This window comes from Felis catus, chromosome D1, assembly GCF_018350175.1.
Source record: "Felis catus isolate Fca126 chromosome D1, F.catus_Fca126_mat1.0, whole genome shotgun sequence".
NCBI classification, from domain to species: domain Eukaryota; kingdom Metazoa; phylum Chordata; class Mammalia; order Carnivora; family Felidae; genus Felis; species Felis catus.
Window position 1 is genome coordinate 77,721,577 of NC_058377.1, and position 72,089 is coordinate 77,793,665.

A 72,089-nucleotide genomic window follows, 5' to 3' on the forward strand; every position below is an offset into this window, starting at 1 on the left:
CTATAATTTATCATATTACTCTAGATCTAGAGTATGGGATTCAAAATTAGAAATACTTTTGGGGCATTAGACTAACAGTACTTGGTCTCCAATTACTTTAAGTTTGGATTTCCCTAAGACATAATGATGTGTAGTGAATAAGAATTGTTTTCTCTGAGTACAGAAAGAAAGGACGGGAAAAGATGTATAAATCTTTCTAATGGTAGATTATACAGGGTAAAATGCACACAAAAAGAAGAACACATTGCATCAATGATTATACACATACATTTTTGGTAGTTAAAATCTATATTTAAGATTACAAGTTGTTTTATTTAAAACTTACAGCTTCTAGTTTTTTAATCAAACAGATCACAGGGAAATCAAAAGATGTTTTATACTAGGCCACTAAATATAGCAGTGCAACATATTGGGTTATGTACACAGATGTGGATAAGACAAACTAAATTATATCTTCTATCTCTGGCACTCAAGAAATTGTATAATCATAATTTCTTGGAAATGTCTTTGAGGCTAACACTGCAAAGTAAAGTCAAATAAAGCTGAACAAAACACTGTCCACTTAAGAAGCCTTGATAAGAAACAAGTCACAGATGAATCCTAGAGCTTATTTGTATAGCCTCAACCTGAAAGATGTGTGTAATTATTAGAATGAATGTTGATTTAGGAATTCAAGTCAAATAATAAGTGATACTGTAAAAGAAAAAAAAAAGAAAAAAGCTTTTCAAAGCACCTTTTTTCTTCATATATACTCCCTATGTCTATTATAAAAACCATAATACTTACTTCATTGGGTTACATATTGCAGAAAAGGGCCTAGCCCACCAGACATGCAAATTATCTGTTAAATGAGTATTTGTAAAAAAATAAATACAAAATGTTGTATTTAAAATAGCCTCAGAATTAGACACCTTGAAGAATTTTTTGAAATAAAATTGTCTTGAAAGTGCTCTAGCAAAATTTATGAATAGCATTAAATATGATGCCTCTAAAATATATTTTTTTGGTAATGGGGAAGGAAACTTATCAAACTTATATTACTATTCCAAAATATTTATAAGATTATCACAATTAATTCTAGGGATTAGAATTTTAACTCATTTACCCCCTGTGTGATTACCATACCATATATAAATCTTAATAGAGTTAAATTTCCTTATAATAACTCTCTGGTTAACTGATTCTTACATAATCAACTTATTTCTAAAGACATGTGTACTTGCTCAGGCAATTGCAAGTATATTGTGCACAAAAGTGACTTCATATTTTTAGTTGTAGATATTAATTTAACAAGTACTGAAAAGAGAGGGAGAGAGAGAGAATTGAGAGAAAGAGAGATTGAGAGAAAGAAAGGAAACAGTAGTTTAATGACATAATTAAGGACAATGGCTTCTAAAATAATTGTATATCCTTCCACCAGAGGGCAATATTTGCAAGTCATTTAAAGGATCTCTCAAATGTATTTCCTCACAAGGATATAAACAAATGCAAACCTATCACATTGTTATTGGGTAATATCTTCTATAAATTTTAAAGAATACTATAAAGACAATTATTTAAACAATTGCATATAAAACTCAATAACCAGTCATAGTAAAACAAGCAATAAATTTATTCTTCTTTCAATATGTAAGAAGATACAACTTTCAGAAAGAAGTAGGGTTTTCTATAGTATTGGCATTTTTCTCTTTTCATTATTAACCATTTAGCTCAAATACAATAGAACAATCTTATGGTGGAATAAACAAGGGAATTGTGGCTTTACATCAATGAATAAATTAACAAAAAAAGTCATAAAATTTTACAAGTAGAAGGTATAATAGAAACCACTTACTATAAACCTTCATTTACACAATTAAGGAACCAAAATTTATTGAATTAAATGATTGATTAAAAATTATAAGGATGAGGGGCACCTGGGTGGCTCAGTCGGTTAAGTGTTTGACTTCAGCTCAGGTCATGATCTCGTGGTTTGTGAGTTGGAGCCCCACGTCGGGCTCTGTGCTCAGAACCTGGAGCCTGCTTTAGATTGTGTGTGTGTGTGCGTGTGTGTCTGCCCCTCCCCTGCTTGTGCATTCGCTTTCTCTCTCTCTCTCTCTCTCTCTCTCTCTCAAAAATAAATAAACATTAAAAAAAAAAGTTACAAGGATGATAATCCACAGAATCAAGACCCAAACCCAGGTCAGCACATTTCACCTTTCATACTCTACACTGTCAATAGTCAAAGTGTGATTTATGAGCAAGTAGTCTTGAAAACTTGTTAAAACTGCTGAATCTTGGGCTCCACTTTAGACCTATTGAATCAGAATCTGTGTTTTCTTAAATTGCGAGAAACTACACTAACTCATGCTCCTTCTTCACTGTTTGCATGTCTTCAGGCAATTCATTAAATCTAATTTTTCTTCTCAATAAATGGGAATAAAATTAGTCTTAAGAATACAAGGAATAAATGAGATCATGTAAATCAAAGTCATTCATAATTTGTAATATGCTACACACATTAAATAAATTCAAAGAAATCTCTTATTTTTAATAATTTTTTATAGCTTATATATTTTGAGGAGGGGTAGGATCAGAAAGAAGGAGAGAGAGAGAGAATCCCAAGCAAGCTGTGCACTGTCAGCACAGAACACAATGTGGGGCTCAAACTCAGGAACCGTGAGATCATGACCAGAGCCAAAAACCAAGAGTTGGATGCTTAACCAACTGAGCCACCCAGGCACCCTGAAAGCTTTTATTTTTAAGAGTGCTTGGGTAGAGGGGACAATTCTTCTATAAGAAGACTTGTCTAATAATTCCATTTAAAGCACTGTTAAAATTGGCTGGAAGAAGATGGAAGAGGTAAGGGAGGTAAGGGAGTAAGGAGGTAAGGGAGGTGTCCACAAAAAGGAAGTCTTTTCCATATGACTAAATTAATACCATATGTGTAACTACTACTATTTTTGCATAAAGAGAAATCTGGTGATCTTAAGGTCACAAAAGTACATGTTCAGTGTTTGAATTTGGGGATGACACATGAAGAGAATCTATTAGATATGTAAATAGTGCCTGAATATTTGTCTCTTATATTGGGAGCTATTAATTCAAGAAAAGCCTACATGGCATTCTTTGGTCTCAGGTGGCCTAGTAACAATTCTTATAATTTTCCACATACAATATTTTTCCCTTGTTTATGACTTTGCTCAAGATGTCCCCTCTGGCTGCGATGCTCTCCAAGTATCACCACCCCTCCTCACCCAATTCCACTAGGCTACCATCACCTTCTTGGAGCTAAGTTTCTCTTAAAGTATTAAGACAGACAAGGAAACATCATTTCCTGGTTTCTCTTCCATATACTTTCACTCCCAGGCTGGGTCATCTTCTTGTCCAATTTCATCCATAATTATTTGTAATTGTATTTATGTGTCTGTTTCCCATAGCTTGTGAGATCTTTCTGGGAATATTCTCAGAATCTAGTACAATTCTTGGCACTAAATGAGTATTTTTAGAATGAATAAATCAATATTAGCAATAATTCTGATTCAAGTACTTGCCCTGTTATCAAGAGAATGGAGGAGCCAGATGACATTAATTTCAATAAGGTCAATGTAATTATTTTACTCTAGAAACAATGTTTTCATGTTGGATTTATATTGCTTGGTGCCCCACAGATAATCTATAGTGCAGAGTTAGCAATTAAGTTTATTGGTGGTTTAGATCTCTAGTTATTTGAGGTGAAATGTAAGCAGGAGTGCTGAGGAGAATCAGTTTTATATCACCTTCCTAGCTTCACAGATATTTATTTAACTTCTATTTTTTGCATCACTTCCCAGAATTTCAAAATCATGGATATCCCAAAATGTATTTGGTCTATTGAACTTGTTCACTAAAGATTTGAAAAACATACATATTTTGAAAAGCACCCTAGATGAGTAAGGTCCTAATTAACTTGAATCTTTTATTTGGAAGGAGGTAGATTAGTGGGGTTTTTCCCCCTTCTTATACTTGATCATCTTTGGGGATAGATACTATCTTGAGGCATTCTGGAGTTTAAGAAAAATCTGGTCCACTGTTTTATAGGGATATATATTTTAATACATGTTTATAAAAATGAGAGAAAGATGCCTCTAATATTCTTTTCATCATTATAATTCATAATGAAATATAATATGACAACTATCAAATTTAATAATGACAGATGGTTTTAGCTACTTTTGATAATCTTTTTTTTTTTTTTTTTTTTTTTTTGGCTATCCATTCAGTGTATACACATCCATAGTATAATTTGTCCTATTCAGGGAACATTCTTACATGATTCTCTATTTAGATCCATACTTTTGAGATTTGGTCCCAAAATCCCTAAGAAAAATCTACTCCCCCTGTTGGCCTAAATAAAATCCAAGGATTTTGACCTTGGCAATGTGACTCAAGGGCAATCAGTTTTGTAACCACTTGGCTGAATTGCATCTAAGAGGTTTGTGATTCATGTTAAATGCATTAATAATTAACATTAAGCTAGCATAGCTTTTTGGCTTTGCTTAATGAAATAGATTCATTGATGCTGTACCTATGTATGTGAAAACAAATGTCTTGCATGAATGTCTCTCTATAATTCTGTTTTAGGGGAAGATGGAACAAGGAAAAAAATCACATTTTAAAGAAATGTAAGCAATTTCAAATAAATCATGAAAATATTAATGATAATTTGTTGACAAGCACAAGATACAGCCACAAATTTTGTCAGTATATTGATATTTCCATCGTGTGCTGCAAATTAGTTAAGCAAAGAATAAAAAAATTCCAAGGAATTTATATTAAACTGTCTATATTTTATTTAACCAAGGGCAATGAGGTTGCAGCTTGTCTTTTCTTTCTTTCTCTCCCCTCCTCCTTCCCTTTCTGCTTTCCTCCTCTCTTTTTCTTTCCTTTCTTTTCTTTCTGTTTTTCTTTCTCCCTTCCTTCCTTCCTTCCTTCCTTCCTTCCTTCCTTCCTTCCATCAGGAATTAAAACAAAACACAACACATGAACAATGTAATTATGCATTCTGTGTGCATATGTTTTATATCCAAGGGAGCCCAAATGCCCCAGAATTCCACAAACATAAATGAAACATGTACTCTTCCTTCCCTGCAACATTGTCAGAGCTGGCGGTAGTGTGCTGGGCAAAACGTAGGAAACTAGAAGTAACTTGTCAATTTTTAATTAAGTCTTCCTCCCTTGAAGAGTCAAATGCACCATTCTCCCTGCAAACTCTGGAGATGATGACATATTTCCACTTGGTTTCCATAGCATCCATTCCTGAAGATCCCCAGAATGGTCTTTGGTCAGGGCGACCACCCAGCTCCCCAAGAAAGTTGGCAACCTGGCCAGCCAAAAGCAGCTTTCCCTTTTCCGGAAACTTACTCTGTCCGTGGTGCTGAACAATTCTGCCGAGACGCGCCCTGAGGAGCGCTGTCAGCCGCGCTGAAAAAAATCTTCCCTGACGCTGCCCAAATCAGAACTGTGTATCTGTTATTTACTCACGTCCTCAAAGAGCAGCAAGCTTTCTCCATCTTAATTCGACACTACCGCAGAGCAGAGTTGCGCCGGCGTGATAGGAGGAGATCATAGGCAAGGAGGAAAAACTAACATCAGCATTGCTCACCTGAGACCTCAGATGCTCCCATGAGTTTGGAAGTGCTCTGCTCCCTACAGCAAAGACACCATTAAAAAAAATACTATTCTTCTGACTTTGCTTTTACACAAAGGTTCTGTGGTATTTCCGCCTTTCGTTTAAAAGCCAGAAGATTTGGCAGCAATAAGGTTTTCAAAATCGGGAATTTGCATTGTTTTTCAGTGGACTGACTTCCAGGACAAGGACTCATCTGCACCCGCCCAAATACCATGGCACTGCGTGCGCCCTTTGCCACCGGATCCTCCCCTTCCAATGAGACTTTCTGATTGTGTCTACCAACTCTCCTATTAGGAAACCCGTGGGTTGCATGCAGCTATTCTGTTGTATTCTCTTTCTCACTCCCTCCCCTCTCTCACTCACACTCTTGCTGAAGGCACACCAATACCGTTCTGCTGAGAAGAAAAAGCCCACAACTACCTTAAGCGATTAAGACAATATGCGCAACTCTCGCCTTTCATAGCGATCACTATACAAATCTGGCAAGAGCCAACACCAGTCTTTGCAAGAATGGAGTCGGTAAAACAAAGGATTTTGACCCCAGGAAAAGAGGGGCTAAAGAATTTTGCTGGAAAATCCCTTGGCCAGATCTACAGGTAAGAGAAACCCATATTTGCCTGGGGCTCAGCATGAAAAAATCTGCAGGGCTATTTCCGTAAACCCTGCTTGCTTTGAGAGGTTGTAATATGATCGGAAAGTCTTTTTTTGTTGGTTGCTGCTATTGCTCAAGCGGGGCTGCTCTGGAAACCTGCTTATTAATTCAGGAATGTTGCACTAAATGAACCTGTGTGCTGTGTGTGTGTGTGTGTGTGTGTGTGTGTGTGGTTTTTGTTTTGGGACCTGCAGATTCTCATCCTTTCCTACCCGGGATTTACCCTCTTTACAATCGAGAAATGACCAGCACCTGTTCAAAGAATCTTTCTTTTGGTGCTCATAGTGACAACAAATTCCTTTAATGCAAACACATGAATTTAGAAAATACAACCCTCAAAGAAATCAACCAAGAAATTCCAAAGAGTAATGGCAGAAAGAAATTTAGACCTCAGCTTTAAAACAACTCAAGTAGATAATCTCCCAGTGGAATCTTCCTTCTGTGCTGAAGGAGGAAGAATCAAAATATATCAATAATTAATAGCTGAAGCATTTCCTCTACCCAAATCCAAAACAATATATATGTGCTTTAATTATTTGACTTTTCTGAGAAGTCTATGTCTTGCATGGCAAATGTCAGTGTTTATAAGAAAAAGCGTAATGACTTTGAAAGTACTGGCAATGATTTAATTTTTTATCGTCCCTGTAGTCAATTGTACTAATTATGCTGAAAATTTTGCAACTTTAAATTATTTTAAGAATATTATATGAGTACACTTTCCTTAATAATATGAGCAAAATCAATAAGAGAGGGCAGAAACAGAAGGATAAACGATTCCAAGAGAGTGCTAATTTTCACATTTGGGAAAATGAAGCCCTTAGAAGTGTAGAGAAAATGTACACAAAATGACCAATGCACTTCCTGATTTTCCAAATCTCTTTGGATCTGGTGGGCTTCATGTAGGCAACTCATCATGCACCTATGCGGCAATAGATACCGCAAGGGCCCTGCAGTCCCGCAGCTGCCCTGGAAAAAAGCTCTTCTTTCCCAGCTCAATTGCCATCAGGTGGGGAGTTCAGGTGCATAGTCCAACTTTGCATATAACAGCCTAGGAAGCCAATGTAAACAAAAAAAATTGAAAAGAAAAGAAAGAAAGAAGAAAGAAAGAAAGAAAGAAAGAAAGAAAGAAAGAAATCACATTAGTTGATTTTTTTCTCCCAGAATAAATTGCCATGTGTTCTGACTTTGGGATTGAACTTTAAAAATACGAATTAACATAGCTGCAAAAACCTTTATGACTTATTCCCCAGGTGGTATTTTGTAAAATTTGGAAGTCTGACATTTTTTTCTTTCTGGTAGCCTCAAATTGTTTGGCAGTCAGCTCCCAACCTGTGCATTCTTGGAATTGATCTTAAAATTTCATTTGCTTTACTCCCATGTATGAAAATAATTGTGTGTGAATATATCACTTAAAAGGGCACACAGAAAAATGAACTATACAGTGGATTGAAAAACATCTGCAAACTGTAAACGGAGAGGTTCTTTGTTTAAATATCGAAAGTATCCATCCCAAGAGTCCACAGTAATTGTACTGTTCACATTCATTCTCTCTCTCTCTTTTTAATAGACATTTCACAGATATATCGTGGACTAGCATAACACCCTCAGCTTTTAGCAAAACCATTCCATCACTCCCCATTCCCCTTCTCCCTTCCTCCTCCCCTCAAGGACGAAAACCTAAAAGGAACTGAATTTTAAGGGTGAAATCTTGTGAAATACTATGCAGATTAAAAAACACAAAACAAAGCAAAAATTTGAGATCTACTGTGGTGTGGGACATCTTACCAGAGTTGATTTGGGGCACGTCTGTGTATCTGGAAGTCGCATTTTACGTCTTTGGAAATGTGCCCAAGACATTTTTCGGTGTTTGTAACCGAGATAGTAATGACGCAAGATTGTGAATAATTAATTATTCATGTTCTGGCAGTAGGAAGCTTAGGTGTCGGCCATATGCTGCGGAGGCCTTTGTTTCAAACTCGAGTGACAAGGAGAAGAAAGTAAGATGTGTGACGGGAGAGTAAACGGTGAACAGGCACCCTGGGACTGGAGGAATGGGCAATAGAATGCGTGCGTGACACTCTCAGAGAGCGCTCACAAGACCTTCTCCGCGTGGGCGCCGGTCAGGAGCGGCCTTAGTCCCTGGGGGTCCCCGCGCTCAGCTAGGAGGCAGGATCGCGTGTCTTTAACCCAGAAGGTTCAACTTAGCTGGGAAGGAAGGGGTAGCGCGGGTGCAGGTCTGAGCTGGGCTGGCCTGCAGAGCACCGGCCCTCGGGAAGCTAGTGGCTGGGTAAAACCGACCATCGCCGGGGGTAAAGCACTGCAGGTGGGAGAAGTCTACACGGTTGCTGACGAGGCGCCGCTCCAGTAACCCACTCCCTCCCAAACCACAGGCCCTCGGAGAAAGTTAGGCCCCAATTGCCTGTGTCTGTTAACCCAACCCGCTACGGGGTGGATCCCGAGGGAATGCGGGCTGGGTGCCACGGGCCAGACGGCATTAAAGTTGAAGACATGCTGCGGCAGGGAGGGGGGCTAGCAGGAGGCTGGAGGGCCGGGGAGGTCCCGAAGCCTGGTGGCGCCCTAGCACCCTAACTCCTGAAGGAGTCGAGCGAGGCAGAGCCCCTCCCCGCCCCCAGCCCTGACGGGTCCTGGGAACTGGGATGGGTCGGCGTCGGGGGTGCCTAACCCGCCGCGTCCTTGCCTTTCCCCCGCTCTGCCACGCAGGGTGCTGGAGAAGAAGCAAGACACTGGGGAGACCATCGAGCTGACGGAGGATGGGAAGCCCCTGGAGGTGCCCGAGAAAAAGGCTCCACTGTGCGATTGCACCTGCTTCGGCCTGCCGCGCCGCTACATCATCGCCATCATGAGCGGCCTGGGCTTCTGCATCTCCTTCGGCATCCGCTGCAACCTGGGCGTGGCCATCGTGGACATGGTCAACAACAGCACAATCCACCGAGGGGGCAAGGTCATCAAGGAGGTGGGCAGCCGCTGGCCGTGTGGGTTCGCAAAGCCGCCTCACCTGTTTGAGCTCCATTTCCCCCCTTGAAAGACGAAGGCCTGAATGCTCGCCAGCCCCCTGCTAGCGGTGCGCTTCTAGAATAGGAATAGACCGTGATAGCCGTTAAGGCCTCCCTTTTCGCTTCCGCTCTCTGGGCCTTCCTTTTCTCACCTGCAAAGTGGAAAATAGCATGTAGCTCACTAGCTTCTTGTCAAGAGTGACTCCATACCAGAAGTTGGTGCTTACTAATGTACGCTAAATTTAAATCGAAATATTTTTCTTTCACTCGGAGGAGTAAGGCAGCATATCAGTGATAATGTCTCCCTGATTTCCTCCAATTCCTGCCAAACAGTCTTAATAATAAAAATGAAACAAAACCGAAATCAGATCAACTGTGAGCATATGGGCAGTTTCCACCGAAGGGCCTTTAGGAGTTGTCCACTTAACTGGTGGAGAAAAAAGCCAAGCTCAGCAGTGCCTTGAGGTCACCGGTCATCCAGTCCGGTAATCTCCTGAAGGGTGTGTTGGGGTGATGGGTAGGGAGAGGAAGGTCAATGTCAAAGTCACTGAAACCTGTGGGTCTAGACGTCCAGTTCAGGGATCTGAGCGACCATTACCAAGGCAGAGCGGGGGGTAGGGGGGAGAGAAATTCGGGAACTCACTGTGGATGCGAAGCTGTGAGCGCCGCTGGTCCCCGGGTATTCCCAGAGACCCCGCAAAGCAGATTTAGTTTCAAAATACTACTCAAAGAGACGAAAAGGATCCTCAGTTCTTCAGGAGGCATAAGCCCTCCTCTGCCTTTCCGATGCAGATACTTAAAGGTTCACCCAGGCTGGCGAGGGCGGAGTTAGGTCTTGACCTTCACACACACCCCTCTCCAGCTTTTCTGACCACCCCTGAGGAAATCCTCCTCTCCACTGACCACCCCCACCCATTCCCCAGGCTACTCCAAATCTTGCCCGCCTACGCCCATCCCCATTTTGCCTGGAGGATCCTTTCCTCTAGCTCCTCCGACCTCCTCACCTTCCATCCCAAATTTCCCACCTTCCTTCCTCAGAATTTCCCTGGTTGGATTTCATTCTGGAAGAGACCCCACTACTGCTTTAGTACTGGCTGGCATCGGCTAAACGGACCCCGGTCAGGGGTCTCTGTCCCCAGCCAGCAAATGGAATCTCTTCCTGGGGAGTTCTAATTTTCAAAACTGGAGCCCGTAGGACTCCTCATTCATCGAGGTGATCAGATCTGGCTGACAGTAGTTGGGGAGCAAAGCCAGGGCGTCCAGCTTCGCCATTAACTGCAATACATTTCAAACGAACACAGTTTTTCAGTTAAAAGAAGCATTTCTTCTCCATAAGAAGGTATAGACTCAATTTTGTTAGGAAACGAAAATTCAGCCACCTCCAACCCCAGAATGCAGGGAGCACCCCGGGCATTGAGGGCTCCTGAGCGTGAGTCTGCAGCCCAAACACTGACTCTCCTCTTTTCCTCCACCCCGTTTCTCCTGTACCCCCATAGAAGGCCAAATTCAACTGGGACCCAGAAACCGTGGGGATGATCCACGGTTCCTTCTTTTGGGGCTACATCATCACCCAGATTCCGGGCGGCTACATCGCGTCTCGGCTGGCAGCCAACAGGTAACGCGTCCCCAGGGCGGGGGGTAATGGGGCTGGTACCCTCACCAGGGGCATCAGAGGCTGGGGGCAGGGACCACAGCCCCGCGGGGATTGGAACTCTTGGGCGAGGTCTTCTGGTCCGCCGGCACCCCATCTCTCCGGGCTGGAACTGTTCGTGCCTCGTTCCAGAATTAGGCACCCAAAAGGATTTGGGATCGCCAGGCAGGGCCCTAGTTGCCGCTTTCTCTCTGCCCTGACTGAGCCAGCTTTTCGCCAAATGGTCTACGTGCCTTAAGGCCTGGTAAGAGCTGAGGCCAGGCGGGGTGTGGCCGGGCCGGGACTGAGCGGCTGGGTGCACAAAGGCGAGTGTGTTGGGGGGCGTCACGTGCTGCGCTCTCGGCAGGGCGTCCCTCGGGTGCCCCGGCTCCCTGTGGTGCTGACCTCCCGGCAGGGCGCATCGAACGCCGGGCCACCGAGCCCGCCCAGATGGTGCTCTGGGTCTGAAGGATTTGTTTCTATGGAGGCAGGCGGGATTTCAGGCGCCGGGGGTGCGATTCCACCTGTTAATGAGCTCCAGCGAATAGGGGCGGGGGTGGGGAGGGCGCTCAGCTGAGTCCCGCGGCCTCCAGCAATGCAGCGGTGGCTGCAGTCGAGCTCCTAGCGCCAGCTCTGGGATTGCCGTCGGGGTCAGCTGCTGAGACACCCCAAAATATGGGGCATAAGGACTGATAAGGTTTGGGATACCAAGGAGCACAGCCTGGCCACTGGAGGGTGAAAGGCAGCTTTATTTGCTTCCTTGTGTATATTAAGATGAATAAAACCAAGTGCTCCCTAAGTCTGAATTGGAAAACTGACAACGCAAGCACTCACGTTTTCAGGTATCGCTTCGTGAAGACTCCAAGTAAAGACTTCCGGTCTTTCTTCAGACCTTGTATCTATGACTTCACCTTTCTCCCGCCCCTCCAAACTCAGATTTTCTGAGGAAGAAATCTTGAACGGGGCACCTCTCCAGTCTTGATCTCTTCTTTGCTTTTGTAAACTGGTCCCTCCTCATTTCTCAGTAAAATCTCCCACGCCTCTTCTAGTGGCTTTTGTCACCTCCAATTCCATTCACCAGCTGTGACTTCCTGCCCAAGATTTTTCAGTCTGCTCCAGAGCCTAGGGAAGAATTCTTGGAAATTTATTTTAGGTTTAACAATCCTTGGGCCAGAATTTTTGAACATTTTTTCAAAATGTCAAAAGAAGAGGGCAAAAGATTAGGAATAGTACCTTTTAAATATCATCTTTACCTTGGCACCACGATGGTTAGCACTCAGACCCAACAGGAGACAAACCAGTCTTTTAAAAAAGGGATCAGTGTAAAATTAAAACCATTAGCTATTTACAAAGCCCAATTGTATAGATGAGATAAATCAAATTGAAGAAAATATGTCATTGAATAGTACTGGTAATGTAGTAATGAGCGTGTTACATTTTTGGCTTTCATATCCCTAATGTATAATGTCTTGAATCTTTTTTTTTCCCCTAAAATTTTTTTTAAAACAATATAAACTTCCCAGAAAGATAATTCAAACCTACATATATAAGTATTTTCACTTCAGGGGAAAAACAACCGAAAATTCACACACACACACACACACACACACACACAAATGATACAGCAAACTCAATGTAATGTGAAGTGAAACTATATTATGACTGTGCCTTTAAGTTTTTTTTTAGAGTCAAAACCTTCAGCTTGCCAATTGTTAAAATGCTAACATTTTCCTGCCAGGAAAAAACACCAGGGATGCCCCAGCTTTCCCTCCTTGTAACACTGGGAGGTCAGTAAACAGGTTTTTCTGGTTAACAAAAAAACAAAACAAAACAAAACAAAACAAAAAACCAAAAAACAAAACAACAAGCTCATTGCTATCATTTGTGTTATGTTTATTAAAGACTAATGCTAACTCAGGTTCTAATTGACTTGATAGATTTTCCTTAAAGGAAACAATTGTGAACTTTAGAAGTTCTATTTGGATCTGAAATGGATATTCAAGGAAGAGAAACTTAATATTTTCAATGTCTTATGTCCTCCAAGACTGAGAAAACTAAGTTAAAATTTATTGTAAAATACTACAAACATATGGAAAATATAGAGTAACTTCCTTATCAGACCTTAGGATTTGACATATTTGCTTCATTTAAAAAATATAACAAAACATTACAAATACAGTGGAAATTTTCTGTGAAAACAGGTCTAAAAGATATATAACATTTTCTTTTCTGATGAGAAAACTACTGTATAATAGGTAATAAAAATATATAAAAAATCAAATGTAATAAAAATCATAAATAATTTAATCACACCGAGACCCTATTGTTAATATGTTGGTAAATGTCCATGTAGTCCTATATATGCTACATGGAATTTTATTTTGGAAAATTTTTTTTAAACATAAAATCTGAAAGACTTTTATAATTGGTTTGAAAGATGTACATTTCCTATGATGTTACCTTTTCAAAAACAGTAAAAACAACCCAGCAAGACCAGTTTTCCACCTACAGATATGGTGTGCCCATTCAAATAAGCCTCTCCCTATAGATCATCTAATAGTAGAACAAGATTTCCCTTGGGGGGTGGGTACGGGGATAGAGTCCTGTCTGTCTAGGTATAAAAGAAGCTCCCTTTGGAAAGTGTTTGTCATCACAGTCATGGGCAGGACTAGAGTAGAGGAACTGAGGTGTGTGGAGACTGCTCCTCTAGAGAGAAGAGCTCCTGGCTATGCCCCCTGGCAAATTTCTCAATGAAAAACCCACAGCAGTGATTTTGCCTCTTCATTTTGTGCTTTAAACAAAAGCAGCAACACCCTTGGTCAGAATACAGATACTTGGTCCCTTTCTGGTCAAATTTCAAGTATTCCTGTTTTCCTCCTCATTGAGAGACAAAGCCAGGGGAGTCAAGGAGAGAGAAAGGACTCTTGCATCATGTTTTCCTTTGTCTTTGTCTTAAAGGGCTATTGCACATTGTGGGCAGGAAAATTTAGTCACCTCCATGGAGGGCTTTGGGGTGAGGAAGCCAAGGAGGAATCCTTACAAAATCGGTGGTGTTTTTAGATGAGAACATACTTACTACACGGATAAAAATGCATCGGGGACAAATTCATTTTACCTTTAAACAGTCCAAGACATGGTCTTGCAGTAATCCGGATAATTACAAATGTGGAATTGCTAAGGATTATTTTTTATCTTGCATATGGACTGGTGAGGAACCTAGTCAAGTACTTAACAGGAGACACAACAGAATTTTGACCAAAGACATAACCAAAGATGGCCAGATTTACCAAAGAATATTTGGTCAACGTTATGTTTTTCATGGCCGATATTGTCTTCACAAAGGCTATCCCTTCTGTCTAGGGGGCAATGTTATTTAAACCTATTTATTTATTTATATTTATTTATTTATTTATTTATTTATTTTAATTTTTAATTTTTTTTAACATTTATTTATTTTTGAGACAGAGAGAGACAGAGCATGAACGGGGAGGGTCAGAGAGAGAGGGAGACACAGAATCCGAAACAGGCTCCAGGCTCTGAGCTGTCAGCACAGAGCCCGATGCGGGGCTTGAACTCACGGACTGCAAGATCATGACCTGAGCCGAAGTCGGCCGCTTAACCGACTGAGCCACCCAGGCGCCCCTATTTAAACCTATTTTAAAATTTTCCCTCTCCTGCTCCTGTCCTCTTGATCTTCCAATGCTGATTTGGTTCTTTACAGAGCACTTATTGCCAGCGGTCATACAGGTATTTTACTTATCTGTTTTCTCCATTAAAATGTAAGCTCCATGACAGCAGGCTGTTGTGTCCATGTAGTTCTTCCTGTTATATCCCTGGCATTTCAAGAGTGCCTGGCCCATGACAGACACTTGTTGAATAAAAGTGTTTGGGATTAAAAAATTTTTTAAAGGCAGTATGGTATAGTGGTTAAGATACAGGTTCTAAGCACAAACCATGTGGGTTTAGACTCCTGAATGTACTATTTAATAACTGAATGACATAAAACATTATTCAACAACTCTGAGCTTCAGCTTATATTTCTGTAAAAGGGGATTAATCAAACTACTTACCTGATATGAGTATCATGACCGCTAAGTAAGAGAATCCGTGTAATGTTCTTAGAAGTGCCTGGCCCGCGGTAATTGTTGGCTGTTACCATTTATTATTAATAACGTCCTGACTTCAGAAGAAAATGAAAGAATAAATAATGTCTTATGGCCATTCAGTATTACTCATGTTTAAATCTGTCTTAAGCATTAGTAATGCAAAAGGATTATTTCTATTGTGATACAATGTATCTTTTCACCTGTTAGGTTCTACCTTTAAAATTATTTTTCCATACACATTATTTACAGCTAAAATTATTGTTCACTGAAAATGCCTTACATCTCATTTGAAGGACTCTCTTAAAAGGGCTTTTCGGCCAATGGTATAGACAGTGCTAATAATTCAGCGCATTCAGTCTTTGAATTCTAGTCCGGCATTATAAATACACTTAGAGAAATCCATTTAAGTTTGAGGGTAGACTTCTCTGTTGATAGTTACAATTTATTTCTCCCTATGCCTATCCTTTATCTAAATAGTGTCTGATTCTGGTGCAACACTGTCTTTTCAGGTATTTCCTGGGTTTCTAGCCTGACTTTTGCTAAGGAAAAAAAAGCTCTTTATTTGAATTAAGAGATTGAACAGTGGACTTTGGCTAACAGAAAGAGCCCATAGTAAAGCGGAATAAGGGTCATCTAATCCAGTCTTCTCATTTAGAGACCAGGAAAGGAAACAGAGAATCAGGGATCACAAGATCACCAAGAGTTTGGGACTAAAACTCAGGTGTCCAGGAATGCATGACCTCAGTCTATCTTTACACTGAAATTTAACATCTCTTCCTGATACCTTGTGCTTCACCACAAAGTTCACTTTCAGCAGCAAGCTGAGCCATCTGCTCTCTCAGTGAGTGCCTACAATCTATCATGCCCCAAATTCAGAACAGAAATCCAAGAATTAGAAGGAGAAGTCTTTAGCAAGCCCAAGGGATCCTTAGATTTTGGTGGTAGGAAAAACATACTGTATTTGTGTGTGTGTGTGTGTGTGTGTGTGTGTGTGTGTGTGTACAGATTCCCGAATCCATATGAATGATTCTGTTCTTTTCTTTGCAAAAGACAAAACCCAAACTTGGTAACAACTTAAACAAACGACTTGTGATTGTCTATAGGAGAAAGCAGTATTTAGAACTTTTTCTCCCTACCTAGCCCTTTGGCAGTGTGGGCTCCTGCAAGATTATAGAGGTTTGAGCATGACTGGGGGTGGGGGGAGAGGTGGGGTACTTTAGACCTTTTGTCTGCAAAAAAGAAGGGATTTTTCCTTGGGATTTTGACTGATACAACTTAATTCATACCAAAAGAGAGAGTGATTTATACTGAAAAAATCTACAAATTCAAATGCATGGATTTTAAAACTGTTACCTAATGTTGAATTTGCAATTATAAAAACGAAATCTGGTATACTTTAGGTAAATATTCTGACTGGCCTGATTCTGAAAAATTCTCATGTGGGAGGGATTTTCAGAAAAAGAGGAGTGAAGATATTTTAAACTCAACATCTTCATGTTTTAAGCCCAGAAAGGAACAATTTACAGGTGTTATTCTTTTTCTTTCACAGAAATAAAACACTGAACATGTACTTTATTTACTGGAATAAGCATTGGAAATGAATTCTTAAGCATCCTTACCAAGTACATATACAAACGTTCTCTGTCTACCTATCATCCATCACCATTTTTTCTTCTCTACTTACCTGTACATTGCTACCTCTATTGCAAGCAGGGGTTCATGAACCCTTCCAGTGAGAAACATTTGCAAATTCCTTTTGTGTAAGAAAATAATTCAGACTATGAACATAAAGCTGCTGCAAGAAACCACCATCCTACTGCGGTGGAAATGGTTTATCATCATCCAGTCCTTTAGGGCCAGAGGTGACTCTATTTCACTCATTTAGCAGCCTATCAAGCATCTCGCCACCTTCCTATTGTGGGTTCTCTAGGTTATGTGTCTGGGACAACACGGAAGAGACCTTCCTTTTTCTGACAAAAGAAAATGCCCTTTGCACAAGACAAATAGACGGATTGAGAGGGGGAGGGGTCCCTAAGGGCTTGCACGTGGTTTGCTGGCTTGAGCTTCTCTTTCCTTCTATTCTCTCCTCTCACCCTTTCTAGCTCTGGCTTCCCCTGCGGCTGCCACATCCAACCTACTGCAGTGCAGAGGCAGCCTCTAGAGGGGAGGGACGTGATTTTGAGGGAGGAGAGAGTCAGGTGGGCAGCTGGTAGAATGATTCTCCCGCTGCCATATGCCACTGTTGGGGCTGTCTCATTTCTCTGTCATGAGTGATGAAGTCATTTTTACAACTTAATGATGTACCAAGGGACCCAGAAGGCTGGCTTGTGCTTGTGTATTCCTTTTTAAATATGGGACCGGAGCATCAGATGTGACAAAGGGAGGCGCCTGAGCCCTGATTTGATTATATTAAATAGATTAAACAGCCTGAATCAGTCTATTCTTACAGACCCTCTAGGAAAGGATTAGTGCCACACCTGGGGTGAGGAACACTAGTTCCCTGTTAAGGGACAAGCCACTGCCCAAATGGAAATGGATTGATTGATTCCGGGAAAATGGATAGCATCTGTAGGAGTGACAGGTCACCAGTGTTCCTGTCATCTCTTCCAGGAAAATCCTTGTGGGGTGGGCTTGGTAGGTGAGGGTGTTTGTGGCTGGGGGGCAGAGAGAATAATATGACTGAGGATTTCACAGCTAACTCACTCTGGACCACACTGAATGTTAATCATCAGACAGCGGGTGATGCACGTTTTCAGCAAATGCATTTGCTTTTCCAAACATTTCTGTATCAGGGTACTATATGCTTTTCAATTAGGGGAATCTGTTTAGTAATGCAGAGCCTCCTACCACACATACATACACACATGTATGTGCTCACAGGTGCACACACATGTATGCACACACACCAGTGTTCTTAAAATTATTCTGTGTAAGAGAATATGATCATTTCACACTGGAAGACAAAGAAATGTGTGTGTGTGTGTGTGTGTGTGTGTGTTCATGTGTTGTAACAAGTAGAGGAAAAACAAGTAGAAATTAGGTTTTAACTTGAAAATAGGCAAATTAAATTCATTTTAGTGTGTCATTTGCTGCAGGGGAAATCACGAGGAAAACAACAATTTTAAGTAGCTTTCAAGTAGTTTATCATTTTTAAAAGCAATCTTTTTTTTAATGTTTATTTATTTTTGAAAGAGAGAGACAGAGAGAGAGGCAGAGCACGAGTGGGGGAGGAGCAGAGAGAGAGGGAGACACAGAATGCCAAACAGGTTCCAGGCTCTGAGCTGTCAGCACAGAGCCCAATGCGGGGCTCCAACTCACAAACCATGAGATCATGACCTGAGCCGAAGCTGGACGCTCAACCGACTGAGCCACCCAGACGCCCCTAAAAACAATGTTAATAAGCAAATGGCCCTTATTTTATTTCACAGAGGTTATAAAGATGTTCTGTGACAAATGGAGAGCACCCATCAATTTCTAATCCAGTTCTTAAGACATTGAAATGTTCAGATTTTTCATTTCTTTGCCTTTTTTTTCTTGGCCCAGTTACTGACGCCCATCTCTGACTTATATTCACACTTGAGTGGGTTTTTCAGGTAGGACTTCAACTGTCCATTATAAGGAGAAGGACTTTAGGCAAAATGAAATATGCTAGTTGAGATTCAGCCTACTGTTTGGAATTTAAAGTTCGGCAATACTTATCTACTTAATAACTCTATGGCTTGATTATTTGTTAAGTGAAATAAATGGTTTAGTTTATTGCAGAATTTTTTTTTTGTAATTTGCCAGAATTTTCAATGATGATTTAGTTTTTAGGTGTAGTACTGACATGAATATATTGCCTGAGATTACATATATTGATATAGATACTACGTGATATTCTATAGAACCTAGATTTATAATTCAGAAAGTAAAATAATATATTAAACATGGAAAATGTTTATTTGGGGAAATTTATTTCTATAAATTGTTTTTTTGATGTGAAGTATAATATTTATTTGCCTATACATTATTCACCTTTACTTGGAATAAGTGGTGCATCAGACCTTAAGTGAATTTCTTGACTGACATGGATTATAAAGCAAACAACAAAACAAAACAAACCTGACAATATAAATCAGAAGTCAGCTTACTTTTACAAATGTGTAATTGGTTACCTATATTGAATGGAGTCTTACATTTCTATTCTATAATCGCCGTTCGTTAAAACATTCTCAAATAAACTACGTTACTATTTGATGTCATTAAATTTAGCACTTAACCTATTGAGAAACATTGAAAATGTCCCTGAAAAAACCCACAATGAAATTTCAAAAGACAAAAAAAATTGTAAAAATGAACCTGGAAAGCAGCATAGGCCTGAGGTCAAGCAGTAACACGATTGCTTAATTTATATGATGGAGTAGAAGACAGCCCTCTCCTTCCCTGTAAAGAGAGGTTAGAAATCTAGCTTTTAGATTAATGTGGGGAAAAATAAAACCAGCCCAACTGAATGGAAATATGGAAGAGACACTCTAACCATGTACAATGGACAGGCCTGAGTGAATATCAGAAAAGCTTTTCCATCAATGTGAAGTAGATCATTCAGGGATAAAGTTTCAACCTCTCCCTAAATAGTACATTTGTATTGGGGTAGGAAGAGAGAGGATATGAGTTATTAATTGTTTTTGTAATTGCCTTAGTTCCCCATTTCAGGAGGTAGATGAAATTGAAATTGAATAGAATACTAAATACATGTGTCACTAAACTTTTTATATACATGATCTTTCTTCCTCATAGAGACTCTGGAAGGCAGACATTCTTAACACTTGTTTTACTGGTGAGAGAACTGAACACAGAATAGCTATTATTTCCTCAAATATTACTAGCTGGTAAGAGGAAGAGCTGGTTTATCAACCCCAGTATGGCTAATTTCAAAGGATGTGCTTCTTTTCCAAACACATTTCTCCTGTTAAATACCTTTGCCGTGTGTTCCTTAAAACATTTTTTTAACAGTGTCTTAAAAAATTTCACTGTATTACTTAGTGCTGGGATAGGTCCATAGGAAAGAACATGGCTGTGGAATAATTTAAAGCTTTTTTTTTTTTTTTTTTTTTTTTTTTTTGCATGAGTTTGGTTTTTACACAAGTCTTCTAATCAGAGGGTGAATCTGGAAAGCCTATTATGGTGGAAACTGCTTTCAGGGCAGCAGTACTATGAGATGCAATTATGTGTCAAAGTTGAAACCAGTGCTAGAGATCATGAAACTCACATGAATATTACGTGTATAGATTTCCTTCTGTTGAGATACCAAAAATATATTCAATGCTTATGTTTGTTCTTGGAACATCAAGCCAAACAAACCAATGATTATCAAGCACCATACAATATACACGACTATATTAAATATTGAAAAATGGTAGGATTCTTCAAGAGGACAATATGTCATCTCTGAAACATCACCATCTAATTTAGTTATGAAAGCAGAGGTTTAGAAAGAGTGTTTTCAAAGGCTGATGAGGATGCTGTAATAAACAAAGTATAATGGCAGTTGGTTTCAGGAGATTCTACAGTGTTATTTAGAAGACTTAAGGATGAGGCCAGGCTGGGCCACATACTTGAACTCAGCAACTATCTCAAGTGAGGATTTATCCACAGGAATACTCTAAATTCTAGTCCATAGCTGCCATCCTACAGTTATTCTGTGAGAGTAACTCAGCTTCCTAGGATTATTAAGATACCAAGAACAGCAGTTCATTCCCACTAAAAGCTCAAGAACATACAAATGGTCAATTGATTGAAAAGGATATTGGGATAACAAAGGTTCAGAGAAGAATCTGTTATCACACACATCTCAGGAAGGGAAGTTATCATTGCCTTCTCTTTACAGTCTTTCTACAAAAGTAACTGAATTGTTACTTCTTAAGAGCATGTTATCTACAAAGCATTCTGCTAGCATCATAGGGGTTGAAGAAGTGAGATAAGGACCCCGAATGTGTTCCCCAAGAGACACAAATAATGCAGGGGGTAAGGGAACATGTGATCTCTTGAGTTAAGTCTTATAAAAGCAATCTACAGTGCTTGAGAAATATCTGAGAGGAGATTAGCTGAAAAAAGAGGTGTGTGTGTGTGTGTGTGTGTGTGTGTGTGTGCGCGCATTGGGTAGTTACTAGGGATAGGGTGGAGGGATACTAAGACAGGTATAATTCATTTAGATAATGCTGTACATTAAAAAAATATTTTGTTTCCTGACAGATATTTTAGATGGTCTACTGAGGCACAGACTGAGAGGATGATGCAGTTCAATCAATTCTGTATGTCTTCAGAAGGGGAGAGGGAATTTTCAGTATATGTCTTCATACACTTTAACCTGCTAGAATTTCAAGATGACACGGAACAACTCTGGGTCCGTTGTTATAGAAATAATACTATTTAACTAGGGCAAAAACATTCTGGAAAAAAAAGGCAAAGAATAACAATTCTCTGGAAACTCTATTGAATGTTGGGAAATTCCTGTGTAATGATAGATGATATTTATAAACCATACACACGCTATGAACCAGGCACTGTCCTCTTTCATAATTGACTTATCTAATCTCCAGATAGTCCTTTGAAGTGTGAAAACTTATTATTTCCATTTTACAAATGGAAAAAGTAAGGCTTAGATAATTTAAGTAATAACTTGTCCAAAGTTATAACTAGAAAGAAATTAGAGTTGGAATTTGAAATCACACACCGTAACTGCAGCTTTTATTCTTAGTATTATGTTGTGCTGTTTTTATGTCCCCAAGAAAAATATGGCGGCTACTCAGTCAATTTGGTCAGTGAGGGCAGTCAAAATTAGGCCAGAGAACCTCACTTTTGGTCTTGATCCCACCATCAAATTACAATTTATATTTTGTAAGTGATATCATTTCTATCAGCAGGTGTTTCCATTCCATTCTTGCCACTCCCCTCTATCATCAAAGGTAACCTCCCCCCTTTTCTACCTATGTCTACCTCTGTCCATTTTAGGCCTGTCCCCCACCTCTGCCCCAGATGTGTCCTTTTTGTGATGTCTTCAGGGAATAGCTAGCATAGACCTGCTAAACCAAAGATTCTCAAGACAGGAAAAGTAACATCAGCATCACCTGGGAACTAGTTAGAAATGCAAATTCTCAGGACCCGCATATACCTACTGAACCAGAAGCTGTGGCACCCAGAAATCTGTGTTTTAACAAGCCATCTAAGGTGATGATCATGAATGACGAAATCTGAAAATCACTATTTTATACTCTGGAACTTGTATTCCATACTTACTTCTATTTCTTCCATTTCTCTGTTAAAACCTAGACTTTGCTCATAGGAAGACAAAACCCTCTGTAAATAAGCTTCTCAATTTAATGACTTTGGAAAATAGGACAGGAGTAGAATCCTTTTTTCGTCCTCACTGCTGCTATCATCCGTTATTCAGCAAGTTTTTGTCCTTCAAAGTTGTTGTTATTTTATCTGGTGCTGCCAGAACAGTGTAAGTATTAGTTATGCTGCTGTTAGAGTACGTAGAACTTAGCAGTTAAGTATCTAGGATCTACAACCAGACTGAGTAAATATAAACCATAATTCTCCGCTTATATCTATGTGACTGTAGCAAGTTATTTAAACTCACTTGCATGTAGTTATTCTATTGTGAAATAAGGATAGCGGTGGCAGCTTTCTGATATTATTGTTAGCTTAAAATGAGAATCTAGAACACTGACTGACATACACTAACAATTCAATAACCATTGGCAATTTATTATTATTTCTACTTGACTGACTCACATTTATGGATTTATTATTATGTGCCAGGCACCAGCCTAAGCCTTTTAAGTGCATTATTTTTAGTCTGACAGCAGTCCTATGACATGTAATTTATTAATAGTTCTTTGTACAGATCTTAACACCCCCTTAAATGCTTATGATATGCCAGACATTCTTCTGGGTGCTTTACTTGTAATAATACATAGGTTCTGTTAATGTCCCCATTTTGTAGACCAGGGATGAAGCATAGTCAGTTAAGTAAACAGCTCAAGATCACTCAAGTAATAAATGACAGAAATAAACTTCAAACCCAGGCCTTAGAATCTGTGCTCTTGACCATTACACAGCTCTGCCCTTTTTTATAGACAAGGAATCAGACACCCAGAGAAGTTACATAACTTTCCAGTTACATAGTTATTAAATGACAAAGCTGGAGTCTTATAAAAATTTCTGTACCATGTTTATGTCACTATTTCTCCTATCACCATTAGTGACTTTGGCACCTTGCTCCTCTGCAATCCATCATCTTGCCTAAATTTACATGGATCCTGATCACTTTATGTCTCCCTGGCCTTAACAATCCCTTGCCCCTTAATTCTGATCAGCTTTTGTGTTTACTTCACTTTAAGGGCTTGATCATCAGTTATCTTCTCTAATCACTCTAAGCTACATTATGTCCAAGATGTCATGGACTTACAGACTCTGCTCTTCCCCTCCTTGTTCAATTTGCATTTCCTCACACCCTCTACTAATTCCTTGTTCATAATCTCACCCTTGATGTTCTTACTTCTCTTACTCAGGCTATAGGGTACCACCATGTCCAGCCATTTTAAATAGTTTCTAGTTTCTGATATATAATGAAATCTCTTCCATGTTTTTGAACCTTTGCTGACCCATTTCCTCTTTTTGGAATTTCTCCCTCCTCCTCCACCTTCTTCTCTTCTTCTTCCTCTCCTTCTCCTTTTCCTTGTCCTTTCTCCCTTCTTCCTTTTTCCTTCTTCCTTCTTCCTTCAACAATTCATCTTCCAAGGCCCAACCTGAGAGTATCCCTATGAAGGGCTTGCTTCTTGGTCACCCCAGCTGGAATGGTATTTTCCCTCTTTTGCTTTTCATTTGTACACCTGTTATGAACTTTGGCTTAAGCTGTCTCTTGCTACTTGTCTCGTTCTTTCTCTTACTACACCAAGGGCCATTCTTATGTTTTCTCCTGAGTGCGTAGTAGCACCATATTGGTGAAAGAGCATTGCTTTTCATGTCAGAGAGCCCTAGATTCCAATCTCCACTCTACTGCTTGCTTTTATCTTACACAATTCTGGTCTCCATTTTCCTATTTGTAAAATGAGAAGAAAGTGTGACTCAGAGAGGTAAGGATTACATGAATTAATGTAGGTGGAGAGTATAGTAATTGTTCTGTAAGGTTTAGCTTCCTTTTCCTCCTCAGCACAGTACCCTACTCTAAATACAGTCTCACAAAGAATTGGAGTGTGAATGCATAAATGCATGTTGAGTGAAGTGGCTGCTTTAATTTTGGCTGTGTGTAGCACAGGAAGAGAAGGTGTGAAAGCTTCTCATACTGGGCAAGAATTTTGATAGATTTGTAAGTACTTGGATATTGATTTGGATAACAACTATAAAAAATTTTAAAAAGAAGATGAGGTTCTGAAAAGTCTGATGGATTTCATTTTTAAATAGAAAAAAAGTCAATGTGTTTTCATGATCCAATAGCAACTATAATGAAAAAGGAATAGTATGGGAACTTGCAAGTGGGAAGCTTTTAAACATGCCACATGATTATATTATTACAAACACTCTTCAGGGTGAGAGGGAGAAGTAAACTTTGAAAATGATCTATTGGTGTTTTATTTCAGGAATAGTAGCGTGAGTTCAAGTAGGTTTGTGAAGATTACTACTTAAATTTACACTTAGAATCCTGAAACACATTACTGACTACATGTATGCATAATCAGATGAAAACCCTAGTGGTAAAACCTACTGGCTTTGGAATCAGACAGCCTAGATTTGAACCAGGGTTCTTCTACTTGGAACTGATTAGTGACTTGTGCAAATGATCTCACTTATCTGAGGCTTAGTTCGTCATCTATAAAATGGGTATATTAATAATATCCATGTCATTGGGTTGTTAAGTGGCTATGGATTTTATGGCATGTGAAGTGTTAGCCTGGGGTTTAGCAAGGTGAAGAAGCATTTATTAGATTTAGGTCTAACTATAATGGATGCTTAATGAACAGTTCATAATTGATTCAGTTCTACTAGTGGGTGATTTTGTCCCCCAAGGGACATTTTGCAATTTTTGTAGACATTTTTGGTTGCTACAACTTGGGGACAAATGCTACTGCACCTAGTGCATAAAGGCCATGGGTGCTGCCAAACATGATACAATGCACAGACAGTGTCCCACAACAAAGAAGCATCCGTCCTGAAATATCAGTAGTGTGGAGGTTGAGAAATCCTGAGCTATAGAATGGGTAAAAGTCATCTCTCCTGTCATTTCTAGAGACAGCCATATTTTAAAACACTTCATGGGGCTCCTGAGTGGCTCGGTTGGTTGAGCGTCCAACTTCAGCTCAGGCCATGATCTCATGGTTTGTGGGTTCGAGCCCTGTGTCAGGCTCTGTGCTGACTGCTTGCTTAGAGCCTGGAGGCTGCTTCAGATTCTGTGTCTCCTTCTCTCTCTGTCCCTCCCCCGCTTGCGTTCTGTCTCACTCTGTCTTTCAAAAATAAATAAATGTGAAAAAAAAACCACTTCAAATGGGGAGAAAGTGATGGTTGAAAGTTATATTCATAAAAAGTAAACTTCATGCATCATACTTTCAAAAAATTATTGGAAATTTTTTGAAAATTATTGGAAAAGAAGACACACATATTAGATAAGCCTGGATATACAGCTTATGGTGGCTTTTGTTTGTTGGTTGGTTGGTTGGTTTGTTTTTTGGCACACCTTAGCATGCAAAATTATCACCTGGATTTCTTATTAAAACACAGATTTTCAAGCTTCACTCCCAGCATAGTCTGATTTGGAACCTCTGGTGTGAAAAATCTGCATTTTTAATAAGCATTTTAATAATATGCATTTTTAAATCTGCAGCTGGTTCATGGACAACAGTTTGAAGGGATTCTTTTGAAGGGCTGAATGGGGTAGATGCATAACTCCTACAAACACCTTCAAAAGTGCCGTCGCATTATGTAGCTCTGGTTCTCATTATCCTTAAAGCCTGCAGCAGGGTCAGTCTCTTTAGTATGGAGGATAATAAGCAAAGTGAGATACAGCTACAGGAGACAGCAGAGTGAGTTTGGCAGGACCTAGACAGCCTACCCACATGACCAAAACTTCAGTGTCTTTTGCCCTTCCTGCCTTCATTCTGTTACCACAGGTAAAACATTCATACTTCCAGAACAGTAGAAACATGTGCATCACACTGGCCTTTGGAAACAGGCACCATTTACCACTAGGTCCAGGAAACATGCCCTATACCTTTTCTCTTGCTTCCTATCAGCCTTAAAGGAAGCCTCCAAAATGTCCTGGGGTTTGCACACAGCCACGTTCGGATTGCATTTTTAAGAGAGGTTGAAATTCTTTCCGCTGGAAGGTAATAATCAATGACAATACATTTTAAATCAATTTTTATACCAATTTTGGACTCTTATTTTATAAAGGCAGGTCATTGGGATTTTGCATTTCTTTTCTGAAAAAATAAATCCATGTTTGGCAGAAGGTTAATGTCACTGGATGGGTGGCATTTTAATGAGGGTAATCATTTTTAGAAATAGAAAGTTCCTCTTTTGTGACAGACATTTAGGAAATAAGTCATTCTTTGACTCAAACCTAAAGATACCTATTCAGCAAACAGCAGAGAGGAAGAATGGAACAGGATATTTACCTCCTGAGAAGCCACTGAGGACAGGCAGATATTAGGTTACATGAAGTAAACAAAAGTATTTGACCTGATCTATGATTCATAGAAAAACAGCTGATCCACTTTAGCCTTTCATAAAGTCATTTCTCAAATTTCAGTAGCTGATTAATAATGACCAAGGTCCCTTTCAGAAACTCCAGGCTTTAACTCTTACACTTAAATGTGCCCCATGGAAGAATCAGAGCTTCTGTGAGGCAACAATCTTCACTGAATTCAAGGCTCAGTGGTCGACTTGAGAAAACTTGCACAGGATGCACAAATTAGCTCATTAGAGATAGTCTGTTCCCATACTTCTCTGCAAGAGAATATTTCTAAAGCTACCCAGTTAAGGGAATATCTTTCTTACTTAGTATGAACATTGTGGAAGATATTTTGAAAACAAAGTGGAATTTTTGCTTATAGATAGATGAAGGTGTGAGTACCATAGCTAAAGCAATTCTTTTCTGACGTATTGTGTGTATGCACACAGCTAGAGGTGTGCCTCAGACACTATCCCCACTCACACAAAAAAGAAAGAAAAAAATACGTATTAAGTAATAGTTACTTTCACTATAAATACATGTGCTGCTGGATCCGATCATGAGATTTCTCGGGGTATTTAAAATATAATTCCATTCATAACATTTTTATGTATATGCAGCTTTTAAGAAAGTTGAAAATAGTTGTATAATGTGAGACATAAGCCCATTTAGGCATTTATGATTTTTTTGACAACTTTTCAGTGAATATCTACTATGTGTCAGGCACTGTGCTGTATTGGAGATATAACAGTATACCTGAAAAAAAAATCCTCTTGCCCGTAAGCAGCTTACATCGTAGACTGAGATATAAACCAAAAACATGTACAATGATTTGTCAAATATTTGCAATTTGTGCTTAGATCTATGAAGAAAATAAATACAAGTAAATATAACTGGATTTCTTGAGTCTTTCTTTTATTTCTTGTGCTTTAATAATACAACATTTCAAGATGGTCAAGGTCTTTATTTGTAGTGGCTAGTCAGTCAAGTCCAGAACACATTTTATTCTTTTGGAAAAAGCAATGTACCTTAAAATTGCTTTTAATTAACTTGACCTGAGATATTTAGATCTGCTAACTCCTTTTCTTTTTCAGGGTTTTTGGAGCTGCCATACTTCTTACCTCTACTCTGAATATGCTAATCCCATCAGCAGCCAGAGTGCATTATGGGTGTGTCATCTTTGTTAGGATATTGCAGGGACTTGTTGAGGTATGGAACCGCAGGATGACATCATCTTAAGGTTGGCATGTTAATCAGAACCAGCAGGCTATCTTTGTCTTGATCTACAAATAAACATTTTATAAGGTTGTGTCTACACAGTATGCTTAAAAATTGGAAAATTGGGCAACCAGATATTTTGTGTTTAAATAATGCTAAAGTACAACTGTGACTGCTCGTCTCCTCTTCTCGAGAATTGAGTGGTATTAAAGAAATGTTTAATGACTATTTAACTTAAAAAAATAAAAAGGACAAACACTTTTGTTAATGTGCTATGATAAGAATTTTTGAGTCCGTCCTTTCCTGGTGATAACCTGAATTAATACCTTTTGGGAGTTTTATACCAAGTCCCCGTTGGACTCGAATCATGATCTGAGTTTTCACTAAAATGTTTCATTGACTATATTCTTTGGGAATTCAGAATTCTCCTGAAGTAGAGTGAGAGTAGGTAAATCAGATAAGTATTAAAGCCCTTCTCTCCAAAAAAGAAAGAAAAACTTGATAGGATCAAAATAACACAAAATGGATAATTATTTTAAAGGTCTTAAGTTCTAGATACTACTTTTAGGAAGTGTGAGCTTCAAGGATCTAAGCTTTACCTTCTTCTGTATGGATTCCTTATATTTGGGAATCACTGTATTTAATGCCTCATGAAAAGGCCTCCCACATTTCTCGAGCTGTTCAGAGTTGCAGATGAATGGAGTAATACTTGAGGGTTGGACAGGTCACTAAAACACTAAAATACTTGAGAATTTGGACAGGTCACTAAAAAGCCATGTCTTACTTGATCTGGGCTGAAAGTTTTTAAGGTGAAATTTCAGGGAATTAGCAAAGAGCTATGAGTAGCAGCTTTCTCTAATACCTTAGGCCCATTTGAAGGAGATAGCCTCAGAGAAGGGAATGAGCTTATTCTTCAGTTACCCTGCATCCTAAATGGTGATATATATATATCTTCCCCCATCACAGGGCGTCACCTACCCAGCATGTCATGGGATATGGAGCAAATGGGCTCCTCCTCTAGAGAGGAGTAGATTGGCAACCACCTCCTTTTGTGGTGAGTACCACATGCAGATGGAATTATGGTAGGTAAAAGTTTAGGAACAACTTGGATAAAAACCGAAAGTCGATAAAGCACATCTCTAAAACCATTCGGGGTGTGTGTGTGTGTGTGTGTGTGTGTGTGTACATGAGGAAAGGTTTTTGACCACCAGTTCAATTTCTTTAATTCTTATCGGTCTCCTTAAATCCTCTATTTCTTCTGCATTTTTTATTTTTCTAGGAGTTGATGATCCATTTCATCTAAGTTTTCAAATATATTCATAAATAATTTTATCATAGTCTTTTTACTTTATTTTTTTTATTATAGTCTTATTTTTATACCTCTTTTGTGTCTTAGGGAAGTAGGTCAGATACACTTGTGTAGTCCTGTATCACTGGCTGTGTATGTAGACGTATATATGTATTTGTAGGTACAGGGGTAGAAGTGTGCATGTACCTAAGTGTGCAACTATGTGTTAGTGGGAGCCAACCAATAAATGTGAGATGAAGTCAGAATTTGTATTTATTTCATTTACCTTCCTCCCATTCTCCTTTCTACTTTAGGTTCATATGCTGGAGCTGTGATTGCAATGCCTTTAGCTGGCATTCTTGTACAGTATACTGGTTGGTCGTCAGTATTCTATGTCTATGGTATGTTGCATTTCTCTACAATAAAGTTAAAAGAAATGTATGTGAACTAAAACAAAGTGATAGATCACTGAATAGACTCCTGCATTTACTCACATTTTCCCCATTAATAATCCTTTTTGCATATTTTGGGAAGATCAAGGAAAGTGTCTTATCTTTATGATTCTCCCTACCTTGGTATTTATTGTTTTTAAAAGCAATTACATTGCTGGTGGCAACGTTGACATGGTATGACATATATTGTCCTTGAATATGAAAAAAAGTTAGCTCTTGATTCATAGCCAATTAAGAGGAAAGAGCTAGGCAGCACCCACTTTTCTTTCTTTGCTACTGCTTTCTTAGTTATTCCCCTGACCCTGCCTTATCAAGGCTGAATAGGGGTAGAAAGCTGGAAAACAATAGTGGGGTTAATGCAGCAGTGCAGTTTTGTGATGAAATATTAACTGTCAGCTGCAGCAACAGACATTTTCGTCTTCATTATTCCAGAATTAAATGCGATAAAACCTTCAAATGGAAATAAAAAAGGACCCGAAACTCTAAGTCTGAAGTCCCTTTCTGTTCACTTTCTAACCAGAACCAGAAAGCTTACCCCTTCAAAGTACCCCTAATGTCTCTCTCTAGATTCTTTTTTTTTTTTTTGTAACAATCAGAAAAAGAGAAATATAAGAGAGCTGGATTCCAACTGATGTCACTGATTAATACCATCTTTGGATGTGGGCCGAGAATGTGAAATATTAATGAAGTCATGAGGTAGAACCGGACAGTATCTGGCTGCTTCCAAATTTGGCATGATCCATTTCCATTTCAGAATGTTCTCGTCAGAGCAAATTCTTATATTTGCAGAATATTATTTAATATGCTTTATATAGCAGGAGCTCTTATTCTGGTTCAAAAGCCATGGATGGGTTTTAGATTCATGAATGCCCCAAATTATCAGCCATGCATGCATTTGTACATTTTTTCCTGGGGAGATATTTTTATCAGATTTTAATCCATATCTTTCATCAGATTTTCAAGAGTCCATAATTCTAAGAAATTTAAAGCACGTGTGTATAGTTTAAAGCAAATGTAGTACAAGTTAGGATGGCCAGCCATTAAATCCTCTGATTTGTGCCTTCATTTAACCCATTACTTAATTGAAAATATGATGTGACAGTAAAGGAAGAATATTAATTTCCACAAAGCACTCATGAAAATCAATCCCATTATGTAAGTTGTATCTCATTTAATATTTATCATTGAATGGTACAAAATTTAGATATTACTCTGAAAATATCACATTATAGCACTTGCCTACTGTGTGTAACAAAAATTAGGTCTTTGAGCCAGCCACACATTCACTATTAATAATTTAAAAATTAATAAGATATGAACTGAATAGTGGCTTACATTAAAACAGATAATGCATATATAGCAATTAGCTAAATGTCTGGCACTGCAGATGCATTCAGTTAGTGGTAATGATAATTACTACTGAATTACACGAGCTTTCATTTATTGAGTGCTTTTTTGTGCCATCCACTGTGCTAGTTACTAGTTGCATTATCTCCTTTAACCCTTCTTTGCCACAGTCTTATAAAAAAAAAAAAGAGTCATCTCATTTTATAGTGGAGGTTTACAGAGATTTCATCATTGATTAGAGCATATATCTAATGAGTGACACAGCCAGGATTTGAATCTGGGAGACCATATGCCTCAACGACTACACTCTACCAAATGTTCACATACTATCTAACCCCCAGTTGTGTTCGCTGTCATGTTTGGTAATGAAAAAAAAAAGCACGGCATATCAAAATCTGTGGTATTAAGAAACAATTCTTAGAGATTGAACAAGCAGGAAAAAAGTATTAGAGAGATCAGGAGTATTTAGATTGTTACCCAAGGGATAAAGAACGGTAAGAGGCAAAAATAAATGACCATCCTCTGGGAAACCAGAATAAACCACTTGAAATTTTTTCTTTTATTAATTCTTTAGGTTTACATTGCACAATAGGGGCATGATTTAATAGTGAAAGTGCTAAAGAAAGGGATGGAGAAGAACTTGCAAACAGTTTGTTGTATTTAACTTTCATCTGCCCAAAGAGTGATCCATAGGCAGCAGTGTGGTACTGAAAATGACACGGTATATAGTCATATAAAGTGTTAAATGTTACTACGTTAATTAGAGAATTTTTTAAATGAACGATAGCCACTTAGGCTAAAATAATCTAGATTTTATTTAATAGTCTGTTTACTAGATCTGGAGGTGCTAGTAGGAGAGTGAAAGGAGTATTTTTGTGTGTGTGGAAATACACTCACATATTCATATGGAAGGCAAATCAGAAAAGAACTCAACCTCTTTGAAGACAGGAATTTTGTCTTGTGCACCAAATACCTCTCACTTAGCAGAGTGCCTGGAATAGTAAGTGCTCAGTAAATGTTTGTTGGATGTATGAACATCTTCCAAACCATGCCATTCAATAATTGTTCATTGTGAGTTTCCCGTGTATCACCGTTATTTAATAAAGAGATAAAACTACAGGACCAGCCTTCAGGAAGGTTGAAGTCTAGTGGCATAACACAAGCATAGATGGCTGAAGTCAGTTGGAGAAGCATAAACTCCAAATCACATTCTATAGAGCGTGTCTGTCATGAGATTCTTATCATTTTATTCCAGCAAATGATGGTTAACTAAGGACATTTATGATAGATTTTTGCCTTTTTTCTTTTGAACTTTTGCTTGCAGGAAGCTTTGGAATGATCTGGTACATGTTTTGGCTTTTGGTGTCTTATGAGAGTCCTGCAAAGCATCCTACCATTACAGATGAAGAACGTAGGTACATTGAAGAAAGCATTGGAGAGAGTGCAAATCTTTTAGGTGCAATGGAAGTAAGAATTTTATTATGGTGTATATTCCTGTTCTTATTCTTCATCTCACCTCCCTTTGACCAACCAAACTACTTTCTGAGTCCCAATTCAACGAAACCAATTTGGTGTCAATCATGATTGTTTTCTTTCCTCCATCCATATTTTCTGAGTTAGGAATGGTCACTACTTCCTTTACCTATAACTTCTTTTTTTCTTTATCTTTTCTCAATCATCAAATTTTCCCTTGGCTGTAGCTAGGACTATAAACCTAAATAAGCTTTTATAAACAGTTCAATATGATCCATAATTTAAACAAATTCAACAAATATTTGTTAATTTCAGATCAGCTAACACAATCATGAAAAGGACTATTATTAGTGTATTGAATTGTCTAAATGTAGGTTTTACACATATCTATTTATGCTACATGTGGTTTAAGAAATCTTAAATCATTAGAATGTCAATAATAGCTGACATGAAAATATTCTTAGCATAATACAATCTTGTTATTGATAAAATCTTACAATTTTCAGGATTATTGTTATGAAGATAAAGTATTCATATAACATGAACCCCTTTCCTTATTCTGATTTGCTTTCTTGAATGGAATCTATGGAGACAGAAATGCATTCTGTGTCAATAATGCAAATATTTTAGTCCCCGTGACATTAATATATCATAAATATTAATTGGTACATAGCCATCTGGTACTATTAAAAACTGGGGAACAAAACTCACGTATTTAGATAGGTGCAATAATTCAGCACCTGAACAGAAACTCAATTTCCTTATGCTGAGAGATAGAAGGCACCATGCATGGCTGAAGAACCAGTGTCTCTTAACATTATGCTTCTCTTTCTTTTAAAGGCTCCTCTCCTCATTCGAATTGTATTTTATTCCAGCAGATTCTCTACTTCATTTGTTAGAGAAGGCTTGTCTTTGACACCTCATCCTAGGTTCAAAGGTCTATCAGCCACTAGTGTTGAGGCCTTTAATGAGTAGGAAAAATCCCATATTGGGTATCATACAGAAGTGAAACTTCAGTACTTAAAAACAGTATTCTTATGGTAGTCCCATGAATGGGACAGACTGGCATGAGAACTTTCCCCTTCCTGTTTCCTTCTGTAAATGGCCTGATGGCTTCTAATGGTGGCTACTTAGGAAACAAGTGGTGATGTGGGGATGGCGTGGGTGTTGGCAGTGCACTCTGGTGCCCACCAGCAGTGGTCGCTGTGCACAGAAGCTAAATATAGGCTGATCCATGGTGAGTTCAGAATTTAGCCTCAATTTCTAGCCCCAAAATGATCTGATCGGCCTATATTTTCATTGTTTAATATACCTCTTTTACTTACCAGTTCTTGAGAGATTGTGTGTCTAAATCAAACATACGCTTTTAAACAGTTAAAAATTTAGTCTAAGTGAAAACCAATTTCTGGAAATGACATTAAAAAGAGCAGCTAGTAGCTTGATAAAACAGCATCGATAATCTCAAACTCCCAATTTCCTTACCTTACTGCTTTTCTGAACATAGTATTTACTTCTTACTGATGTTTTATACTTTCCTGAAGCTCCAAAAGAAAATTAAAAATGAGATTATATTCCAGTTATTGTACTTGGACTTTAGTTATTTTTAGCTTTTTATTGTGAACAAATTTAATATATAGCAAAGCAGAAAGAACAGTAACAGAAACATCCATGTCTCCACGGCATAGATGCAACAGTTGTTAACATCTTGCCTTATCTATTTCACTTTTCTTATTTCTGAATGATTTCAAAGCAAATGAGGTATTAAAACACTTGACCCACAAATACTTCATATGCATCTCTAAAAAAATAAAAATCCTCTTTCACAATTTAAGGGCTATTATTATACCTAAAACAATTAAAAATAATTCCCTGATAGAGCCTAATACCTAGATTGTATTCAAATTTCTAATACCCAGTCCCAGTATGAATACCTGGTCTATATTCATATGCCCTGTGCAGCTATTTCTTTGGAATCTGCATCCAATTAAGATCACACATTGCAGCTGATTGTATTGTCTTTTAAATCTTTTTTTTCCTTAAAAAATTAAATATAACATGTATACAGAAAAATGCATAAATCTTAAGCAAACAACTTGCTTAATTTTTGTAAACACACTTATGAAGCAAACAGCCAGGTCAGTAAGTACACTGTTATCAAAATGGTATAAGCCCTCCTGCGACCCCTAACAATTTTTAAGGTATAAAATTAGATATATCTTACATTTGATGAAATATTTTACAACCTGAAGAAAAAAGTTCTTAGCAGAGATGTTCCAGGTCTGAATAATAGAAACACTTTCCCAGCAGGAAAAAGTTATTTACTTTTAATAATATTCTGAAGTTATTTCTCATACAAACATAATAATACAATGCTGACATCCCTGTATTTGACAATTTTTATTACCTGTGAAATAAGCATATTTATCTGGCATTGTTTTCCCAGAGCATATTGAATTTTAAGAAATTCATCTATGATGTTGTCACTGGATATGTTTATTCAAAGCCACAGCACTCATCTGTTATTAGGCTGTGTTTTTGTTTTTGTTTGTTTTTCTTTTTTGTCTGATATATATTTGTGATCACAAAATATAATTTCTTACTATATTACTTTTAAAGTGATCTTGAAAGGTTTAGTTAGAGTCACAATCAAGGCTAACAATTCTAAGGTTCTATATCCAGGAATAATTACCAAATCTGTGCAAAAAATGGTTGTCTCTTCTTTTACTAATTTGGTCGGTTCAAGGATTCCAACCTCGCATTAAACAGAGTTATTTTAGGCTATTGTTTCTTCACCAAACTCTATTTTGACATTCAAAATAAGGTCATTGAGAAAGTGCTTGAGAATAGGAGAGACATTTTCAGGTCTGAAAATATTAGTCTTGAGGGGGAGAAGATAATTGCTTTATGTTTGGGCATATAGAGGATCTTTAGAAATATTAGGTATAATTTTTTAATGGTTATCATAAGCAAAACCAATCATGTTTAGGTTGTTAATATTGAAATGTTTTCAATATCACAAATAACTAATTATCATGTGCCCATGGTGTGATGGGTGGCCACTTTAATCCAACTGTATAACATACGAGTTTTACAGAACCTTGCACTTTAGCATCACAGAATTTATATTGAAATCCATTGTCTTTCAAGAGAATTTATAGATCTGTAGTCGTATTATTGACTTTAGATAGGGTCTAGAATATTGCACTCTTAATTTTTCTTATTTTTCTTCTAACTATATTGGATTTTCAATGTTTTAGATAAGATATTTTGGATACTAACAAGGTCACTGATATGGCAATGATCTTTAGCTAAGTCATGATCTGTTGTTGCAAAAAAAACCATCTTAGCAACTAGGATCTGTGCTTTTGGAATTGTTTTCTATAAACATAGGATCTTACATATTCCTAAAATGTGAACTATCTAATCAGAAGAGGCTGATATCTTTTTTTTTATTCCAATGATTATTCATGCAGCAAAGATTAATTAGACTTGCAATGAACTGTCCATTACCTCCTACTCATGCCCCAACATATACATCCTGAAAATGCGAAGCACTTATTATTCCCATTTAAGTTAGAACATATTTTAAATGGTCAGAATGGCTCTCTGTTTGGGATTTCAGAAATTCAAGACTCCATGGAGGAAATTTTTTACATCTATGCCTGTCTATGCAATAATTGTTGCAAACTTCTGCAGAAGCTGGACTTTTTACTTATTGCTTATTAGTCAGCCGGCATATTTTGAAGAAGTCTTTGGATTTGAAATCAGCAAGGTATGTAAAAATTATCCTGTTTAACTAGTGCATTATTTTTGTGTTCAGCTGAATATTAAGTTTCTTTGCCAACATTCTATCTTCTAAATTTTATAAGTTACTCATTTATGTGTCATCTATTTAACAAATAACTTCTGGGAAACAGACTGAGTAAGGTGTTTGAATGTCTGCTTCATTCAGCTGTCTGCTAAAAACTGCTCTTTGTTGATGGAAATACAGGCAAAATCAGCCTGGTCTCTGCCCTCATGGAGCTTATATCTCATTTGGGGTGGGCAGCTCTGGAGCCTTTCCCCTATAAAGAAACATAATTTTCTTTAAGTCTCAAATCAGAGATAGTGTTACAGTGAACAAAAAATGGAATTGTATTTATACAATTACCAATCTCTTCTTCAATGCTTTCAAAAATCTGTCTGGCTCTCTTTTCCATGTAAAAGTTTATTTTGATTTGGTCCTGATTGATAGACAAATGGATAATGAAGATGTCGTACATAACACACACACATACGCGCACATGTGCACACACAGTGGAATATTATGTGGCCACAAAAAGGATGAGATTGTGCCATTTGTGACAACATAGATGGACCTAGGGGGTATTATATGAGATGAAATAAGTCAGACTTTGAGAAAGACAAATACCTTATGATTTCACTCATATGTGTAATCTGAAAAAACCTAAATGAAGAAACAAACAAAAAGCAGAATCAGATGTGTAAATATAGAGAACAAATTGGGGGTTACCAGAGGGGTGGGAAATAAGGGATGGGCAAAATGAGTGAAGGGGAGCAGGAGATATAGGCTTCCAGTTATGGAATAAATAAGTCATTGGATTAAATGACGCAACATAAGGAACACAGTCAATGATATTGTAATGCCATTGTGTGGTGACAGATGGTAGCCACACTTGTGGTGACTGTAGCAAAATATATAGACTTGTGGAAGCACTTTGTCATACACCTGAAATTAATGTAACATTGTGTGTTAACTACACTCAAGTAAAAGAAAAAAATTTAAAAAAATTCCTATAAACTTAAAAAAATCTGTCTGGCTAAAAGATTTGAGATAGCAAAAAAAAAAAAAGCTGAAAACAATCTTATGTGCCATTTATTCAATTTATTCATTTAACAAGCTTTTGTTGAACATGAGATGTGTAGGATTCAGAAATAAAAACATGGTTCCTGTCCTCAAGAGTTCACAGCTTGGTGGTATAGACGAAAGCAATTAGTTACCAGTTACAGCACAGTATGCTAAATGCTACAGACATTCGTTCGTAGCTGTGAAAATGTAATCATTTTGAGATATTCCATAAAGATAAAATGAAAATGAAAATACAACTTCATATTTATAGAAGGATTTGAAATTTACAAGGTCCTTTCATATTCATAAACAACCTTGTTTGGTTGACCAGCTGGATAACTATCATCATTTCTATTGATGAGGAAACAAACTAGGGAAGGTATTTAAATTGCCTACGGCCAAGCTGATAATATATGCCAGGATCGAGTTGAAGCCCTGATCCTTTAATTTATGTTTCATTTCCCTTTACTATGCTATTCAAATTCAGGTAGACCCTATGTTCATTTAAGCACTTAGCAAAGTATCTGTTGAATACCATCTCTGCCAAGCCCTTTGCCGAGTACTGAATACACTTGTCTGTGCTGGCAATGGACTTGCCATTTCTCTTCATGTCATTACATACGTCCAGCTGGGCTCGCTATTCATATTATGTCTCTACTTGAAAGACTATCAGAGGCCTGGAATTGAAGAAAACCTGAGTTTAGGAGAAGCTATTCTAAGAGCTCTTTTGTAATCCCTGTTTCTAAGGAAACTGTTTCCTCCATTCCTGAGAAGAATGGCTGCTTTAGATAGGCCTCTTCTCTCTAGAGCCGATCAAACATTGCAGGGTAGCCTTTGGAAGCTCTGAGAGGTGTTATACTTCTCAACAAAGGCTGCTGGAGGTGTGAGTCCATTTTCATAATCTAGGACAAATATGACACTGAGACGCTATTAATAAAGTCAGGTCTCATGGGGAAAAATTGAAGGAGCCAACTGATGTTAATGAAACTGTGTGGTCATTCTGGCCCTGTAGCTCCACTTAATTGAAAATGCTTGAGTAAAAGCAATGATATTTTGCAAAACCTAAATACAATAACCAGATGAGTTGATTTGATTCACTTACTATATTTTTAACTAAAATTGTAGGTAAATTCTACACACACAGATTGGCTTGGAAATTTTCATTATACTGGCTTAAAATAAGTCACAGACTTCCTTGAAAAATGTGTAAAGGAGGTAGTAAAATAAATAGAACATGGGTTTTGGATCCAGGCTGGCATGGCTCTGAATCCAAGCTGTACAATAAACAATTGATACATAACCTAGTGCTGATGTTTGAATGCTTGCCAGCCCCAATTTTCTCTTGTACAAATAATTCCATAATATCCTCTTTCAGAACTCAGCAAAATGTAAGCAAACTAAAATATTTAAATGGAGAGGGCTCAGTTGGTTATGCTCTGGCTTTTGATTTCGGCTCAGGTTGTAATCTCATGGTTGGGGAGATCAAACTCCATGTCAGACTCTGTGCTCACAGCATGGAGCCTGATTGGTATTCTTTCTCTCTTTCTCTCTCGATCTCTCTCTCTCTTAAAATAAATAAATAAATAAATAAATAAATAAATAAACAAACATTAAAATATATTTAAAAGGAGGATAGTTTTCTCCAACCTTAGTTACATTGAGTATCTTTCAGACTCAATGACAAGTATAATAGCTTAATCTTCAGGTAGACTGACTCAGGTAAAGCAGAAACATACACACACACACACACACACACACACACATATATGCATATATGTATGTTGAAAATGGTATATCAAGGGAAGACAGTGCTTGGATTAACCAGTCCTTTGAGAGGTCAGGTTACAAGAGATAAAAAGTGACAGGAGACATTGATTCCTTTTGAGTTTCACACTTAGGGGCAGAGAAGAAGTGTTGAGTGGCTGCTCTTTGTTGTGTGGTAACCTGCCAATTTCTGCAAGGACTGTGACACAGGTCGGGAGAGAGGAAATCCAGACTGTGAAGCACAAAGAGCAGAAGCACAAAGAGGAGGGTGCACAAAGTCTAATGACCTGGAGTTTCTATGAAGAACCAATCAGTTATAGTCTATACATACTGATAAACTATATCTATATATAGATATAGCTACCTAAAATCTATCTATCTATCTATCTATCTATCTATCTATCTATCTATCTAAGTATATATATCTAATTATATTTAGATGTAAAAACATTTAGCCTTAAAATAATGAGCAAAGTACTGTGTGTTTATCATAAATAATGATACTCCCAAAAAGTCTTGATCATTCTGATAACATGTGATCGCAAATGATTAATTATGATAAGTCACCAAAAGCTGAGAAGATAGTTGAATAAGTTACTCAAAGTTCTGCAACTTGGCCCTGATGAGGTCGCATACAGAATATGTAAACATTGTCTAAGGAACTGGGAGATTCAGTACCTTCAAATATTAAGTCAGCGTGCTAAAATATTCTCAACTTCTGTCTCATTAACCTTGAGATTGTTAGCTTCTTGTACTTCCCACAGTGTCTTCCTGAAAGAATAAGTAATAATCATAGCTTTATTCTTTGTTTATCCAAAGGAATAAAATGTTTATTGAGTAGATAGTAAATAGCAAAGGGTGTTCAATTTGAGAACTTTTCAGATGTCTCAAACACTGGTCAAGATGCAGGCCAGTTGTGTGGACTTCAGAAATGCAGGTCACTCTTAGGCTTTGTCTGCCTCTGAATATCAGATACACAACATACAATTCTACACAAATCCAGCATGGTGTATTTCAGAATGTTTTCTTGTCTGATGGTTTCTGTCTACACAGTGGTTGCTTTAAATAGATCTACTGTAGTTAAGAATAAAGAACACTGCTTTTTTCAAGGTGCTGTTCTGAAAAGCAATGTTTGCTTTAATGTCAATTTAGCTTATACTTTTACTTCGTTCACATTTGTGGAGCCTCTACTAAATGCCAGTTTTTTTTAAATATGAAATTTATTGTCAAATTGGTTTCCATACAACACCCAGTGCTCATCCCAACAGGTGCCCTCCTCAATGCCCATCACCCACTTTCGCCTCCCTCCCACCCCCCATCAACCCTCAGTTTATTCTCAGTTTTTAAGAGTCTCTTGTGGTTTGCCTCCTTCCCTCTCTGTAACTTTTTTCCCCCTTCCCCTCCCCCCTGGTCTTCTCTTACATTTCTCAGGATCTACATAAGAGTGAAAACATATGGTACCTTTCTCTGTATGACTTCTTTCACTTAGCATAACATTGTCCTGTTCCACCCACATTGCTACAAAAGGCCATATTTCATTCTTTCTCATTGCCAAGTAGTATTCCATTGTATATATAAACCACAACTTCTTTATCCATTCATCAGTTGATGGACATTTAGGCTATTTCCATAATTTGGCTATTGTTGAAAGTGCTGCTATAAACATTGGGGTACCAAGTGCCCGTATGCATCAGCACTCTTGCATCCCTTGGGTAAATTCCTAGCAGTGCTATTGCTGGGTTATAGGGTAGATCTATTTTTAATTTTTTGAGGAACCTCCGTACTGTTTTCCAGAGTGTCTGCACCAGTTTGCATTCCCAACAGTGCAAGAGGGTTCCCGTTTCTCCACATCCTCTCCAGCATCTATAGGCTCCTGATTTGTTCATTTTAGCCACTCTGACTGGCATGAGGTGATATCTCAGTGTGGTTTTTATTTGTGTTTCCCTGATGAGGAGTGACATGGAGCATCTTTTCATGTGCCTGTTGGCCATCCTGAATGCCAGGTTTTGAACTGAACTAAAAGTATTCACACATGTTAACTGGTTTTATTTGATTTTTCTTTCTCAGATGGTTAATAGTACTAACCATAAATTGTTAAAAGCCCAGTTTTTTGACTCAGGTGAAAATGGCTCAATATTTGGTTCTGGAAATCACTTAGCCCTTTTAAATTACATTCTCTTCATCAATGCGAGAGAATATAATAAACTTTCATCTGGATAAAAGAGATAGAATTAAATAACTCATATATTTAAGCTATTTAGGAGTTATTCACTATCTCAATTAATTATCGTAACAGCCTGACTCTGTGGTTGTGGTACTATACTTATGCCATTGTAAAATACAGCAATCTTTGTCTCAAACTTTCAATGATCTAACATGGAAGACGTTTTTATACACAAATAATAGGCTTTTTCCCAGTACTTATAATTTGCCAAGAACTGTACTTCAAATTATACTTAGGGAAAACACTTCCTTATATGTTTATATTCAAAATTTACTAAGTCCATGTATACAATTAAAATGCATTTTCTTCATACTTCCTGCCTTCATGATGCCTAGAGAAGAGTACCTTGCACATAATTACTGGCCAAAAAATGTGTGTTGAATTGATGCTTCTAGGTTAGATACGAGCTATTTCGTATGAAATTAATACAGAAACTATATACCACTGCAGGACAATGTGACCAAAAGATTGACATTTGACATAGAAAATACCTAAAATTAAAGAACTTATTTTCATTTTCCGGGCTAAATTTAGCTTAGAAACTAACTATGAAACTCATAAGAGATACACATTTAAATTGCACTTAAGGTTTTTAGCCTTATTAAGAATTTAAAAAAATTTTTTAAATGTAGCCTTTTCCAGCCTTATCCAATATGTTTCTTGTGTCTCTGAGTCTGTCTCTGTCTCTTTCTCTCTCTCACTCACTAATGATGAAGTTTTCCAAACACATTTAAGAATATAATGTGGTGCCTGGGTGGCTCAGTCGGTTAAGCATCTGACTTCAGCTCAGGTCACGATCTCACAGTCCGTGAGTTCGAGCCCCCCGTCGGGCTCTGGGCTGATGGCTCAGAGCCTGGAGCCTGCTTCCAATTCTGTGTCTCTGTCTCTCTCTGCCCCTCCCCCATTCATGCTCTGTCTCTGTCTCAAAAATAAATAAAACGTTAAAAAAAATTTTAAAAAAGAATATAATATGGGCACATAAATGTGAATCAGTCTGTGATAAGATTCAAGATAATTTATTCATAAACTCAAATTTTACTGATTCATCACACAGAAAAAAAGCATTCTCTTCCAAAAGTCAAAAAGTAAATTTACTTAGCTTTTCTCATTTATTCTGTGGAAGTTATTGCTTATTCTAGGACTAAGTGGTCATTTGGAGACAGTATTTTATTTCCTTTCTTTTTCCATAAAGAGTATGATGGATTCAGAAAACCAAGACCATTAAGTTGCCCATATTACTTATGGTCACATATATGTCTCTTCTTTTTTTTCCCCTTCAGGTTGGCATGCTATCTGCTGTGCCACACTTGGTAATGACAATTATTGTACCCATTGGAGGGCAGATTGCAGATTTTCTAAGAAGCAAGCAAATTCTTTCAACAACTACAGTAAGAAAGATCATGAATTGTGGTGGTAAGTACATAAATGATGTTAAGGACATGATTTTGGCTCACAAACTGCTGATCTACAGGAGTGAGTAAATTTTTCTGTGCGTATCAAATATGCAGCACAATTTGTGTCTTCGTTGTTCATTTATAATCATTTCTCTATCTTCAAATTTTCATAATTTCTAGTTTGAAGTAACCACATAACCAACTTTCCCTGCCCACCACTGAAACTGAAGATTGTCTTCAATGTTTTCATTAAATTGAAAGGCTTCAGTAATCCCTGTGCATATACTGTTCTTATTATTTTTAAAATAGACTTCCTGAAATGTTTTGCTATGTCAGATAGGCATGAACGTTTTTAGCAGTTTTAGCTCATTGGAAAAACTTACACAAATTTGTGAAGTGTTTCTATGTGTTTGTTTCTGAAGGTTTTGGCATGGAAGCAACACTGCTTCTGGTTGTTGGCTATTCTCATACTAGAGGTGTAGCTATCTCATTCTTGGTACTTGCAGTGGGATTCAGTGGATTTGCTATTTCTGGTAAGATATGTTTTTAAATTTATAAATGTAACACCCTGATTTTTGCTGTTAACACACACACACACACACACACACTTTCCTTTCCTCTTTAATATTCTGACTGTTCAAAAGTTACTCATAATATTTCCACTAGAAAATAAAAAGAATAAACATTTAGAAATAATTATTTGGATTTGTTACTACTAATTTCTCTCCTGCTTACCCTCCTCCTCCTCCTCCTTCTTCCTCTCCTTCTTCTTGTCCTTCTTCTCCTTCTCCTTCTCCTCCTTCTTCTCCTTCAGAGAAAATCTCTCTGTAGTGTGAGCATCACATTTTAAGTATTGTGTAAGAAATCATACCTCATACTCCCATTATATCCCTGAGCTAGATTATCAAAAAATACTTATTGAGCACAGGCTGTATACCTAGTATCTTCTAAAGAGGGTGATGAGTGTGGTAGAGAATATTCTACAGTCACCCACTTCTAAGAGGTTTAGGATTCTCTGAGTTTAAGCTTGTGTGTATGTTTCAGGTTTCAATGTTAACCACTTGGATATTGCTCCGAGATATGCAAGTATCTTAATGGGCATTTCAAATGGTGTTGGCACATTGTCAGGAATGGTTTGCCCTATCATTGTTGGTGCAATGACAAAGAATAAGGTAAGATGGAAGTGTTAGTTTTAGAAGATTCTCTCTCATGGTAAAAAAAAGTTCCTGTGTTCTGTTTGACATTCTCTTTGTGGTCCTGTCACCAGACCTCTGAGTAAGGGAGATAAATGAGGCTCAGAAGAAAATCTCTCTCGAGGAACTCTGAGGAAGGTTTCTTTCCCAACCAATAAACAATATTGTTTCCAACACCTTTTAATATTTCTTATATTTCTGGTCTGGCGAAACAACAAAAAAACTTTTTTCTCTTAGCTTATTAGAACATGAAAATAGAAGTCTTCTGAGCTTTATTTGGAAATGTCAATTCAGAATCCACAGGTATCAATGGAAGAATATTATTATCAGGTATTTGTCCTTATATGTAGAGCTTCAAAATTATGGTTCACCAAAAAGAAATAAACAAAAGAATTAGGAGGAAAAAAATATAAGTACATGAATGGAAATTAAAAGAGAGATTATGGGTATTTTAAAAATTAGCAGACCACACATATATTTGGAGTTTTATTTCAGATCCTGAGATTTACAAAAAATGTTAATTAATGAAAAGTCATAGGATTATGGAAAATTTCTATCACAGTATTTGCTTTATATACTCAGAAGAGGGGTTTCCCCTAAAGATAACATTGTATGAAAAGCTTGATGGTGGTGCATTCAAAGAAGATGTTATGCTTTTGTAAACACAGGGAGTTTGTTCTCACAATGCCAATTTTTGTCACTACAGTCACGTGAAGAGTGGCAGTATGTTTTCCTGATTGCTGCCCTGGTCCACTATGGCGGAGTTATATTTTACGCAATATTTGCCTCAGGAGAGAAGCAACCCTGGGCAGACCCTGAAGAAACAAGTGAAGAAAAATGTGGATTTATCCATGAAGATGAGCTTGATGAAGAGACAGGGGACATTACTCAAAATTATATAAATTATGGTACCACCAAGTCTTATGGTGCCACAACACAGGCCAATGGAGGTTGGCCAAATGGTTGGGAAAAGAAAGAGGAATTCGTACAAGAAGAAGTACAAGACTCATACACCTATAAGGACCGAGATGATTATTCATAACAAAGCTAATTGCTGGATTTATTTTTAGTGTTTGTGATTACATTAATTGTGATTGCACAAAAATTTAAAAAAAAAAGTGATGTAAACACATAAACATATCAACCAGGCAACTCTTGCTATAAAAACGAATAAAAAAAAAAAACAAACAAAGAAAAAAACTCATGAAGTTTCCATCAAGTGCAATCTGTAGAAGTTGTGAAATGCCATCAGTCCCATTCAGGTCATCCATTTTTGCGTTTGTGATTTAATGGTTGACTGGTCAAAATTGTAGAAGCAAGTAGTTACTCTTTGGATTCATGTGAGCTAAAACTCATCACCATTTAATAAAGCACAACTAAAACAGTTGGCACATCCCATCCTACAAAGGTTAGGAAGCCAAAGCTACTTGATCATGCAAAATGCACTTATATATTTGTTACACTGTATTGCAAGGTATCATGCAGAAGTCCTGTTAAGAAAACTAAAGATGTCATGTTGGCTGCATCAGGTGTTGGCAACATTTATTGAATATAAATTATAGAGTTGATATATCTCTCAATTAGAGAAGAATATTGTGGGCTAGCAACTAGCAAGGTGTACTAAATAATTATTGTTATTACATAATGTGGAATATTTTGTTGGTTCTGAAAAGAAATATCTTGCAGTGTTTTATATGAAATGCTTGTGCGCATATACTTATATCTGTGAAAGAGAACTTGTAAAGTGGGGGTATGCTTCATGTTCTTCCATTCATTTACCTAACAGTATAAAACACTTCACACTTCAACAAAATCTGACGTTTCATGTAGCATATCACATAACTTTTTTGCAAAAAAATATAAAAAGTAAATAGACTTTAATGTATTTTTTATTACAACTTTGTACTGGTTGTAACTTGCATTAGAAAAAAAAAGATACACATGCCATAAAGAATCTAATAAAAAATTTACTACGGAGATATATCCCTTAAAATGCAATATTAACAACAAAAGAAATAGAAAATTGTTTAGATATTCTTCTTCCTTAATAATGAAATACTATATTAACCTTGTGCCACAGAGCTATATATAATATGAAAAGATAAACTTAATAGAGATACTGTAAGTAGACAATTTTATTATTTAAAGTCCCATTTAAAAGATCTTTGTCTTAAATATATAGGACAATAAATTATATTAAAAATTATATCTATATATATATCTGTATATCTTATACATATCCATACACAAAAACATAATAAACAATCTTCACAAAAAAACCAAAAATAGCATACACCTCATGTTGGGTTAGGGGACTGCAATTTCTACTTTCATAGAGTCATAGAATTTTAGATGGGGGCAGAGGCATTTTGCTTGTCATTTCTTAATATAACTCAACAGGAATTGCAACATTTGTGTTCCAAGCAATAAGTGCAATGCATACAATTTCCTGTCTGTATATTATCTTCATTTTGCTTGTGGTAGCTGTCTGGGTGGTTGGAATGATTTTTTTTCTTTCAAAAAGTTGACATCAGACCTCTTTATAATGTTCTAAATGATAATAACACATTTCCCAATTCAATGCAAAATATGATTGGTGTATTTAATTGTCTATTCTGGATATTTGATCTGTTCATTGGTTCATTGTACTGTGCTAGTGACTGGAAACCCCTGCTACTGCAAATAGAAAACATAACATTTGTTTTAAAGATGCAAACCATCCCTGAACCTTGAGAAAATAAAAACATCCTTTGCTTTGTGTCTCAAAGTGATGTAATGTGATCATGGCTTTTGTTGTGTTGAATGAAAAGATGTGGACTATCATTTTGTTGCTGCAAAAAAAAAAAGTTAATAAAATGCTCTATTTATCCTTTTGTAAAAATACAATACATTAATTTGGGTTTATTTTATTTAGTTTGTAACATTAATGCAAATTTAACTTTTGTGTGCTCCAATGAAGCCAAATCTAGGCTCAAGAATAATAATCTTTTTAGCTACTTGAGATTTAATGGAAAAACATGGCATTCTTTAGATTGTATGGGATGTGGTTCCCTAGACAGAGTTTTACATCAAGGAATAGGTCTCTGAGTCAAACTCTATCTTTCAGTGGTGGACTTCTCATAACATTTGTGCTAAGCTTAAACCTTTTTAGGAAAAAATTCAAAAGTTGTCACGTCAAGGATACTATACAATTTGGATTGCATTTGTTGGTTGTGCTGGACACTGTCCTAACCATTCTACATAAAGTATCTCACAAAACTCCACAATGACCCACAGTAGTTACTCTTTTTATTCCCAGATTACAAAGGAAGAAACTGAAGCTAGTAAAGGTTAAATAAGTTTCCCAAGGTAAAACAGAGTAACAGCATCATAAGGTATAATGTGTCAGCCAAACCAGCAAGCGGTGAGAGAGATTTATCAAGGTAGCGGCCAGTGGAATGTCTGTGTTACTGGAAAAGCGATCATTTTGCTCTGATTCCCAATGTTACTGATATGTGGAAGGGGAAGACCATAATTATATAGCACTGGGATCTTAGAGTCATAGAACTTTACTACTCAACAGGACTTCTGGGATGATTTAGTTAACACTCCTTGTTTAATGATGACATTGAGGGTCAATACATGAAACTGACTGGATCAAGGGACACAGAGCATGTTGTGGATGTGGAAAGAAGTAGCACAGTAAGCTGTGCTTTGTTTTTATTTTTATCTTCTTTTTTAGCCAGGACTTAATTTAAGAAATTAATTGGAGAATATTTATCAGTTCAACCACTACCCCATATCCACGACTTACATAATAAGCTCAGTGTGTGTGTGTGTGTGGGGGGGGGGGGAAGTGAAGGAATGTATTGTCTCTTCCTGAAATTCTCTGCACAAAGAAACAACAGCCAGACACCCAGACACCCAGACTAATTTTTATGGAGCCTGACATGCCATCTTTGCATATCTTTGGCAGGAATGAAAGTGTCTTGGACCTAACAGTCTATAATTTCCCCAACTCTCCAATACAAAAGTTTACAGTTCTGTAAGAGAAGCGTTCTATTGTCTCCAGATATTACCACGGGCCACCCTCATGTGCTTTTACCTCTTATCTTCCCTTTCTCTTCATTCTCCCCTTTTCCTCCTCATCCCAATGGCTATCCCCATGTGGAGTGTTATATGTTTCAGGTATGGTGTAATTTGCAAAATGCTTTCTTATGTGTTACCCCATTTCATCCACACATCTATCTGCCTTGTAAAATTGAAAGGCCACATATCAGTGTTAGTATTTGTATTTTCCAAGTAGGGGAACCAGGTGTAAGACAGCATAATTAACTTCCTAAAGATTCCCTAGGCAGTATTAGAACGAGATAAAGACTATTTGGCCACAGCAAAAGAGTGATTTATTTTTATCTTTAAATCACTTTATTACTCTTCTGATTATAAATGTAGTATAAGGGAGGGGAGCTTCATTAGGTAAAGGACAGTATTGAAAACAATGAAAGTGAAGATAACTGATAATCTCACTATCCAGAGATAAGCACTGTTAACATTTCTGGAATCTTTATAAGAAAAATGGACAAAAAGGTTTTGCAATTTTCGAATTTGAAGTCATATTTGATCTATCGTTGCAAACCAATTTTTCCACTGAACAACATTGCATGCATAGTCTCCTATTTGAACAACAGAGTTCTAGAGTCTAATATTCTGTTACATAACATGAGCCGTATTTAGTCTACGTAACCAGTATCTTATTTATGAAAATTTTAATTTTACATCTTTTTTTCCCTTTATCTTTCTGCTTGTGTGGATGATTTGGGGAAATGCAAAGTCACATATACACACTTATAACCTCTATAACCGTGATGGATATTTAAATTACTATCTGTAGCTTATTATTCCCGTGTTTGTTTACAGACAGTGCTCCTGACAATTATTTTCTGTGGCTCATTTACTAATTTACGTATTCATTTAACAAAGGTTTATTAGCACCTACACTGTGCAAGTCACTGTCCATAGCGTGGTGAGAAATCAGCCCCTGCTCTCATGGATCCTTAAGTCCAATCTCCTCACTGAAGTGTCTGCAGCACGCCCGGATGCCCAGACAGGCCACACAGAGGTGAGAGGAAAGGCTTTTGCACACCAGGACTTTGCTGAGAAAATATTTTTCTTAATTCCCCAAGTTCCCAAAGGTGGGCTGCCTTCAAGGTGCTCCCCATGACAATTTTTTAAACATTTTAAAAAATGTTTATTTATTTTTGAGAGAGAGAGAGAGAGAGAGAAGAGAGAGAGAGAATGAGAGCAGGGGAGGGGCAGCGCAAGGGGGAGACACAGAATCTGCAGCAGGCTCCAGGCTCTAAACTGTCTGCACAGAGTCTGACACGGGGCTCGAACCCGTGAACCCTGAGATCATGACCTGAGCCAAAGTTGGACGCTTAACCAACTGAGCCACCAACCCTGGTACCATGTCAATTTTTTTAAGTTTCAGGTGAGGAAGCTATTCTCAGCCTTAGAGGTCTCCACACTGCATGGGGTCCAGGCTGTGCAGGAAGATCCACATCAACCATCTCCAGGGTCTGAGTCTCCGCAGGAGAAGAGACGGATGGGCTGAACTTCTTACGTTCATTTTCCTGTTCTCCTTCACATTTCTTTCTGTTTCTTTTCCTCCCCTGGGTTTCTAATGACCTGTACATTTTCTCTTTCCATTTGTTCCCCCTGCATCCACATACTGCCTTGTCAGTCCTAATGATAAATAACGACGATTGAGATTTCATTCTTACTGTGGTGATATAACGAGCAGGGTTGTTTTTTTATCCTTTGCTCTCCGTCCTCATGTAAGACCTCAAACCTGAATTTTCATTCAGCTGCTGTCAGAAACACTTCATTTGTGAAGGTGGCTCTGTGCAATACAGTCCCTTAAAATGCTCAAGCTTCTCCAAGCTTCTCCCATGAATATAGCCAGGCAGCTAAAAGCTGCATAATCTGGACTTATTACCCTGTCCCTTGTCCAAAGTCAGCCACTTTTGTTGAATGAAACCCTCAGATTTCACCAAGAGCAAACAAAATGAAGAAACCTCTCCAGTTTTGTTAAATCACATTGGAGGACACGTTTTATTACTTTGCTCAATATGCATTAGATGAAGATCCTTGCATTTCCAAGAGTTTGAAGAATGCTTTTCCTATGCATTAGTGCACTGTGGGCAATTAGAAATGAAAAGACATGGAGCTCCACCATGTCTCCTTTTCTTTGTCTCCTTCTCCAGAAGCTGAGAGACATGCTGTTTGACTCAGTGCTGTTTTTATCTTCATTCCTCATTTTCATTTAGTTTCTGTTTTTCATTGTTTGTTTAGGTGTTATTACCTTTGATTACATTTTAAAGGAGGATGTGAGTAAGGGATATGATGATGATAATGATGGTATTAATACTAGGAATCATTTATATGGGGCTTATAAAATTCCAGACACTATCTTGGGGTTTCATATATACATACATAACTCATTTAATCTTCCAAATAACCCTTTGTGGTAGATATTGTTGTCAACTCTGTTTTGTAAATGAGAGGATGTAGGCACAGAGAAGTGAAGTAACTTATCCAAGGTCATACAACTAATGGAGTAAAGTTAACAACATGAGAGCAAGCCATCTGGCTTTAGATCCTGTACTCATGATCACTACAGTTGATTGCTTCTAAATAGCTGTATGATTTGGGGAAGTGACTTAATTTCTCTGAGGCTCAGTTGTTGTTGCTTTTTCACCAATAATATGACACTCTAATCCCTAACTTGTAACTGGGATTGTGATGACATAAAATACCATATAAAGCGTGTAGCACAGCATCTTGCGCTCTAGTTTTTAACAAGGGTCATTTTGTTTGCACCTTTCCCCATTGTGCTAAGGAAATGCAAGGTGTTAATTCTTCAAGTATGACCTCAGTTTGGAAACTATCTTCAGATATTTTTATCTTTACCAAAACGAAATGGCTCAGGGTGATTACCTAAATTATTTTTCTATTTCTAGCTTATAGATTTTATGTGACAGAAAACAAGTGCAGATAATAGGCACTGTAGGATGCTATTTATGTAAATTATAATATACAGTTATCAGATGATATACTGTGTAGTAAGAGGATAAAGACGTGGACAGGAAGGAAGCACATAAAAGTATTCATCGTGGTTACACCTGGAAAGGAAGGAGGAGAATAGATTTGGGAAAAACATAAGAGAAATTTCAAATTGTCATTTTTTAACTTGCAAAGATGATCTGAAGTGAATATAATAAAATTCCAATATTTGTTTATTCTGGGAATTTATATATGACTTTTTATTATATTTTTCAGACAATTTTCTGCATTGTAAAATACAAAATAAGCAAACCAGAAAAGATATTTTCCCGAGAGAACACAAGTCTTATTTCTCCCCAAGTTTTTGTTTGTTTGTTTGTTTGTTTGTTTGTTTTTAAATCTCTGGGCTTCCAGTGAAGATATTGTCATAATATTCCAGAGCATTTGACAGCTTTCAAAATAGCATTTAGTGCAACAGCTTTCGGGGGATGATTTTATTTTATAAAGTCAAGATAAAGGTAGAATTATACACATTTGTGAATAGGTTTATGAATCCAAATGAAGTTCTTGGGTACAAAGCCAACAAAAGTGTGCATGAGAATAAATGTCACAGATGAAAGCCTTCTTTCTAGCAGATCTCCTCAGAGTCTATTGGACTTCTTCTCAAAGATTAAAAAAGGGCTTTGGGGGGGTGTACCTATCTCCTTGAATGCAGAGTAGAAATTAGTATATCACCATTAATCTAAAGGAATATTAATTCTCAATTCCAGTTGCAATGGGGTAGTATAAAAATGAGAATTATCTGGATTGAACTCCTAAATCTGCCAAAATAAAGGAGTTGGTTAGCCTTGATGGTTTCCAAAGATCCTCCTGGCTCTGAAGCTCTGAAGTTTTCTGACTTTATTCTCACTGACATATAGCTGAGTTTTTCAAGTCAACTTAAAGAAGTGTAATTGTTCTCAGAACCCCACTACATGTAAGACTAAAGTTTATCTTTCTGTCTATATTCTTATCTGACATTTTTAAAATCCTGATGGTTACTGGAGGTTTGCTTCATCCTGGTGGGCTTCTTTCTGTGATGCTACTCTCTTCCTGACTCTTACAAAACTTAGGATTTAATTTAAGCTAGTCATTAACAGAAGGTAATGTTAGCCTACATGTTAGGATTCACAACAGAGCTTTTGAGCTAATTAAGAACCACTCTTTCACTCAGGAAGTTAGGCAGTGTATCAAGCAATAAATATTTATTGAGAATGTATTATGTGGCAGGTACTAGAAATATGGTGGGGAAAAGAGCTAAAAGGATCCTGCCTTCATGGAACTCTTAATACATGGAGGTGACAGATAATAAAGAAATGAACAGAAAAATCAATTATGGTTGTGATAGATACTATGAAAGAGATGGATAGGTGCTTTGAGAAGTTCAAATGGAGGACTTGACCTAGTCTATGGGTGGAAGAAAATTTTCTCAAACTACCTAAATGTCGATGAGTATACACACAGAACAAGTTAGATGTATTTAATATATAGAAATGTGGGGCACCTGGATGGCTCAGTCAGTTAAATGTCCAGCTCTTCTTGACTTCAGCTCAGGTCCTGATCTCACAGTTCATGGGTTTGAGCCCCACATTGGGCTCTGTGCTGGCAGCGTGGAATTTGCTTGGGATCCTCTCTTTTCCTATCTCTCTGCCCCTCCCCTGCTTGTGTGTGTGCTCTCTCTCTTTCTCTCTCTCTCTCAAAATAATGAACTAAACGTTTAAAAGGAAGAAATATTAATCAGCTAAGCTTAAATCTATCATACTAAAACATTTTTTCAAGAGTTACAGTATTTGCTCATTCATTACTTCATTCAACGTCTATTAAGCTATGTGCAGACCTATTACTAAACTATAGAGACAGAAAAATGAATTAGGCATATTGTCTGCTCTTGAGAAGCTCATGGTTTAGAAGAGAAGACAAATAGAAATAGAAATAACTGTGGAAAGAATGTTATCAGAGCAAAAAAAAAAGAAAAAAAAAGAAAAAAGAAAGAACTTTGTGTATGTAGAACCTCTTGCATTTGGGTAGCAAATTCTGCATATCAGTCAATATTTACGATCATTCCTGACATAGGTACACCACTGTATAACTTCACTTTTACATATGATTTATCACAACTTGTAATTAGGCATTTATTTGTTTGTTTATAACTATAACATTAACATATTTTTCCCACTAAACTGTGAATGCTATGAGGCATATCTTTTGCTCTCCATACTATATCCAAGGCCTAACATACACATTATGAACTCAACAAATAATCAATGGGAGAATGCATGGTCATAGTTGAAATGCAACCAGAATATTTTCCTCCTCATTAAATCAATTCTTCTTTTCAGAAGGGAAGTCTGAGACAGAGAGAAGATATTGAACTAGACTTTGAAAGCAGAATAGATGTTTGCCCACGTTCTAAGTGGAGGAAAGGCATAGCAGCAGAGGACCCATCACTGGTAGATCACAGAGGTGTTACTACTGTGTTGTGTTTGAAAGAGCCAGAAGGTGGTGAGAATATAATATCAAGTGTGCTTAGGAAGAGATATGAGACTAGATAGGATGATTAGGCTGGTTGTGCAGTGTCTTTGGTGCTAAACTATATTGTTCAGATGCTATTTTATATTTGAAATAATTTTTAGTGGAGCCTGAGATGAGCATTTCTGTCTTACAGGATGTTGCATAGGAGAGGGGAGGGGCTGGTACAAGAGTGCCAAGGCAGACATGGTGTGGGGGAAGATGATGTACTCTGGGGATCGTAGTGTCTTTCCAGATGTTAAGATAAAAGCTTGTTTCCTTCATTGCATATACACCCACTCACAACCCAAGAACAGGATGTGGATAATCAAAATATATCGAATACATGATTCATGCTTTCCGCACCTTGCATAATGAGTCCAAGGCAGAGTGATCCACTTGTCCCTGGCTTTCACAACTCTAGACAGAAAGAACCAAGCACATTATTTATGAAATAATACTTCTCTCTTTTTCTTTCTTCCCTTTAAAAATCCTGTCTGGATCTCAAGGTTATACACAAGGACAAGACAAAGTGTCTCCAATTTTACTTTGTCTTCTCTCTCATATCTAGGAGCATATTTGTTTCAGAAGTAACCCCAAGTTGGTCTCTTTTTTCAAGGAAATGAATGCACTCAACTCAAGGAGCAACAGGCTCATCCAAATGGTAGATTCCAGTTAATCTTTGACCATATTCCATCATTTTTGGTGCTTTCTTATCATTGTATTCCTTAATTTTTTTTCTTGATAGAGCATGGTTCTTTTATGATATGTCTGGAAACATAAATAAAAACTGGAAGTGTAACCAGAGGGCTTTTAAGGTCAAAATCCTAGTTCTTCATCAGTAATAGTGGACATTATAGTTGCCTGCCTTAAGAATTTATTTTTGAAAACATAGAAAGGAATGGGTGATCGAAAATATCACCCTTACTAGGAGTTGCCAAAAGCAATGCTGGAGTTGGCTTCACACCATATTTCCAACCACTTAGGAGAAAACCATTTCGTTTCTCTGAGCTCAGTATCCTTATCTTCAAAATGGGCATAAAAATGCAGAGCTCACTAAATTGTGGTAATTTTTTAAAATGTTTATTTATTTATTTTTGAGAGAGACAGAGAGAGAAAGAGAGAGAGAGAGAGCATAAGTATGTCAGGGACAGAGAGAGAGGGAGACAGAATCACAAGCAGACTCCGTGCTAACAGCACAGAGCCCAATGTGGGGCTCAAACCCATGAACCGTGAGATCATGCCCTGAGTTGAAACCAAAGGTCTGACAGTCAACCAACTGAGCCAATCAGGCACCCCAAATTGTGGCAGAAATTTAATCGGATGATTTGATTTGTGGAGTTTGTAAATCTTAATAAAGTGCTAAGCAAATGAAAGGATTTCAAGTTTCTCCATTTCAGGGAAGGTGGCAGCTATGCAAAAGGCTCACAGTAAAAGGGAAGTATTTAACTGCATGTAAACATATTAGCAACTCCGAATATTTTAGGATATATTATAGGTTTTCAAAATGCCTTTAGTCGGGGCACCTGTGTGGCTCAGTCGGTTAAGTATCTGACTTCAGCTCAGGTCATGATCTCGTGGTTTGTGAGTTCAAGCCCCGCATCAGGCTTTGTGCTGACAGCTCAGAGCCTGGAGCCTGCTTCAGATTCTGCGTCTCCCCTTCTCTCTGCCCCTCCCCTGCTCATGCTCTGTCTCTGTTTCTCAATAATAAATAAACATTAAAAAAATTTTTTTTAAATGCCTTTAGTCATTCTCCCTAAATTTGATTCTCACTCCAGTGCTATGAGAAGGGTCATTTTTTTCATGTTTTTCAAATAACAAAAAATTAAGACTCAAAGGTAGTCTTTGATTTGTTGAATGTTGGGCTAGAACCCAGGACTAGTACTAAGTCAGATATATCATGGCACCCGTTTCTGGGTGGGATAGGCCCAAGTAAAGTGAATCCTGGGAAAAGCTGCTCTCTAGGCAGAGTAGGTTCAATAGAGACATTCTTGGATGGGGGTGGGCAGGAGCAGCCACGTGACCCCATGAAGATCCTGTGTGGGATGAGGAGAAAGGGGCATAGAAAAGGAAAGGAATGACTCCGGAAGGCTGGTATGCCATGTTTTGTTTTGCTCACTGACAAGTTACTTTTATTTTCAGGTAACCTTTATTATTATTGTTTTATTATTTGTGCTTCCCCAGCAAACTTACTGAAGGAAGGACCCCTGTTTTATTCTCTTCATGTTTTCCCACAGTCCCCAAGCTATGCCTCTCAGCTAATACAGAATAGAGTGGAGAGAAACTCAAAACATCTCCGTGTTGGTTTCCTAGGGTGTCATGATAAAGTATCACAAGGTAGATGGTTTAGAACAACAAAAATTTATTGTATCACAGTTCTAGAGATCAGAAATGTGAAATCAAGGTGTCAGTGAGGCCATGCTCTTGCTAAAGTTGTTAGGAAATGATCTGTTCCAGGCCTCTCTCCTAGTTTTGGTTAGTTTCTTGGTTTATGGCAGAATAACTTTAATCGTCACATGACATTCTTCTCCCGTGAGTCTGTTTGTCTCTTCACATGGCATTCTTTTTATAAAGCTACCAGTTGTACTGGATTAAGGACACTTCCTAGTTTAGTATGACATTATCTTCACTCAACTAGTTATACCTACAAAGACCTGATCTCAAATAACGTCACATCATTTATATACCTATAAAGACCTGATCTCAAATAAAGTCCTCAGGGTTAGGATTAACCTGTGGGGGACATAATTATGGGAGGGAACATAATTCAAGCTATAACAACATCCCTCTGGGCTTAAGAGAACCTAAAAGTCTCTTAGTTTATCAGAGCTTGTTCAATTAGGGACCACAAAGCAGCTCTTCTTAATAATCTCTCCATTTCTTCCCTTTAGTATGGATAATAAAAGTCTTACAAAATATTCCAATACTTGGCTTATTGTGGGCATTGGTTGCCCTCATTCTCTCCAAGATGTACAAGAATGTGATTTTCTAACATGACCAGAAGTGGGAGAGTAAACATGCATCCTGGACAATGAGGAAGACATCACAGAGACAGTGCACGGCCATTCTGTTGACAAGGAGTCAGTCTGATAAGACACGTTGTCGATCCCCTCAAGAATCAGATGGCAGAAGTCTTAGATCAAAGGGCAAGAAATAAAATGAGCACTGGAGACAAGGGCATAAAACAAGTGTACTTGTCTGTGTGACTGGTATCCCAAATCATTCATGAGTGTGATTTTTTTCCACTTGGCAGTTCATCTCAGGCAATACTTAACATTACTCAGAAAATTCAGTGGATCTATTCAATTCAATGTCAACGTCAGTCACTGCAGAAGGTAGAGCTGTTATTTGGAGTAAATATTCAAGATTCAACTGTATATATCTCACTGCGAGATCTGCAGAGTATGTGCAAATGAAAAGTTGCCTGAAAATCAAATAAAACCAGAATCCCTTTAGGTTGCTCTGGGTTCTAATGAGATCACACAGCAGTTAAACCTGAAGTGTCACTCCTGGCTTTGATGTCAAACTATCCTTTTTGGCAAGCATCCCTTGGGCTGCCCTTATCCATCTGAGTCACTTACTGGACTTCTGCTGAATTTGGTGCCAGAGAACTGATCTACCCGTGAGTTGCTGAAATGTTACCCCTGGAGTTTCCTGGGGCTCTTCCTGCTATCACAATGCTACCCTGAGTATTACTCTCTCAAGCCATAACTTCTACCTGTGGCCTGCTCTTTGCCAATGAATTACAAAGAGGAAGATTTGAATGGGCCATCTTCCTTTCAGTTGTCAGGGTACGTTGTTGGCACAGAATTCTAGCTGCATTTCAGTCTCAGTGGTTCCTTCCACTCAGACCCGTTGCCCCTTTACCACTCCAGTCTTTCCTTTAGTTACAACAGCTCAAGACAAGCTGAAGATTCTACAAAGTTTGATCCAAAAAAAGATCCAGAATAATAGAAGATGTTCAACTGGTCACTATTTAGGATCATAATTCAAAGGCCTACAGGGTTCAAGCATAATACACAAAGGAAGGAAGGCTAGTGGGGGTGGGGGATGTGGTAACAGAAAATTCACACCCCAGCAGAAAGGGGCAGCAGCCCCTCAGTTCCAGTTGGTTATGGCCACATGGAAATGGTGGAATTTTTCCAAGAGGTAGAAAATGGAGATATTTATGTGGCATCACAGAATTTTGTTTTTTTTTTTTTTTTACTTTAAATGTTTTATTTATTTTTGAGAGAGAGTGCAAGCAAGGAAGGGGCAAAGAGAGGAGGGGACAGTGGATCCAAAGCAGGCTCCACACTGACAGCAATGAGCCCCATATGGGGCTCAAACTCAGGAACCCTGAGAACATGATCTGAGCCGAAGTCAGACATTCAACTAAGGGAGCCACCCAGGTGCCCTGGAATTTTGTTTTTAAATACCGGCAGATATAATGTCAAATTAACAAACAATGTGAACTAAACAGAATGTCTCCAGGCCAATTTGGCCCTTAGGCTTCTCCAGGCTGGCAGGTTTTTGCGCTTTTTTTAATGTTTATTTTTATTTTTGAGAGAGAGAGAGAGAGCCAGAGCAAGAGGGAGAGAGAGAGAAAGAGAAACAGAGAGAGAGAGCGAGAGAGCACATGAGCGCACGCATGGGGGGGGGGGTGCGGGGCAAAGAGGGGGGAAAGAGGATCTGAAGTGGGCTGTGTGCTGACAGCATAGACCTCAGTACAGAGCTCAAACTCATGAATTGTGAGATCATGACCTGAGCTAAAGTCAGTCGCTCAATGACTGAGCCACCCTGGTGCCTCGGGGCTAACAATTTTAGAGGCTGTGTGACTTGGGAATTCCTCAAGCTTCTCTTATAGGATTCCTCACACTCATTACAGACTTGACTTCCTGGCAAGATCTAGGAATAACTCCCTGACATGCTCTTAGCCTATGTCCTAGTCGCATATATCACCTTTCCCCCTTTATCTGTGCTTATGCTCCTAAGCGTCTACCCCCCCTCAGAGACCCGCCTTAAGAAATGTAAGTGCAGACAGAAATAAGCATTTTCCTCCTCAACCATTAAAGCCTGCATTCCATTCATTCCGCCAATACTGACTGTGTGACCAGGCACAGGCAGGTACTGTTCCAAGCATATGCATGTTTGTCATGCAGTTTATGATATGTCTAGAAGACAGATTTTTAAAAGTAAACAAATAAGTAATTTCAGAATGGAATGTGTTAGGGAAAAATAAAAGAGACTAATGGGATAGCAAATGTGGAAGGGTATAGTTCTACCTTACAGCTGGTTGTCAAGAAAGTTTCTCTGAGGCGGAACCTTACATAGAATTTCTTAGAAGCAGAGCTGAGATGAGGATTCGTTAGTAATTTATTGAATGTGTATTCTTACGAGGAGGGGAACTAGGGGAAAAAGAGGCCAGAGAAAGAAAGCAAATCAGGGATGTGGTCTCAGATGCGGGGCCCTTAAGCCTAGTCCCACCAAGGACTTTAGAACATGAGTTACACCACACAATTGGTACCACCTTGAAGCAAGAGGGCTGGCCTTTTGTATCTCCCCTGTCAGTCACTGTCTCCATTACTCCCCTCGTGAGTGGAGCATACCTCTTAAGCTACAGGGCTGAAGGTAATTCTTTGGAAAAGGTGGCAGCTGTGAACTGTTAATAACCAATGCACCCAACAGCTAGGGATGGGTGCACCAGCATAACAATGGGGCTATGGGTAAGCACTAACCATATTCACTATCGGGGGCGATATTTGAGTTTGGCTCTGGAAGTAAGAAGCAGCAAGGTATGCAAATATCTGGAGGAAGTGTACTTCAGGTTGAAGGAAGAGCTCATGGGAACAACCTTGGCCAATGTTTCTGGGGTTTAATGGGAAATGTGGAGCATGGATGATATGTAGCTGGAGGAGTAGATGGGGAACCAAAACCCGTATGAATTTTTCATAAGTGCTGTGGTAAACTCATTATAAGTTTTTAAGTGAGCAGTGACATGATATGCCTTAAATTTCAGAATAAGGTCTGAGGTCCCTTTGTGGAGGATAAATTATAGGGAAAGCATGAATAGAAGCAAGAGACCAGTTAGGTTACTGTAGTATCCAGTTAATAGACAGTGGGGCTTGGACTAGGATAGTAGCCATGAATATGATGAGAAGCTGTCAAAGTTGCAAAATATTCTGAAGACAAAGCTGATAAATTTTCTGATGGATTGGATTACGAGGTTAGGGGATCAGGGATGAGATATTTTGCATTGGGGTAGGTCATAGTGCTATTAATTACCTTGAGTTAACAGAATAGGCAGAAGATAGAAAAAGTTTAAAGTGGAGAAATGAATAATTCTATTTTGGATATGCTAAATATGAATACTTATTTGACATTCAAGTGCAGGTGTTGTATAAAATAGTTGGGAAAATGAAACTAAAGTTTAAGGTGCGGTCAGGGTTAGAGACATAAATTTGAGAGTCCTTAACCAATAGATAATATTTAAAATTATGAGAGAAAGAGACATCAGCCAGGGAGAGGGTATAGAGAAGAGAATAAGGTCCAGGGTCAAGTTCTGGAGCATCCAATATTTACAGCTTGGATAGGGGAAGGGAGCCAGGAATGAACACAAAGATAGATTTGTGTGAAACAACAGGAGGCTATCTCACCAAAATTGTATTTGAGTAACCTTGTATCTGATTAACCGTCATCAATTTCACCCTTTTTTCATGGTGCTGTAGTTGTAGAATTTGGGTGGGAGTGTCTCCCCACCTGTAGAAAGTGCCCCAGTTAGTAATATCTGTCAGGATAATCTCACTCCCCTTGACTCAGTAATTGGGTTAGTTGCTGTGGCTTAAGTAGCGCATGACATTATTTTGACTATAAGATTCCATTCTAGTCTGTTCCAATCAATATGAAACATGGGTTTTTATTTTTCCATAGTTAAAGCAAAGCTATCCATTCTTCCTGGGTATAAATGAGAAGCTATTAACCCTAGATGTGGCCAGAAGCTGTCGTATAAACATAAAGAGCACAGCTATGGATGAAGCTGACTCTTGGAGAAGGGCGGAGCTGAAAGAACTATATATAAATGGAGCCAGAACCTGGACTAAACTCTACCTGAAACCACCCTGTGCTGCCTCTGAACTTTTCACATTTGTATAAACCAATCAATCCCTCTTTGTTTTTAAGCCAGATTTTGTAACGTTGAGTAATGCAATATAAGGCCTTCTAGTTGATGCAGAATTCAGAAGAGAAGAGTATTTCAGGAAGTAAGGAGTGACCACTGTGTTAAATGCTGTTGAATTATTTAAAGAAAAACAGAAATTGACGCTTAGATTTTACAACATGGAAATTGTTGGTGATGTTGACAAATGTTGTTCTCTTGTGACACCATAGTCCAAAGGAAGAACGTATGATGCCATGAGATATTTTGAAAACACATCCTTCTAAATCCATACTTGAAAATTAGATCGTCTCTAAGGAAACATCACATTCAGAGATGTAACTATGCCTGTCATTAACAAACATTCATGTTAGCACATCAGGCAGTTTAGCACCTTAATCCCACAACTTCTGAGACACCTCTATATCTGATTGTAATTTCTATAAAGCCCACTTAGGGCACCTGGGTGGCTCAGTTGGTTGAGCTGATTTGGGCTCAGGTGATGATCTCATGATTGGTGAGATCAAGCCCTGTGTCAGGCCCGCACTGACAGTGTGGAACCCACTTGGGATCTCTCTCTCTCCACTTTCTCTGCCCCGCCCCTGCTCATGTGCACTTTCTCTCTCTCTCAAAATAAATAAATAAACATTAAACAAAATTTCCTTAAAGCACTCGCATAAGTACATGACCCTTGGTATATTTTTCCAAGAACCAAGAAATGTTCTACCACAAAAGTACAAATTCCCATTTCTTGTGTCATCAGAAAGTAATATGACAATTTCTCTATCAAGGTTTAAACAATCTAAGGGGTAATATTAGCGAGATTTTAAGTAAGCTATCACCTGTTCCCCTTCATCTGGTAATCCATGTAAGAAGAAAACCCTTTCTAAGCCCATGACCCAAGAATGTATCTAAGAAGTAAGTTGATGGCAATGGAGAATCCATTTTGCCTTTCCACATATTTCTCTGGGGAATCACTGCTTTTCACCTGGGCAATTGGTAACTGATCTTCTTGCCAAGTCCACACTAAACCTCTGCTCAGGTTGAGCTGGAACATTCTATTAAAGATTTTTTTGTAACCTGAGACAGAAAACCTAATCTGTCTACAAAAATATAAGTGGCTATGTTGGTACTTTAGGAATATATCTGTGTTTTAACTGGTGAAGCTTACCTGGCTGTACTTACAAGGAAACCATAGCAGATACTCAATCATCTTGGAATTAACTACTGAACAAGTTTGGAACTATCTTCTCTACAACAGACTTGTTCCAGTACTTTTCCTCTTTTGATTTACTCTTTCAGTTTACTGAGTTGCTCAATTAGGATGCTTTTATTTATAAAAATGTGTTCATTTTTGGGGCGCCTGGGTGGCTCAGTCGGTTGAGCGTCGGACTTCAGCTCAGGTCACGATCTCGCGGTCCGTGGGTTCGAGCCCCGCATTGGGCTCTGGGCTGATGGCTCGGAGCCTGGAGCCTGCTTTGGATTCGGTGTCTCCCTCTCTCTCTGCTCCTCCCCCATTCATGCTCTCTCTGTCTCTGTCTCAAAAATAAATAAACGTTAAAAAAAATTTTAAAAAATTTGTTCATTTTTGATATGTTCTGCTGTTTCCTAGATTCTGCTTTGTTTTCTTTTTCTGGAGCGGTGTCTCCTTGAATTGATGAAACTGAATTACTCCCTGCTTGTTTCTATATTTATTAGTAGCCAGGACTCTGTCAAAAGAGACAGAAGCCTAATCCAAATTGTTCTGGATTTCTTCTGCTTTGCTTTCTCCTAAGTTTCAGCCACTCTCACACAGACTTTCCTTTGCTTGAAATAACTGTTTGGAGAGGCAAATAAGATGTTTTAATTAAGCAGACACAGGTTTAATCCCTGACTCCTGGCTGGAGTCAGTTTCGTTTAAAGTACATGATTTGAGAGCAGTAGAGGGGATGATTTCCTGAAGAAAATAGGGAACTATTAACAGCCCCCCAAAAAGTGAGTAGTTGACAGGTTTCAAATATCCCTTTTGCTTCCTGTTCTTCCAATGCATATTAGCTTTTGGAGCTAATCGGTTCCTGCGACCTCAGATTTATAGTGGAAAATTTCTCACTAACATCATTGTGAGATGTTAAAAGAAGAGAGAACAGGACCAAGAAATGGATAGAAAGAGAAAATGGAATTTTAATGAGATACTTCCACAAACAGAAGTGAAAACTGGAGTATATAGTTAGCAATTTGAGAACCAGGGATATGACTATTTACAGTAGGCAGGAGCTATCTATGCAATCATTTAGTTAATTTTCCAAGAATATTTATTCACATGAGAAAATACTATGTTGTATAGATAAAGTGGATGCTCATCAAGAGTGACCTTTCCTTCCTCAGCTCACAGCTAAATTGCACTTCCCGGTCTCTTTATTTAAATATTTAAATGTCTGATTTTCGGTTAATAGAATGTAAGCAGAAGCCTAAGACCTGAAATCTTCCATGAGCTCCTCCATGCCTCCATGCTAACTCTTACCTCTTTGCCAGATCCAGAGAATGCAGTACAGGACTTTGAAGACCCAAAGATGGCATAGCCACTAGAGGGAAAAGCTTGGGTCTCTGCATGATTAAATGGAGTAAATGTTCCAGATGAACCATATTCAGCTAATATTTAAGTGAGAGATACACCTTTGTTATGTTAAGCACTGCAACTGGAGTTGTTATAGCAATTGGCATACTCTAATACATATAACGTAGAGTTCAGTTAGTTTTTTTTTTTTTAAATGTTCATTTATTTTTGAGAGAGAGAGAGACACACATACAGAGCATGAGTGGAGGAGGGGGCAACGAGAGAGGGAGACTGAATCTGAAGCAGGCTCCAGGCTCTGAGGTGTGGGGCTCGAACTCACGAACCCACAAGATCATGACCCGAGCCAAAGCTGGACGCTTAACCGACTGAGCCACTCAGGTGCCCCTAAATGTGAAAATTTAAATGTGAAATTTAAATTCAGTTAGTTTTTAAATGTGAGACTTATTTTTAAAAATAACAGAAATAAAATAGGGCAATATCAACCAAATACTAAATGTCAGTGGAATGGTAAACTCTGGGTGCTGGGCTTATTGACAATTTTAAATTATCTTTTCCAAGCATCAACACAATTTTCTAAAATACAAACAAACTAATGTTATTACTGTAAACAAAGTTTTAAGACAAGCTAAATGGGAAGGATGTTGGGAAAGTGTTAAAGTTTTTTGTTCTTCCTTATTGGTTTGACTTTGTGTGCTATACAGGTTACGGAGCATGAACAGGGTGATAGAGTTTAAAGGTCAGGGGTGGTCCAGACAAATATTTCCTGGAGAATCTCCATCTGCGCACTCAGGAAACTTTGATACCTACAAGGTGCTCTTCTGTAGGGCTATGAAAACAAAGAAATATGACTTCCTGTGTACATAGCAGATTACAGTGGGTGCATTGGAATGAAGAAAATCTTGTTTAAATTTGGCTGATGGCAATTCCAAAACCCATACATCAGACAATTACAGACCAAGGCCTCTAGTCAATAGTAGACATCCTGGTGTACGGAGCGACCAAGAAGTGAAAAACGGGGTGGAACATGAGTAGAGTACAGTAGTTAGAATGTGGGCTTGCTTACTGTAATCAGAAGACTCTAAAACATAGTGCCTTCAATGGTTTAAACAAGTTCAAAGTTATTTCTCTCTCATCCCTGAGAAAGGAGTCTAAGACTGGTGGGGTGACTTGACAGTACAAAAGGGCAAGGTCTGTTCATTTTATTGCTCTTAAACCTGAGAATGCTGCCTTTACGACATGTTCGTGGATGGCCCTCCTCTACTTTTATATGCCAATGTATAGGAAGAGGTATGATACAGATGTTAAACACATTGCTCTGATCAAATTCCATTGGCCCAAACCTAATCACATGGCCATGCATGTCTGCAAGGAGGGCTGGAAAATGTAGTCTTTATCTGGGTAACCACGTATATAGCGAAAATTTCTCTTAAAAAGGAGGGGAAGAATGGGTACTAGCAGTTAACTCACATTAGACACGACACATAGAAAGATCCTGAGCAATTAAAGAAGAGAAAGAATCAGATAGGACCAGAACTAACAGTAGTGGGAAAGGAAGAAAATTTTAAATTAAATCCAGACTGTGTAGTATTTACAGTTTATTAGATATAGCAATGTTGAAATTGCCTTTATTGATTAAAAAGCTCATGAGTGGATTGGATGAGTTTGAAAGTCTTGAGTGAGTAAAGGAACTCTTCAGAATAGTGGTCTACAATGATAAATGGAGCTGGTTGGACCATACTTGACTCTTGTTATGAATTTTAGGCCTGTTACTTACTAGGCAAAAGGAGCTTTGGGTAGACGCAGGAGCTGACTTGGCTGTGGTCAAAGTGTCTGAGAGAAAAGTATTTAGCTAGGAGATTCAGAGACATGTAGTACAAAAAGTAACTAGGAAAGGTCAAACAAGGGGAAGACACCTATGCCAAGACTGCTTCTTGCCAGCCTCCTTATTCAAAGCCTCACATCCTGTTAAGATGCTGTTCACCCAGGCAAGAACTTGTCTGATAAGTGGCAGATAGGACTTAATATGGAGGAATCGGACACTTTTCAGGCAGAATCTTTTCCTAGACTCTAAGAAAACCTTCTTTGGAGAGACTGTGCTTTGGACGTGTCCGTTTCATAAACATGGGCATTTATAGGAATTAGATTACTTTCCACCTTACATTCATCAACCTTGACTGTCCCCCACTGATGAAAATGTCTTCCCGCTGGGTCTGCTTTTTCCCTCTGCTACAAATCTCCACTCCTCTCCCTTACAATTTCTCACCTCTTCCACTTATAATTTATCTTGGTGTGACCTTTTGATAAGCTTAAAAACCACAGCAACATGTGCTCTTTAAATGCTAGAAAGGAGGGGCGCCTGGGTGGCGCAGTCGGTTGAGCGTCCGACTTCAGCCAGGTCACGATCTCGCGGTCCGTGAGTTCGAGCCCCGCGTCGGGCTCTGGGCTGATGGCTCAGAGCCTGGAGCCTGTTTCCGATTCTGTGCCTCCCTCTCTCTCTGCCCCTTCCCCGTTCATGCTCTGTCTCTCTCTGTCCCAAAAATAAATAAACGTTGAAAATAAATGCTAGAAAGGAGCACATATTTAAAAGAAAGTTTTGATTAAGACAAAGTTTAACCATTTTTCGAACCCACTTGATGTGAATGGTATCACCTGTAAAATCATTATCAAGAGAAATTTCACAATTAGTCCTTTGGCTTACAAGATGCTTTGGCTCTTTTTTTTTTTTTTTCAAAAACAACTGGAATAAAGAAGAGAAATCAGGCCCCATTGGAAAAGAGAATCTTTTCTGGCTAAGAGTTTCCACACGTTTTTCATTAGGATTAAAATCTATGTATTAGGGGCACCTGGGTGGCTCAATCGGTTAAGCATCCGACTTCAGCTCAGGTCATGATCTCACGGTCCGTGAGTTCGAGCCCTGCATCAGGCTCTGTGCTGAACAGCTCGGAGCCTGGAGCCTGCTTCGGATTCTGTGTTTCCCTCTCTCTGCCCCTCTCCCAGTTGCGCGCGCACACGTGCACACACATGCTTGCACTCTCTCTCTCTTCCCCTCCCTCTCTCTCAAAAATAAATAAATAAAACATTTTTAATAATTAAAAAAATAAAGTCTATGTATTAAACATGGGTGCACTGGACACCTTCTAACGACCACAAGACAATGCAGAACTTAGGTGCACCGTCTCTCATATTAAGTAGACCTGTGCTCCTTTACCAAAGCTGTGTAGTTTGAGCAAAACAACCTCCTTGGTGTTTCAGAAACCTCATTCATGAACTGCGGTAATCAGAGTAGCTGCATGATAGTGGCTGGGAAGATTCAATGTGAGAGAATGCACCATAAGGATTTAGATCAGGGACTGGTATATAGTAAGTACTCAATGGACAACCTATTAGCCTACATAGAATGCTGTTGTCTATTTTTCATAAAAATATTCTTATCACTACAAACCATTATATTACAAATTATTTATTTATTTTCGATCTCCCTTTTCCTACCGCAACTCCATGTGGGCACGATATTTTCTGTTTAGTCTATGGATGTAACCTTAGTGCTTACTTAGAATACCTAAAACATACTTGGTGCTCAATTAGCATTTAACGAATGATGGATCTCTCTCTTTTTACTAATATGACCAGCTTTTGCTTATTTATGACCTCATTCAATCAACAATCAATCATCTATGAGCTTAATGTGTACAGCATACCATGCTGCGTTTTGAATTGTCATGGCCTTAGTTGACCATGTCTTTTTCTGTTCTCCCATCTTCTGTGATCAATATTGAAATAATACTTCTCCAATTGTATCTCACAATGCAGTTTCCGGTGTTCACTTAGTATGTCAAAGATGCCATAATAGTCCCCCTGTCATTACTCCTTTTACGAAAATTTACCCCAACCACAGGATGTTAAGAAAGAGGGCACTTGAGTAGCCATATTTGAACTACCTGGCTTTACTTCACTGGACATAATTAAACAGGCCAGAGTCGATACCTTGCCTTGGGGAAATCCAAACATATGATTCATTTTCTCCATCTTTGTCTCTATTTCCCTGTCTCCCTTTCTTTCTCTCATTCCACATGTAGATAAAGCAGTTTTGTCATTTATATGGTGACAATCACTAACATTAACAGGTCACTGAGACTTATGTTTACAGTTTTTACCATTGCTAACAGAGCCCCCAAAGACACACACACACACACACACACACACACACACATGCACACACACACACAAAACAGCCTGACAGAGGGAGCAGTTCTTTAAAGAAAATAAAGTGGCAGATTGGTGCAGAGAGAATCGGAGAATAGAGAGTATTGGGGCCCAATAAGAGATGAAGAGTGTATTAAATGATCTGACCGTATTTTTAATGTTTTGCTGCTGGCAGCTTTCAAGCACCCTCCTTTCTCTTCTGCTCCACATCTCAGTGAACTGGTAAGAAAGCCTGGGCACTCCCTCCCTTGGCACTGGTGGGAAGTCCAAACCATGCAAGACCTTGTTTGAGAACCCTCACCTGAGCCCACCCCCTAACTACAATAAATTCCAAATCCAATTGCTCATCATGTCACTGGAACTGAAATGGTGCAGCCCTCCTGGGGAAACATGGTAGAGTCATTCTTTTGGTTGTCAGAGTTGCTGTTAATTTTGTCTGCAATTGCCAGCAAAGTGCAGGAAGATGTATGAGAATGAATTATTGATTTTCACTTGCATTCTGGTTAGAGCAGGTTTGCAGCTTATTTCCAAGTAACTCTTTTCATCTTCATGGCAATAAATACAAACATCAATTTAATTTATCTCTTTGCGTTAGTACCTTTCATGATAAATTGAATTTATAAAACAACTAACCCTTTCCTTATTGTAATCAGCAAATGAAAAGCTACAGTTGAACAGATTGTTCCATCATACCAAAATTCAGAAATAGCAACTTTCAGTGTAAAAAAAAAAAAAAAAAAGATTCATGGAAGGTGAACATAGCTCATAGAAGATTTTAAAAACAGTAAGACATATAGGCTTGAGAACGAAAAAGCATCCTGTAGAAGATAGTTTTGACAGTGATTGAGAAATATGTTCTTTTAGTCAAACTCTATTCCCCACGTTATGAGAGCATTGGTTTAATTATATTAACCCTCAGTGTTTCTGTCTTCTTTCGTTCTCCCATCCCCCATCCTGCAAGAAGAAAGGCGACATCTTGCATGTTCCGGAGCTAAGCTGCACTACTCTGAAAGCACTCACACTACATTTCTTTTTGTTTGCTGTGTCCTCTATATTGCTGAAGAGCTCTTGTCCCCTTCCTTCCATTTGTTTAGGAGACAATGCTTTCAAAGAGCAACTTGGATGGCTATTGGCCACAAAGTAGACCCCTCACTGCTTAGCAGCTCTTTGAAAGCTTCTGGTCCCAACCTGCATGAGGATTTGATCTTTCAGGATTTTATTTAATGAGGATGGCAACAGATTCACAGCTTCAGAGTAGTTCACCTGTCCAAAATAGGCACAGTTTCCCAGAAGTCCTAATAATTCAAAACCATTTCAGTATGGTCCCTACAAAAAGACATGCTGTCTTCTTTATCAAGCTGAGACATGAGGCTCACCAAATCAAAAAAAGAAAAAAATCTCATATCTGATAGCTCATTTTAGCATCAATTCCAATTGGTCTTCCTTTTCTTGAGATCATTTCTGGGTAGAAAAGTTTAATAAGGGGCAGACCATGTTCATTAAAAATTTATCTTCTTAAATATTATTCTTTCAACTTTTTTCATTATGATTGATTCAACTTTGAAGAGTCTTTAATAGCATTGTAATTATTTTAGATTTAATTATTAGATTAAATATTAGATTAATAATTAGATTTAATTATTTTATTTAAAACTTACATTCTCTTTCTCTGTGTGTGAGTGTGTAGGTATGCATGCATGCTCTGTTTATGCATATATTTCCTTGGATGTCAAGAAAAAATATGAAAGCCAGAATATTTTTGACATTCTGAAGTAAAACTTAATGAAAAACCATAGCTTCTATTCCTGGAGATTATAAGGCAGCATGGCTGAATTTAAAGCCAGAAATTTTATGAACATTATTAGCCCAAGACACATTTTCCTGTCCTGTAGAACTGCCATATGATAGCTCAGAGTATTTAAATTGTCTTTATTTGCTATTTTCACTCTCACCTCCCAATTAGAACAGAGCTGCAAAGCTGCAGGGAAATGGGGAGGAGGTGTAGAAGAGGGTGCTGTTAAGCAAAAAGATGATTTGTATTGTTTTCTAAGATAAGAGCATCTAGCTCAGGAAGAGAAGTTTCTGACTGCAGGCCTGATCTGCATGAGAAAGTGGGTGCCTTTCTTAGTTGTATGATTTTGGAGATATGGAGAACCCCTTTTTTCCTCCTATAAATGTTTTTACTCATTCAATTCCAAGTATGTGTATAAAGGGTCTACTTTATGCCAGGGGCTATGCCTGGCAGGAGATACAAAGATAGAAACAAGACCCCTCTTACATTTAGACAGTTTACAGTATAGTGGAGCATACAGAAAGGAAGAGAGACATTCAGGATACAAGGTGATAAATACTATGATAAAGGGAAGTGTAGAAGTTATGGAGCATAGAATGAAAACCTTGATTTGGTCCTTAGAGTTAAGAGAAACTTCCTAAAGGAACTATAGGCTGGTACCTGAAGGACAAGAGAAGTTAGGTGAAGGGAGAGAGGAGAACAGAAAGAAAAAGCAAGAACATGATGGAGGGAAGGGAGAAGCAGGAATAAATGCTTGGAAGCAGGATCATACTGCATCCTGGTTCAACCTTTCATCAGTGGTTTGACCTTGAGCAAACACTTACTGAAACTGTTTCCTTATCTGTAAAATGTAAATAATATTCACCTTTACTGAAATGTAAATGAGATGATACATTTTTAAGTGCTGCCATTGTTAGCAAGAGATCAAAGTTCAGCTTCAACTAATTTAGGTATAAAGGGTTGGAAGGTTGTTGGGATATGGTGTAGAACAAGAAGATCTTATAGAATGCAGGGATATGGCTGTATCTCAGAACCAACTGTAAACAGAATTTCAAATGTCATTAAGACACCATTGCATGTTTTCCTTCCCTTCCACTAAACACCAGCTTTTTATTCATAGTAGATGATCATGGCTGCCCAAGAAGTCAGGTTTTGAGTCAGCTTTCTGTCATCTTTGGCAGAAGTTATTCAAGGAGAGTCTGCTTCTCAGTTCTAGTTCCAAAATTATTGGGAAAGGACTGATCAGATGCCCACCTCAAAATCATCAACTATGGTCAGGGAGTGAGGTCATAATGTATTCACATGGTGGCCCCTGAAATGACATTGATGGTGAGGACAGAGCTTCCAGAGGAGGAAGGGAGTTGGAGAGGCAGCTCAGTGCCCGTTGGTGCACATCTACCAACTAAGTTATAATGAAGTGGTCACTTGTTCAGTCTTTATACAATTAGTAAGGTAAAAAGCCAAGACACCAAACAAAGCCTGCCTGGCTCAGAGTTTGAGTTATTGACTGCTATGGACATTTAATTTAATAAATGTCTCTTTTCAGCCACAGACCAGACCTCCACTTCCCTTCAGTGAGCAGAAGAATTCTGAACCCTGGTGTGGTGGGGAACAGCTCGTTCCTCTCTTTCCCCAGTGTTGAGGGTCAGCTAGAGATTGCAAGCCATGAACAAGAAAGCCAGAGCAGAACTCAAAGACAGGAATTCTTTAGATGTTATAGATCACACAACTTTGAAGTGATGCTGTTACCTATGTCTATATCATTTTCTCTTTCCAACAGAGAAAATGTCACACCTCTCACGCTAAAAGTGACTTTCACATATGGAGGCTGATTTTTTTTCATAAACTTTGTGGCGTCAGTCCTCACCTAGAGCTCTTGATCTCACTAAAAATTAAAGAGAAGTGATTCTGTGATTCTAAAAATAGATGTGCAGAAATTCTGATAGAAATTTTTAAAAGACAGATGCATCCAGGGCCAGTAAGTTGATTAAGGTTAAGGAGGGGACTAAGTCTGAGCTGATTCAGGGTGTTTCCATTCCCATAGAACATATTGCCCAGTGACATTATTGGACATTCTGGGTGCATCAGAATATTCATCTCGTTTCTTCACTCAGATCTGTAGGGTATGTTTATTTGTTGGTGTTGTCTAGCCTAGAGGGTGGAAGCACTATGGCTTTGCTGAGAAGGAGAGAAGAGAAAATATTATTGCAACTGGATTTGCTTATTAGTTCAGTTATTTATTTATTCCACCAGTAATTACGGAGGTAGAGAGAAATGTAACCAAGGAGGGAATACAATGGTTGTTTAATTTTTAACTATAATATTTTGTTTTAAAGATCTGAAGTAAATATAGCAAAATATTTAGATTTATTTAAGGCTTATCATAGGTCCAGTGATATTTGTGTCCAAGCTGAGTATCTTGAATATAATGTATGACATTTGTTTGGGAATAAAGAGCAACAGAAAAGGAAATATGTTTTAAAATCCATAAGGACAAAGGAGATTCGTGGGTGGCTCAGTTGGTTGACTGTCCAACTTCGACTCAGGTCATGATCTTGTGGTTCATGAGTTCGAGCCCCACATTGGGCTCTGTGCTGACAGCTGAGAACCTGGAGCCTACTTCAGATTCTGTGTTTGTCTCTCTCTCTGCTCCTCCCCTACTCATGTTCTGTCTCTCTTTCTCAAAAATACATAAACATTAAAAAAAATAATAAAACCCATAAATACTAAAAGCATTCCATTTTGTTTCAGTTTTTTTTTAATGCACTATTACCATTTTGTGACCAGAAATCCTAGTATGCCAGCACCATATGGGTTTCAAGCCTTTGATTACATGGCGCATTGTTTCTCTATGTT

The 72,089-nt window shown here is 38.2% G+C and overlaps 1 protein-coding gene across 1 annotated transcript; it reads left to right on the plus strand.

Annotated features, from left to right (window-relative positions):
• Positions 1-5,100: 5,100 nt before the first annotated feature.
• Positions 5,101-46,735, plus strand: SLC17A6 (solute carrier family 17 member 6). The gene is made up of 12 exons (XM_011286746.4): positions 5,101-6,246; positions 9,024-9,276; positions 10,813-10,931; positions 27,857-27,971; positions 28,947-29,034; positions 29,583-29,669; positions 32,392-32,534; positions 36,163-36,312; positions 42,658-42,790; positions 43,194-43,304; positions 43,816-43,943; positions 44,671-46,735. Exons 1-12 carry the CDS (start codon positions 6,161-6,163, stop codon positions 45,004-45,006), a joined length of 1,749 nt encoding a protein of 582 aa, XP_011285048.1. The 5' UTR covers positions 5,101-6,160; the 3' UTR covers positions 45,007-46,735.
• The last annotated feature ends 25,354 nt before the right edge of the window (positions 46,736-72,089 follow it).

What these genes read in the sequence shown, in the direction of transcription:
- SLC17A6 (XM_011286746.4), top strand. Translation starts at nt 6,161, where the DNA reads ATGGAGTCGGTAAAACAAAGGATTTTGACCCCAGGAAAAGAGGGGCTA. An exon ending in CAGTGGATTTGCTATTTCTG is followed by an intron (nt 43,305 to 43,815) that starts GTAAGATATGTT and finishes TGTATGTTTCAG; the next exon opens with GTTTCAATGTTAACCACTTG. An exon ending in GTGCAATGACAAAGAATAAG is followed by an intron (nt 43,944 to 44,670) that starts GTAAGATGGAAG and finishes TTGTCACTACAG; the next exon opens with TCACGTGAAGAGTGGCAGTA.